General features: G+C 41.6%; 7 protein-coding genes across 7 annotated transcripts; 5 read left to right on the top strand and 2 right to left on the bottom strand.

Moving 5' to 3' along the window:
- On the top strand, positions 7,763-18,094 carry LOC8069770 (single myb histone 4). Its single transcript, XM_002456186.2, has 6 exons — positions 7,763-8,007; positions 11,524-11,720; positions 12,262-12,346; positions 12,991-13,074; positions 16,322-16,601; positions 17,655-18,094. Exons 1-6 carry the CDS (start codon positions 7,858-7,860, stop codon positions 17,699-17,701), a joined length of 843 nt encoding a protein of 280 aa, XP_002456231.1. The 5' UTR covers positions 7,763-7,857; the 3' UTR covers positions 17,702-18,094.
- On the top strand, positions 18,573-20,479 carry LOC8059165 (glycylpeptide N-tetradecanoyltransferase 1). The gene is made up of 2 exons (XM_002456187.2): positions 18,573-20,037; positions 20,116-20,479. Exon 1 carries the CDS (start codon positions 18,686-18,688, stop codon positions 19,985-19,987), a length of 1,302 nt encoding a protein of 433 aa, XP_002456232.1. The 5' UTR covers positions 18,573-18,685; the 3' UTR covers positions 19,988-20,037; positions 20,116-20,479.
- LOC8059166 (probable magnesium transporter NIPA9) lies at positions 23,617-26,763 on the top strand. The gene is made up of 9 exons (XM_002456188.2): positions 23,617-24,026; positions 24,130-24,228; positions 24,311-24,440; positions 24,612-24,700; positions 24,961-25,017; positions 25,087-25,145; positions 25,301-25,421; positions 25,746-25,894; positions 26,312-26,763. Exons 1-9 carry the CDS (start codon positions 23,916-23,918, stop codon positions 26,526-26,528), a joined length of 1,032 nt encoding a protein of 343 aa, XP_002456233.1. The 5' UTR covers positions 23,617-23,915; the 3' UTR covers positions 26,529-26,763.
- LOC8059167 (casein kinase 1-like protein 2) lies at positions 30,699-36,045 on the top strand. Its single transcript, XM_002456189.2, has 14 exons — positions 30,699-31,162; positions 31,272-31,312; positions 31,992-32,061; positions 32,150-32,298; positions 32,635-32,730; positions 32,829-32,899; positions 33,285-33,346; positions 33,501-33,564; positions 33,636-33,720; positions 33,794-33,920; positions 34,022-34,101; positions 34,203-34,260; positions 34,339-34,475; positions 35,276-36,045. Exons 1-14 carry the CDS (start codon positions 31,087-31,089, stop codon positions 35,570-35,572), a joined length of 1,413 nt encoding a protein of 470 aa, XP_002456234.1. The 5' UTR covers positions 30,699-31,086; the 3' UTR covers positions 35,573-36,045.
- On the bottom strand, positions 37,571-40,149 carry LOC8059168 (probable cytokinin riboside 5'-monophosphate phosphoribohydrolase LOGL1). Its single transcript, XM_002458336.2, has 7 exons — positions 39,786-40,149; positions 39,557-39,654; positions 39,426-39,456; positions 38,506-38,605; positions 38,339-38,409; positions 38,116-38,259; positions 37,571-38,007 (listed from the first exon to the last, which is right to left on the bottom strand). Exons 1-7 carry the CDS (start codon positions 40,131-40,133, stop codon positions 37,921-37,923), a joined length of 879 nt encoding a protein of 292 aa, XP_002458381.2. The 5' UTR covers positions 40,134-40,149; the 3' UTR covers positions 37,571-37,920.
- Positions 45,093-47,808, bottom strand: LOC8069771 (protein IQ-DOMAIN 1). Its single transcript, XM_002458337.2, has 4 exons — positions 47,307-47,808; positions 46,968-47,195; positions 46,166-46,279; positions 45,093-46,071 (listed from the first exon to the last, which is right to left on the bottom strand). Exons 1-4 carry the CDS (start codon positions 47,601-47,603, stop codon positions 45,397-45,399), a joined length of 1,314 nt encoding a protein of 437 aa, XP_002458382.1. The 5' UTR covers positions 47,604-47,808; the 3' UTR covers positions 45,093-45,396.
- LOC8069772 (graves disease carrier protein homolog) lies at positions 51,128-55,441 on the top strand. Its single transcript, XM_002456190.2, has 7 exons — positions 51,128-51,522; positions 52,115-52,200; positions 52,295-52,502; positions 53,155-53,284; positions 53,594-53,778; positions 54,161-54,292; positions 54,964-55,441. Exons 1-7 carry the CDS (start codon positions 51,355-51,357, stop codon positions 55,063-55,065), a joined length of 1,011 nt encoding a protein of 336 aa, XP_002456235.1. The 5' UTR covers positions 51,128-51,354; the 3' UTR covers positions 55,066-55,441.

Below are 57,258 nucleotides of genomic sequence, written 5' to 3' on the forward strand. Positions count from 1 at the left end.
TATATTAAAAATAAAAAAAGTACAAGGTCCTAAATACAAATTTGTCAGCACCGACCGCATCAATCGGCCCGTACATATAGAAAAAAAGAATAGAAATTTTTTTAGGTTCATAATGCAAAATCTCCTATAAAAATTAATAAATATATAATAATTCATAGAAAAATCTAAAAATTATAAAACAAATTTTGTTCAGCTCCACATATTTAGATCCATATAGTAAACAAAAAATATGAAAAATTTTAGTATATATTTTTTGCTGGTAGATGCTTGCCTATGCTTTTTAGTGTAAAACTAAAATTGTAGTTATCTTGCTCCAATTATTATAAAAATTTTATAATAGCCTATTTAATGTGATGCTTGATTTGTGGTAAAAGTTTTAACACAATTCCTGTATATCTCACTGATTTACTAATTTAACTAAATTTATGCTTGAGGATGCTTGCACTACCTTTGCATGGTATGTTGTTATGTCATATGAACACTTTATAAGTCCATAAGTTTATAATCTACATACATTTAATCCATGTGTTTATAATCTACATACATTTAACTGATATATCTTATTTCATAGAAATCCTAATCTAAAGCTACCAACAAACTTCTCATGTTTTAACATAATACTATGGTATATTAAGAGGTAATATTAAAATAAAAGAAGGTTTGACTAATTTCTATTTTTATTATTAAATAAATATCTCTCCAAGCTACATATTATTTTAAATATTAACTATCTAATACTATAGATGTCATGGTTATCAATAAAATAAATTATGGACTTTAAATTTTATAAAAAACATAACTATAAATAGAATGTAATATTATGTTATAACTTTCTATGGTCATTTGATGCTTTTCTCCTGTTGCAACGCACAATAAAAATCAATCTCAATATTTACATAGACTTCGGCTTACCAATAAAAAATGTATTGTTAGCTTATTATCTTTTCACGAACAATGCACAAATTGACAGAAACTTATACAATCTATATAAAATCAAAATCAAACTAGAAATTATAATTCAATATTAGGCTCCTTTCAACTAGAGAGTATAAGGTGCCATTGCGCGTGAAATACAAATCCTAAAAAGCCTAAGAGCATGTATATAAACTATATATGGACAGTCTCCTTCAAAGTCAGTTTTAAAAGCTTAAAAATTATCAAATTTAATAAAAAAGATAAAACACAAAATATAACAGAGTGCTCATTTTCTACAAACATCTATTTGCTCCCGTAGCAACGCACGGGCATATTTTGCTAGTTATTTTATGACGCGGGCTTTTTCACGTTTTGATGGAGTGCAAACAAAACTGGAATCTAAGAGCAACTCCAACAGCTTTGCTATTCTTATTATGGAGGCCTTTTAGAACTTTTATAGTAGAAAAATAGACTCCAGCAGATGTGTTATTTGGTTTTGTAAAATAGAAAGTTTGCTATCCCTTGATTTTCGTTGGCCATATATAGCCAACCACTGGCACTAGCTATCTGATAGCAAGGCTGTTGCGAACCTCTTCTTTTTTAAGAAGTTATCTATTTTATAAAATGGCTAAACATTAAAATTTGGCTACTAATTTTAGCCAAGCTCTTGGAGATGCTCTAAGTTTTTCACTCGTGGTGTGGGAACGCAAACAAAACTGGAATCACAAATTTGCGGAGCTCGTTATCTCTTGATGAATTCTGCAACAGAGATATGAGTGCACAGTAGCACAACGGGATCTGTAGCACGGACTGGAGCGCTGTGGCAGATAGGCTCCTCCCGTCCTCCGGCATTGGTGATGGAGTGGAAGGGCGGCGCTGTAGAACCTACTCCATTCATCTCAAATTGTAAGTTATTCTAAAAATTTTAGATAGTCAAACTTTTCTAAGTTTAATCAAATTTATATGATAAAATAATTATTATTATTATGATATCAACTAAGTATCATTAAATTCTTTCTTAATTATAATTTCATAATATACTCACTTTACATTACAAATCTAAGTATTTTTCTCTATAAATTTGGTCAAACATGAAAATACTTTGACTCTCTAAGATTCTTGGAATGACTTACAATTTAGGATGGAGAGAGTACCAGCGATGGAGCTCCGAGGCGTCCCAAGATGTTGCTCTGTGGCCCCCGCGCCATGAGCTGGGACCTGCGCCGGCAGGCGACGAACTCCCGCTACATCCCCCACGCCCCGATCTACCGTGCCCGCCGCGAGATGATGCCGGAGGCTGATGGCTTGGACCCTCTGTCGTCCAACATCTAGGTTTCTTTTTTCAGAGAACAAGTTTCTTTTTGAAACTTTCACAGAACAAGTTGAACCGAGGAGAAGGAGAGGAGTGCGCGACTTTGCGGGTTGGGGACGGAGTCTATTGATTAGTTGCACTTTTGATTTTAGGATGTTGTGAACTCGTCCCGTGTTTGGTTGAAGGAATTGGAAACACATATTGGATGGCATGATAACACCGTTAGTGGGGGTCCCACTTGCCACCAGTGAACCTCACCTATCGAGCTCCCACCTATTTTTTTCTTTTTTCTTTTTTTCTCCACTTTATCTTCTTCCTCAAGCCCATAGAGGACGTGGACGTGGAGGACCTGCCAGGGACGGCAGGCTCGAGCCCATGGAGGACCTACCGAGGCTCCTCGTCCCGGTGCTGCTCGCGCGCCTCGCCACCGCCGGGCGAGGGTGGCCTTGCCGCCGCACCACCTTCGCCGCGGGGACGAGCAGGGTCCGCTGCGCCTCCGGTTGGGGAACGACGAGCCGCCGCCGCCGCCGCTCCGAGGACGGGGACGAACAGGGCTCGACGAGGGCGCATGGGGCCGCGCCGCTCCGCCGTGGGTGGGGGACGTCGGGCGACCGCCGCTGCTGCTCCTCCGCGGGACGGGGCAGTGCCACGGGTGGGGGACGCCGGGCCGCCGCCGCTGCTTGGATGGGGAGCGCCTGGCGCGTTGCACGCCGCTGACGCATCCAAGTGCCGGCCACGCGCGCTGTGGGAGCGCGCCGCCGCTGCTCGGGTGGGGAGGAGGAACGCCGACTCTGCGTGGGGAAGGTGAGAAGAGAGAGAGAATGAGAAGTGACGTTGTTTGGGGTCCCTGCGCGGGACCCACTCAACCCGCCTGGAGCGACTTCGTCCACCAGATTTTGACAAACGAGTCCAACCCACATTTGAGAGGAATATTCCACCCTGGAGCCAATCCAACCCTCCCATCCTCCAACCAAACAGCCACGGGAACGGGTTCGCTCCGGCCCGGCTCGCCCCGCTCTCTAACCAAACACACGGTAAGTCGGGTAGGAGATGGTATCAAGGGCGTGTTTGGTTTGGATGTTAAAGTTTAACAGGTATTATAGTAGTTTTGTCTTATTTGATAATTATTATCCAATCATGAACTATTTAGACTTAAAAGATTTGTCTCTCAAATTACTCTCCACCCTGTGTTTTTAGTTTTGTAAATAGTCTATATTTAGTACTCTATGCATATGTCCGAACATTCAATGTGATGTAAACTTTAACAAGACAAATCAAACTGGGCTTAAAGGAGTCAGTTGACGGATGGATGCATCAATCAAGGCCTTGTTTAGTTTCAAAAAATTTTGCATGATGCAAAAAAAACGTAATTTTTTTTTTAAAAATTTCTCATCACATCGAACCTTACGATCTATGCATGGAACATTAAATATAGATAAAAAATAACTAATTATATAGTTTGTCTGTAATTTGTGAGATAAATCTTGAGCCTAGTTAGTCTATAATTGAACAATATGTCAAATACAAACGAAAGTGCTACAGTATCCATTTTGCTAAAAATTTTGGAACTAAACAAGGCTCAAATGGATGGGTATGCCATTTAGGGCAGTCTCATGGCTTGTTTCTATTCCTACTAATTTTTATAGACAATATATATAGAAATCATGGTCCTAATGGATAGTTTCTATAGATTTTTTTTATTTGATGATATTCAATCTCTCCATTCTCAACCAATCATATCACTCTTTGTCTTTGGATCTCGTGTAGACATGGTTTCTAACTTAGACCTGGTTTCTATGATTTTTGCTCTCTCTCTTCAATAACTACCTTGCCACATTAGCAAAATGCTTAGGTGGTACTATAATTAATGTCTACAAAAACAATGATGATTTCTGCATTGAGAGTGCTATTATATAGGAAAATTTCAACTTTGTGAATTCTAGTGCCAAATATAGAGACTGATTTTGTTTTAATGTCAAATACGTAATTTTCTCAATAATTAGCATGATATATTTTAGTCTTAGTCGCCACGTTTCAAGTGGGTGTAGTAGTTTTTGTATAAACTAATTTAATTGCATTTTAATTGTTTAGAGACCAGATTATCCACCCACTCTTGGGCCATTTGGCCTTTTGAAAGTACTAGATTCGATCATGGATAGATCATCACTATACACTCGTTCTCTTGAAGTTTTCGTTCATAGGCTGCTTCATCATGGATAGATCATCGCTATACACTCTTTCTCTCGAAGGTTTCATTCATTCTTTCTTTTTTAGAAAAGAGGTTTCATTCATTCTTAGATTAAAAGGAGAACACTGTTTCCTTCTTTCGTCTCTTCGAGAGAAGTTTATTCTTATTAAGCAGAGTATCTTGTTCAACATTTTCCTTTTCTTTATGACCGTGGTCCTTCTTTGTTATCAGAATCAGGGGTGCAAGGTGGAGACGGGAGAGACAAGAGTTGGCTCTATTCTCTTGTCTTATAAGTTATACTTTTTCTGTCAGCTAGCAGTGTTTTTTTTCTCACAATAAATCAGTAAATAGTAATTTCAGTCATGACTTTTTAGACAAGCGAACAAACTCAGATACAATACGATAAACTAATATGAATTATAAGAACTAGCAAGGTGACTAGCAAGTTGTATCCTTTATTGTACAACTTAGCATGAACTTTTCTCGTTGTTTTTTACTCTCATGTTTTACTCAAACCCAATGGCTTCTTTAGGGTTTGTTGTCATAATAAGTACTTGTTCAACCGCGAGTGGTATGTGAGTGTATCTCTCTTTATTGGTTGGTTTCATGACCAGTATACATGAGCCTAAAACTCGGTTCAATAGCTCATATTGTCCCTATAATTCACTTCTACACCCTTCTTTCTATATTAATGGCCTCATCAATGTTCATTTTCATCACCATATATCTATCTCTAGTAATATTAAAAAGTACTCCCTCTGTCCTATTAATTTTTTTGTTTTTTGACTTTCAGACTTCTTGTCGACCATTCATCTTATTCAAACTTTTTGTATAAATATTATTTATTTTGTTATGACTTGTTTTATTAATAAAAATACTTTACCAGTGATTTATTTATTTTACTATTTGCATAATAAATTTGAATAAGACGAATGGTCAAACAAGAAATCTGAAAGTCAAAAACAACACTTTCGAGTTTCTAGCTAAACTTCTCTTTACAAAAGGTTAGGAACTTTGCCTGACAGGTTACCAACTATCAAGTTCATGACAAGTCTGAAGATCTAGCACCACACATATCTAGCCAACACATAAAACATTGTTTGGTTGGTTACAAAAGGGGTGCACCAATACATCACTGGGCACAATTAAAAGATGCTAGCCATGGCAAGCATTGGTTAGTCCAACATCTAACATTTGCCTTTGTCAAAAGAGAACAACCATAACTACTGACTAGTACACTGGTCTAGATCACACTTCAGTTGGTCTTCAAGACCATAGCACCAACTAGGAAGATGATTACCCAAACCAGACAACGTGTTCTTCTCCACCTTTGCAACCATAGCCTGCCACCGATAGCCCCTGTAAATACGCTCTGCTATCCTCTTGGACCCGTTAACTTCATCCTACAGGGCAACCCTATGAGCAGTAGCAGTATCATTCCTCTCAATGGATCACTGCAGTGCTTTAGTGACCCTTGCCTCGCTACGCTTGGCTTGCTTGACGGCCTTCCAAACATCCTTTAGGCTTTGCTAAATCCTTTTAGTCTAGGGCTCGTCAAGCCATTCCACGTCTGACATTATTCCATCTCATTTTGAGTCAATGAAAAATTAGTTAGCAAAACACAATAGCAGTAAGGAAGATTCTAGGGGCAATTATGAAGTCAAGGAAGCAAGAACCTCGAGGACACAACCTAGGAAGCGGCGGCCTGCGTGCTTGCCACCGATTGCCTTCTTGAGCATAGCATGGTGAGAATGAGCACACTTGGGGTATGCGAACGATGCCCAAGCCTGATCACTCTGGCTCTAGTACCACGTCTGGATCCCACACTGTCGTTGTTGTCCTATTGCCCAAACGAGATGAACGATTCGGTTAATTCTACAACCCTAACTATAATGTGCTACACGATGGCTAGGGCAAACCAAAATAGATTGACAATTTGGAGATCAATCATGTGTACGCCCTCAATTCCATGGTCATGAATAGGGAAACAAGGGTATTGGAGGAAAGGGGGATTTAATTGAAACCATAGGTGGGAAGGGATACATTAATGTTGCCTAGGAATCGGAGGGGAGCTAGGTGGCGCTGTGGTTGCTTTGAGTCTATTGAGTCAGTCTCCTCTGCCTGCATTGACTGCATCCTCGAGGTTGTGCCATCGTTGTGGACAATGGCGACCGAAGCACGCGGCGGCTCGTCACGCTCAGAGACGTAGGGGCAGCAGTTGGCACCGTCTTAGCGTCAGAGATCGCGGCGCATCACGCTGGAGCCTCTAGCTTCTGGCGCCTCCAACATCGAGCTCGGAGAACCTCGGCTGTGGCGATGAAGAGCGGGTTTGAGTGAGGAAGACAATGGAAAGGCGAGCGAATGGCGAAAGAGGGAGGGACAAACCCGTCGAGTGTTCCGGATAAGTACCATGACCTGCGGGGTAAGTGACCGAAACAAAGAAACAACTAACTCACCCAATGATGTACAACAAACCAAACACATATCCATGGGCCTGAGCAATACAAGCCAACTCCATATGCAGTGAACTAACAAAAACCGACCCAGACCAAAGTAAGTAGGCCAGCTAACCATACAACAACTTGTTCGGTGGTTTGGACCAGACCACCGATGCCCTGGCTTGGATTTAGGGCCAGGCTACAGTAAACTAGTAAACCAAATAGGCTGTGACCCAGACTCATGATTCACGTGCATACAAGGGCGAGCAATTCGTGTCTAGCAATGATATGGAGACCGATTTCAATACATATTGAGTTCTGTTTTAATACACAAACATGTCTGCGAGTATTAATAGGAATAATCAGTCTAATCTGCTAGCCATTCAGCAATATTTTTCTCTCGTAACAAATTAGCTAACAATATTTTCAACCATAGATTTTCAACCAAGTGAACATGACCACCTTGTTATGAGAAAAAATACTGCAGAATGGCTGACAGGTTCGGTTTTATTATTTTCCTTGTTTAATTCAATAAGACAATGGTAAGATTTAAGAAGAATCCTCGTAAAATATGAACAGAAATTTGACACACATTTTAAATAAAAGATGCCCCCACAAAAAAAGTATGTATATTAAGGCCTTGTTTAGTTTCCAAATTTTTTCAAGATTTCTCGTCACATCGAATCTTACAATACATGCATGAAGCATTAAATATATATAAAAAAGATAACTAACTGTGCAGTTTATTTGTAATTTACGAGACGAATCTTTTAAGCTTAGTTAGTCTATGATTGCACAATAATTATTAAATAAAAACGAAAGTGCTACAATAGCGAAATCTAAAAATTTTCGCGAAACCTAAATACATTAAATTAAATAAAATAAAAGACCAGGGGCGAAAAATAGAAAAGCTATTTGCTGAAGCGGATTAGGGTTTCTGCGTCGGCTAGTTTGGAAGGAGGAGAGCAGAGGACACAGGGGCGAGGCGAGGAGGAGAACAAGCTATGGGCGCGCCGAAGCAGAAGTGGACGTCGGAAGAGGAGGATGCGCTCCGCGCCGGCGTGCGCAAGCACGGCGCAGGCAAATGGCGGACCATCCAGAAGGACCCCGAGTTCAGCCCGGTCCTGTCCTCCCGCTCCAACATCGACCTCAAGGTATCTTCCCCTGTATCTCGCTCGCCGCTCCCCATCTACGTGGCCGCGACGGAGCTAGCCGCGCTGCGTCCCTATATCTTATCTGTCGGATCCTTTTGCTCCTCGATTAGTCCCGACTTCTCCTGATGTTTCGTACACTTCTCGTGATGTTTCGTACCGTCGTGTGCTTCTGAGCGTGTGGTGATTTCCCCCTGCATCTCTCCCTCTCAGCCTCTCTGTTGGCTGTGTGGTGGCTTTGGGATGTTTGGTGGTCCCCCAGCTGCAGTTTCGTCGGTAGTACCGTAGTAGATTTGGGGCGTTGAAGGCGAGATTTTGGGTTTTGGGGAACTGATAGAATGTAGGCGATGGTTGAAATGGTCGTGTTCTGCTGCCGAGGGATGCTGTGATGTGATACTTTGCTCAAGGACAATGATGCTCTGGTGGTCATGGAAACGCAGTGTGGGATCACATATGGCAGTGTGAATGTTTTATGGTCTGGGCTGTATGGTGTAAATTTAAGCTGTTTTCATACTTGTGAACAAGTGATATAATCTTATAGTTAAATTCAATAATGTTGCTGATCACATGTTGAAACAGATTTTCTGAAAGAAGCAAATCACAGACAGATTACTAGTGATCTCCTCTTGCCCATGGATGTTGCCCTCGTGCCATTGCTTTGTTAGGAATTTACTTTAACGGATGGGATTCATTTTCTTGTTTCTTAACATTGTTTTGATTGGTTTGAGTTCCTGATCATGTGATGATGATTCATGAGTAGGTGATTTCTTAAATCACATTCTTTTTGTTTGATGACAAATGCTAGCATGTCAGCTGAGAGGCATTCTAGTCAGTGACTCAGCGTGCTCAGCAGTTATTGGCTTATTGCTGTTGGGATAGGATTCAGTGATAAATTTGATGGATATCCTGGTAATGGTACCACATTGTACAGGGATTCGTGGTTGGGAAGATATTGCCCTCAAGTAGTTGCTTAGAGTTTTCAACCTTAGCAATTAAGGGCCATGATATTTTAATTGAAATCTGCAAATGCATTCTCTCTACTACCCCCTCTGATTCCAAATATAAGTTAGTTTATGATTCTAGCAGGTCAAACTTCTTTGACTTGGCCTATCAATATATGAAAATTGGCATAGATTCATAACACATGGTTGATATTACTAGATTCAACACGGAAAAGTACTTTGATAATATTTATCCATTTCTATTTAAATTTTAAAGTACTTTTACAAAAAAAGGTGCAAGTCAAAATGTCATATTGGAGACAGTATCGCAATCCTAAACAATCTAAGTTTGGAATCAGAGGGAGTGAATGGCCTTCACATTATCCTCTATCTCCATTAAACCAATGGTGTTGCAACATATATTAAGAAACACATCAATCTACCCTGACCAATTGCTTGTGTGTGTACTGCTTGTATAGGTATTGGCAATTGGCTAATTGCTATCACACATCTTTTCACCTTGATCCTCCATTCCTCGTGCAGTATTGCCGAGTAGTGCAAGAGTACATCCATTTTAGCAAAAACATCACATAAGTGTTGCAACACCTTGCCTTCAAGATGTGAATTGTTAGTTATTACATGTGTCCATATAGACCATGAAACTGTTGTGAGACAACCTATATGAATTTATTTGTCTCCTGGAATAAATGGAAGAGCTATGTGCCGCATGTTCCTTAGGTGAACACATGTTTGTGGAACAGAATCAGTGCACTCCACACATGTGTAGTGACTGTGCAGCTGCAGAATGTATGAATGGTATCCTTCTCTTGATTTCTTCAGTATAGAATTCACATCTCTTGGCTCTTGCTCCCATTGCTTCGTCTCCCCAAGAAGAAATCTAGTAACAATAGCCTTCCTGTTAACCTTCTACATGAAGTTTCACCTGGATGCCTGAAACCTCATCAATTTTGCAATTAGAATTTATCTAAAACTTCATCTCTCTTAAGATTGGGAAATGTATCGTTTTTGTGTCTGAAAATGAGTATGCTGTTAATACAGAGTTATCATGCTATTGTTCCTCCGAAGCTATTTTCTAGGTAGTTTTGCCAGAACAGTTCAATTCTTTTCACTGAATCATGTGTTTGTATGGTGGCAATGTACATGGGATAAGTCAAACTGCAGTAGAGAATAAATTTGAGTGCTACATTCAATGGTAGCTGTCTATCTTTCATGTTCCTTGGTTAAAAATGTTGTTCATCGATTACCGTGTCAATTTTACCATGTGCAGATTACATGGTCTAAGGTAACTTTGCCCTTGTGGCATTCTGATTGCTGAGGTATAATTATTCTCCAGATCCAGAACTGGTAGCATTCTTGGGCTGAAGAACGCCACATATTGCTGGTCTTGTTAGTCTCCCTGAAACATCATTATTAGTTGTGCTACAAATTTTTCTTTTTTTCCTTGAACGACGGAGCAGAGCTGCATTTCATGTCATTTAGAAGAACAAAAAAGGTACAAGGAGAGATCAGAGACCTCTCTCTGACCCACACTACATTCACATTTATTTCTTAACAAACACGATAACAACATAATCACCTACTCAGGTCAGGATACTGGGATGAACAACCTAGTGAGGAGCTCGCTAAGAGCCAAGGCTCCAACCGAGCACCAAAGGCCACACTCATCTGCCACCGTTTGCTGTACTACCTGCGGTCAATTAAACAGGCTAAACGGATGATTAAACGGAAACGGTGTACCACTATGTAGTGTTTACACAGCGTTTAAACGGTCTAAACGGCCGTTTAGGCGAAAAGTGGCTACCTGAACATTCGGTCTGGCCTCTTCAAACACACAAGAATTTCTTTGTTTCCAAATTTCCCAGGCCACCAAAATGATCAAAGAATTGAAAGTTTCAAACCCTTCCTCAAATCCTTGGGAACTCCTTTTATAGCATTGTACCACCAACTGGAGAAATGAGAGACAGAAGGTTAGAGGTAATAGGTCCAGCCGCTGGAGGATCATTGTCCAAACCTGTCTGGAGAACACACAGGAGACGAGGATGTGCTGAATTATCTCATCAGCCTGATCACATAGGAGACACATCAAATCCAGCATTTATTTTCTTGTAGCAACATCTTTACACTAGGTTGGATTTGGAAATATTTTTCTCACCCTTTGTTTTTGCCTTTCCCTGAGTCCATAACTGGAGCAAAGGCATTGCATGTTTTGCTCAAGTGATTAATAACTATCCCACTGGCCACTGGTTTGTGAATATATCCCATCATTTTGATACTATCTTGCCCAGTTGATCAGCATGATTTGTCATGTAGCATGTTATGTTAAAGAAATGGCATGCCTCTTGTGGTTTCACTTGGAAGTGGATAAACATTGTAATTGTTCTCCATCCATACAATCCAATGTAAAATGTGTGAAAAGTAAGACAGTTTGTTGTAGTAGCTCGATCATATGATGAACATCTGAAAGGCGTGTCAATTCAGTTGTGCCGGTGAAGCTTGCACCATGGTCATAGGCTTTCCATTTTGGTCTTCTATGTAATATTCTATTTGGTATTTTCAGGACAAATGGAGGAATTTAAGTTTCAGTGCAAGTGGACTGGGATCAAGTAAAGTACGGGTTCCAAGGATAACTGGACCCACATCTTCCCCATCGCCTAGTGCACAAGCTCTGCTTCTCCCAGCGCCAAATAAAGTTACTGAAGCTACACTGCCTGCAGATGCTGAGAAAAAGCCACAAGATGGGAAAACTCCGCCAAAGTTGGTCTCTCTTTATTTTCATACCTAAGTCTAGTTAATCAGCGATTCTAATTTTAAATGCATAGCTGTTCGTAACGTAGACAAAAATTCCGATTAAAGACACATTGATTCATGGGTGATTGCATGGCCACACCCACACTATGCTTATACTTTTGAGTAAATGAAGGATGTCTCTATTCATCTGATTCCAGATAGTTGCCTCCTTTATTCTTGGTCTGGTCTTTAAGAGGATATATAACCATATAAGTTTTTGAATGATATATCACTTCAACTTCCATTGGGTTGAAGAACATCTGGGTTGAAGCAAGCACTTGCTGCTTCAGAAATGCAAACTGAAGAATGGACATGATTTAGCAGGAATATTTGTAGATATGCCAGCTGATGTGTAGAAACCTTAAATAAGATTCTCAAGATTCAAACCTTCAAACCGACCATATGGTGTGAGAGTTGATGGATTTAGCATGGAATCTATTCCATTTTATTGTAAAGTTATTGTCCTTATTAATCTTTGGAATCTGGTGACAACAAATTTGTTTGCTAGGTATGGTGTCATGATCATGGAAGCTCTTTCGGAATTGAATGAGCCGAATGGTTCAGATATGGCTGCAATCCTCCGCTTCATAGAGGTTGGGTATCTGCACTTGTTATTCTCATTTGATTTCACTGTTTTGGAGAAGTTGTTTAACATCAAGATTTGGAGCTCATTCAAGTTTTGGTTGCTTTTAACTATATACTTACATTTGACTGTTGTGATGTGATAAGAATCAGAGCTCACAGGAATATTCTATTGCATGATCTGTCCATAGAGAAACTATTATTTCACATTTGAAGCTGAATTTTGTTGGTTTTAATAGCTAACTTGAATGATGGGAAACAACATTTTTTCACACATGAATCATGAATGTTTCATAAGAATTTTGTGGCCATCTTGATCTTCAGTTCGTTTGAAATGTGTGCTCAATTCTGCTGAATCATTTGATAGATGACATGCATGTGTTTTTTTCCTTTATATGAGCTTAAAGAAGCCTTTTCGAATTGTGTGTTTCTACAGGATCTGTTTTGCACTTTGGATTCTGTACTAACACAGTACATATGGTGAGGGTGTTTGATGTATTTGATTGGGTTTCCTTATGATGCATGACTATCACTCTCTGTTATTTATTTTCCACACTTGATGTATCTTGTTTAATACCATGTGTATTTAGATCTTGCTTAATATATCCCTAGAACGATGATAAGTTGCTTATGCTGACATTGGTGCCATATGCAGGAAAGGCATGTGGTGCAACCGACCTTTAGAAGATTTCTAACCTCAAAGTTACGGCGACTTGCAGACTCAAACAAAATTGTAAAGGTGAATCTTCCTTCTCTTAAATTAGACTACAGTTTCTTTTCCCTATTTTATTTTCATCTTAGCGAGGCTTATGTTTTCCCCTTTACAATCCGTTTGGATATGCAATCTGTAGTTTAACCCATGGATCTGGCTGAAATTCTACGTGTTCTGATCTAATACAATCGAACCCTCTGTGTTCCATTGGTCTCCTTCAATGTTTTTGAGGCGCCGCGGCGCGGTGCGGTGCCCGACCCCCTTCACGACGCCTAGGTGTTTGTGGCGGACGCCTAGGCGACGCCATACACACATTGTAAGGCGTTGTAAGCTAGAATTTTATATACTATTGCAGCACATACATACCTCTGTTTGTAAGCTAGAAAGACACTCAAGTAATATAAAAAGCAGTAGAGAACATACAATATTCACTTCAGAGCAGCAGAGAGTATGCAATATTCAGATTCAAAGCAGAGCACGAGGCATAGACTATAACATTCAGAGCAGACAACAGAGTACACGCCTCAAAGATTTAGGAAAGCAGAGGAGGCGGGAGGGAAAGCAGAGGAGGCAGGAGACATACTAGGCGGAAGTGGAAGTACCCGACGGATCCGCAGACTACAGGCAGGCGAGCAGCTGCTAACAGCCGACGGAGGTGTAGACTCGAGATAGAGCAGGTGCGGATGGTTGATGGCTGCAGCAGCGGCTCCATGGCTGGTGCGGACGTGCGGAGATGCAGGGCCTGACTCTGCGGCAGGGGGCGGCCGCTCGGTGGACTCGAATAGAGGAGCAGCCAAGCCGCAAGCGGAGCTCGAGGTTTGCCCGCCGCCTTCTCTCTTCCTCTCCCCTCACCGCACTCGCGGTAAATGGCTCCCGCGGTGGATTTCCCGTGCGAAGACCCTATTTGGGCGGACGTCGGTGGATTTCCCGCAGGGCCACGGTCTTTTGGCGCCCACCACCCCTTGTGCGGCCTATCTAGCTCCGGCGCGGTCGATTTCCCGCAAAATCAATTGGGGCGCGGTCGATTTCACGCGCTGCGGTCGATTGGCCGCGCGCCCGACCTATTTCCTGTGGGCCCACGGTCTTCTGGCGCCCTCCTTACCGATTTTGGCTTCTGGCGTCCGCGGCGTGGCTGTAGGCGTCCGCCCGACGCCACACGACTCCTAGGCGACGCCTAATACGCCTAGGCGGATGCCATACAAGGTCAGGGCGTTGCGCCGCCGACGCCCAGCACCCGCAGCACGCCTTGTCGCCTAGGCGACGCCCCAAAAACATTGGTCTCCTTGCTTGGTTGGCAAGGTCTGCACTGCATGTCAGCAAGGGACGGTATTGTGAGAAGAGAACTGAAGAATAGTTTTTTTTTTCTTCTTTGAAAACGCAGGAGAGCTGTGTTTCATTGTATTAAAGAGAAAGGGTGGTCCTCAACATGATCCTCACTCATACGGGGACCAAATATGAGGGAGGCAAATTACACAGACTCAAAACTTTTCCACATAGCTAACACACACGACTCAAAAAACTGCCCTAGGTTGCAAAAGTAAGTCCTAACCCCTGCAGTTTCTTCGCACCAGCCATGCACCATAAGCCGTGCTCATCCTTCAGTTCACACAAAGTTGTGTTAACTGAAGGAGAAGCCCTCTGGAACACACAAACATTTCTATGTTTCCAAATAGTCCAGGCGCCAAGAATAATTAGAGTGTTCACTCCTTTTCTGTGCTCCTTCTTTACTCTTCTCATCGTCTTACTCTTACACCACCAATCTGCAAAGCTCCTTTCATTTTGATGGGGGACTAAATCTGTTAGCTCCAAAGGCTGGAGCAATCTGAACCACACACACTTGTCTTGCCACCACGCACGTATCGTCTCATCTTCTTGATCACATAGAGGGCATTACCCAGATGATGGGATGAGGGAGGCCCCTCTTAGAAAGCCTATCTGCTGTCCAACATCTGTTTCGGATTGCCAACCACAGAAACATTTTGCATTTAGATGGGGCCCAGGTCTTCCACAATCGACGCCAAGGCTCGAAGGTCACAGCACCAAAGAAATAAGCTTTATAGGCAGATTTGGAGGAGTAACATCCGTTAGCATCTAGCCTCCAAATGTGATGATCCACTTGATCAGTCAAAGCAATTTCTATGAGGCAGTCCCATAACTTTAGGAATTTCTATGACCCAGGCCAAGCCTCCTTGGATGTCCCTGGGCTATTCCCCATTGTTGAGAGCCTCAGCCACCATCCGGGTCTTGCGTTCTTGGAGGGACACATGCAAAGACTGTTGGTGCAAACTTCATTGACCGAACTTTTAAGTAAAGATTTTAATTTTAAGAAATTGCATTTTAAGATTTGACAGTTAACAGTTTTGTGCATGATTTGTGAAATTAGGAGCTCAGGTTATTTAGAGTGCTTGTGAAAATTGGCACTCTCGATCTCAATTTACATTGAATTTTGTTTGGGAATTGTTATCAAACTAAGTTCATTATTATTTGGTATTTTGAAATTGCCTTCAAAAAAGAGTTTCAGTATGCCATACTTTGGAACTTATTTTTAATACATATGTACTTTGGAAGTTGGATTCAAAATATATTTCTATGGAGCACATGAAATATTCTGGAATCCATAGTGGATGGTATGTGCCTTGCAATGTCACTATCAATTTTATCTCATAGCCTCACACAGCATACGAATGGTAACAGAAGATTAGCTGGGTTTGAATGTCACTATCATGTATGCAGGCTGGTATTATTAAACAGAATATATCGGTAGTTTAGGATTAGTTTCATGCTTCTGTGGAGCCTTTGCATGATGTTTCTTTTAAGAGATTGTAGTGCTATTTTTGCTAAAAAAGAGAGAGATTGTAGTGCTATAGTTGCATATGTTATATGTAGATTAGTTATTTGCATGTGACAACATGAGAAAGCTCATTGTTTTAACCTTCCCAACAACTAGTCACATGCCAGGTTTCTGTTTCGTCATGCAATTAATCAGTCTGTTTATTTTTCATAGCTTGTGGTCGTATCAACGAACTTGCTTTTATAGTTGTATATATCCACTGGGTTTTGCTGACCTTGGCAGAATATCCCATCTAGCCATGTGCCCATATAAAAAAAGTGGTTTTGAGCTTAACATAAAATCTGCAATTCTCATGAGTGCAAATTTCATCGTGGAAAGTATCTTGAGAGCTGTATTGGCAGAATATTAAATTTCAAGCAAGAAATGTTTGAGCTGTAGACGCAACTAGTGCCAATCTAATTACATCCTTTTATCTAAATACAGATCGATAAGTCTTATAGGCTCCCAGATTCCTTTGCAACAAGGACTCCAGCTCCAAAACAGAAGGATCCATCAAAGCCATCGAAGGTGTCAAAGACCATAGGATTATTTACTGCCTCCAGCCCTGCACTAGAGGCAGCGATGGCAGCTGCTGTCAAGGTGGCTGACGCGGAGGCAAAAGCACATGACGCACATGATCAGATGATGGAGGCAGAAAGGATCCTCAAGATGGCTGAGGATACTGAGTCTCTCCTCACAATTGCAGTAGAGATCTATGACCGATGTACTTCATCTTCTTCCTTATCCACCATATATCACATTGAAAAAAGTCTACATAACCCCCCAAACTATCTAGTGTGGAATACTTCATCCCCAAAACTATAAAACTGGATATTCTATCCCTTAAACTTTCAAAACCGGTCAAATAACCCCCTAGAGTGGTTTTAGAGGGTGGTTTTGTCTTTTTCTTTTTTATTTATTTTCGCCGAATCTTTGAAAAATCATAATAAATCACAAAAAAAATCATAAAATGAAAAATTCAATTTTGCTGGACTCTTGGTAAGTAGATCTACACAATGAATATATAATATGGTATACTCTAGTACAAAGTTATTTGTTGTAGGTTTAAATCTATGTTTTTTTATAATTAATAAAAATAATTCATATATGTAGTTCCTATGGTTCAATTGTGGTAAAATTTTTATGATGAACTCATTATTGTATGCTTGAACTATGGTAAAAGTTTCGTACCCATTGGATCATGTATAACTTAGTTATAAATTTATTTAACTTTATTTTTGTTAAATCTATGCTTTATCTATAACTAAGTTATACTTGATCCAATGAGTATGAAATTTTTACCATAGTTCAAACATACAATAACGAGTCTACCATAAAAATGTTACCACAATTGGACCATAGAAACTACATATATGAATTATTTGAATTAATTATAGAAAAACATAGATTTAAAGCTACAACAAAAACTTTGTACTAAAGTATATCATATTATATATTTATTGTGTAGATCTACTTATTAGAGTCCAACAAAATTGAATTCTTCATTTTATGTTTTTTCTGTGATTTATTATGATTTTTCAAAGATTCGGCGGAAATAAATAAAAAAGGAAAAGACAAAACCACCCTCTAAAACCACTCTAGGGGGTTATTTGACCGGTTCGGTTTTGAAAGTTCAGGGATATCCGGTTTTATAGTTTTGGGATGAAGTATTATACCCTAGATAGTTTAGTTTTGGTGTTATGTAGACTTTTTCCATATCACATTTCACTCTAATATTGTTTTTCTTATATCGTCTAACTTCAAGCTGATGGTTCAGGTTTAAGGGGAGAGATAACCACAATAGTGGCGCAAAGGGATGTTTGAGATCTATTGGAGACTCTCGTCCTGTACATGGATATGTTCTGGAATCCAGTGGCCCGTATTGCTCCTGTGTTGTATAATTATCAGTTTGTGCTGTACTTGAGTATGTCCTAGGGTTAACTAAATAACATCAAGGCACCGCCTGTCTTTAAACTTCTGTAATATGTAATCCCATCGTTCCCAGCCTGTCACTGCAAGCTGCGATCGTGAATCCTGATGGCAGTAATGTTTTTTAATTACATGATGAGAGAACAGAGAAGGAAGAAGTGTTTTAAACAGATGAAGTAGGGTAGGAAGGTAAAACGTTCCTGGTATAAGATAATATATAACTTGTGCCGCACTTGTATCTTTCAATTCGAGAATGTTGTGTTCTGTACTCTGTTCGACCCTTGTTCATCACGGGTGTGAGAATTGTTCTTTTTAGAGTACTCTTCTTTTTACTAGTGCGACATTGTCGATGGCCTCTGCCAAAAGAAACAGTTTTCTCTTCTGTATCCTTCTTTTGGTACATTGATCTCAACTTTCTAGTTGCAGTGTTTGACTGGTCATGGCTATAAATGGATCTGAAATTCTGAATCAAGTTCTGATGTAATGGTGCTAAAGTGAAAATATTATGTTTGCCCTGCTTATCTCATCACCATGGTTACTAGTAACATCTTATTATGCTTACAACTTTGTAACCTTGGAAATATATAGAAATCTTAAGCAACAAAATGTTGTTTTTACAAGGAACGAAGTGTTTCTAGTGGGCCCTAGGAAAGTTGAATGCACCAAGTAATACTATGGAAAAAAAAAACTAAAATAGTAACGCCTCTTTCCTGCTGGTGGGGGGGCTTTGCTAATTGTTACGCTTACGAGGAGAGGAGCCCACAAGACAAAGAGATCTGCCCGCTGCCCCCTCGCGTTCCCCTCCCCCCCGCCCCCCGTCGTCTTCTCTTCTCTCCCCAAATCCCCCAAACCCTACCGCCGATCCGGGCCCAGATCGCCATGGCCGCCCCCAACAGCAACGACGCCGCCAGCGCCAGTGGCACCGGCCCGGCTGGCGAGGAGGACATCTCCATCGAGGCGTTGGCGCGGCGCGTGCAGGAGCACATGACCCTCAACTCCAACCCCGCCGCTCGCCGCCACAAGTTCTGGGAGACGCAGCCCGTCGGCCAGTTCCGCGACGCCGCCGACACGTCGCTACCGGACGGCCCCATCGAGCCGCCCACGCCACTCTCCGAGGTGCGCGCTGACCCCTACCCGCTGCCTGCCGCCTTCGAGTGGCTCACCTGCGACCTCGATGACGACGCGCTCCTCGCCGACCTCTACTCGCTGCTCGCCCACAACTACGTCGAGGACGACGAGAACATGTTCCGCTTCAACTACTCCCCGGCCTTCCTCCGCTGGGCGCTCAAGCCGCCGTCCTTCTTCCGGGCCTGGCATATCGGTGTCCGCGCCAAGGAGTCCAAGAAGCTCGTCGCCTTCATCTCGGGCGTCCCGGCACGCATCCGCGCCCGCGACGACGTCGTCCGCATGGCCGAGATCAACTTCCTCTGCGTCCACAAGAAGCTCCGATCCAAGCGCCTGGCACCCGTGCTCATCCGGGAGGTCACCCGCCGCGTCCACCAGGAGAACATCTGGCAGGCTGCATACACCGCGGGGGTCGTCCTCCCAACCCCCATCACCACCTGCCGCTACTGGCACCGATCCCTCAACCCCAAGAAGCTTATCGATGTTGGGTTCTCTCGTCTCGGTCCGCGCATGACAATGAGCCGCACGGTCCGGCTATACAAGCTTCCTGATGCACCGCTCACCCCTGGGTTCCGCAGAATGGAGCTGCGGGATGTTGCTGCGGTCACACGGCTGTTGAGGGCTTACCTTGCGAGGTTTGTGGTGGCACCAGATTTTGATGAGGTAGATGTGGAGCACTGGCTGCTGCCCCAAGAGGATGTGGTGGACAGCTACCTTGTGGAGAGCCCTGAGACGCATGAGGTCACAGATTTCTGCAGCTTTTACACGCTGCCCTCGTCAGTGCTGAACAATGCTAACTATGCGACACTCAAAGCGGCATACTCGTATTACAACGTTTCCACCAAAACTCCGTTGCAGCAGCTGATGAATGATGCTCTGATTGTTGCCAAGCAGAAGAATTATGATGTGTTCAATGCTCTCGATGTCATGGAGAATGAGTCATTCCTCAAGGAACTCAAGTTTGGTCCTGGAGATGGGCAGCTCCACTATTATCTCTACAACTACCGTATTCGCAACGGCATCAAGCCCTCTGAGCTTGGTCTTGTGCTGCTATAGGGCAGTCTAATCAGGACAGTCCTGAGTTTACACCTTCCCTTCTGCAGCAGGTAATCGTTGTGCTGCTGGTTTAGTATCTGAATTTTATGATTAATATAGGTGATGATTTGGTTCCCTTAATGCTGTAGGTCTCACTGTGCAATCCCAGTGGTTTCCTCATTTTGTCTATTGTGGTAGTAGTTCTCCTTGATATGATTGCCATGGCCATTGATGGGAGTCCGAGATGATTTGCAAACAAGGAGACTGGAATTAGAAATCCTTTCCTTAATTTAAGGTTATTATTCCCATTAGTGACATTTTGTGTGTGTGGTCCACAACATGTATGCTGGCACTGATTTTACCGAGAAATTTTGATAGAACTTGTCTTATCGAAGTTGTTTGTGTGCTGCTGTGTTATGCTTGCACATGTATGGCCGTATGGATGTCTTGATGCTAGAACATTTGCCACGGCTCTGTCAGCACTACCCAAATTTTGATGGTTTCTTTTTATTATGAGCAGGTTCTATTAGTTTTTGTTTTGTCATTCATTAATTTGCTTTGTCCACATTCCAAGTTAACCAGAAATGTACTGATTGTGGCTTTCTAGGATGTCTCAACTCATTCGTCCTTTTCTAGGTTATAACATGTTTTACAAAGTGATAACTCCTACTTGATGTCGTATTGCTTGCATTACCTGAAATAGACCGATTGTGACCTTGTGGGTATCACAATTCATTCGTCTCTTTCCAGGTTATAACATGTTTCTACTTTCAAATGGTATCAATAACTCCTAGTTGATACTTGCATCACTGAGGCACTTCACCACCTCAGTCTACTGTACCCTCCTTTATATAAATTGATGTTCTAGGATTCTAGGTCTCTGTTTGGAAAATGCATCATTGACTTGTGGTGAACATGAATCATTTAGGTCATTCTGAGATAATATTAGCTTCTTACAAAAAGCTTAACTGGTGGCGTACCTAAATAACTCACTGTACTTAGTAAAAATTTGCATGCAACAGTCATTTGAACCTTTAAGTGTGCTCTTGTATGCAGCTGTAATTCCATTTTGTAGCTACTGGTGATAATTATACAAAATAGTTGTAGACCAAGCATAGATTTCCAGCATACTTCTTGGGTGTGATTTGTGCTTGCCCATTTGATGCACTGCATTTCCAAGCTGGGCTGCTGGCCTCATAAATATAAATGTGAATCGATATCTGTCTGCAAATTTTTAAGCAAAAACTTCTTTTTGTCTTGTGTGTATGTGCTTACACTTGTATTGCCCCTTGTGTTTAACTGATCTTTGTCGGGAATCTGAAAAATGAAACAAGCTGATATTCTGGGGTGTGATTTGTGCTTGCACTTTGATGCACTGCAGTTACAAGCTGGCTGTTGGCCTGATAAATATAAATGTGAATCGATATCTGCATATGTAAGTGACCGTCTGCAATTTTTTAAGCAAAAACTTTTTCTTTTTGTCTTGTGTTTGTGTGTATTGTGCTTACACTTGTATTGCCCCTTGTGTGATCTTTGTGGGGAATCTGAAAATGAAAGCAGGCGTGCAATACAGCAAATCCGTTCATTATCCAATTTGTATGCTAGAATATCATATGATACTGATCTAGTCCTGCAGCATGTTCAAGAGATAGCTTCAGTTATTGTATGCCCAGCTGAGCAGAGCGCAAGGCAGTCGTTATTTTATATGGTTTTGTGGAAGAACGAGGACCTGACTGTCTAGCCTACGTAGATGAATCGTGTATACGGAGTATATGGTTTTTATTGTCCCTCTTTCATATTCTAGGACAAACTTCACTTTACTCGCACTTGACTGCCAATGCAAAGTGTCGTGCTAATTGATAGACTAAGTTTAGTACATAGGGATCCAAACAGGTAGATTAACTGTTAGTCTATTAGTCATGGACTAATTGTTAGGTCCAGTTTGGATTATGGAAAAAAAGACCAATAACTAGTTGATTGATTTGTAGTCCCTAAGTATCGAGCAAACTAATCGTTAGTCTACTAATCATAAACTAGTTGTTAGTCCAATAGTCTATGGATAGGAGCTGACAACACTAATTGTTAGTCTACCCTAACAGACCCACAAATAGGAATTAGCAAGACTAGTGGTCAGTCCTAGTATCCAAACAAGCCATTTTCCTAAATAGTCCCCTACTCTACTTTTTTATGGCAGAGTAAAAAAAACTTAAATCCAATAGTGCCCAACTTAGGTCCCAAGGGGGCCCCTAAATCTAACAATTCTCTTTTCCGTGTGTCTTTTTTTCCCTATGGACTCTCTTCTGTGTGCCACCCTATTCTGCACCCTAGGTGGACGTCGCTTTTTCTCCCTAATACATTGGTGTCTGTTTCGGTTCTGGCAAGGCCATTCAATGTGGCTCCTCTCCTCTTGGTAAGAGATTTGACCTTGTTGTGGCTCTCGTCCTCGTGCCCCAGTGTGCTCCTCGGACTCCTCGTGTCGTCTTCGGTGCCCCTCCCCTTATCTCTCGAGCCTCCATAGCTCCCCTTGTCTCCACTTGGCAAGATACTTAGCTCCATCGTGGCTCCCCTCCCCGTGCATCTCCTCTCCTCTTGGTAATGCACTTGGCCCCGCCACAACTTCCTCCCCAATGCTTCAGTGCTCCTTGGCCTCGTGTTGTCTTCGCCTCTTCGGTGCTCCTCCCCTCTTCTCTCAATTGGAATAACAATGGATATTACCAAATGATAATTAAGTCACATATGCAACGTCTATTAGAAGTCTATTGAAATGTTGGTAGATATAGCCCCTGCTTATTTCTTTTTATAGTGTGAAAAACAAACTTATAAGCTTAAAGACTGATGGGGGAGGGGGCATGCATGCTATTAGATTGTAAGAATCAGACAATAGGCCTTGTTTAGATCCAAAAAGTTTTTGGATTTTGATGCTGTAGTACTTTTGTTTTTATTTAACAAACATTGTCCAATCATGAAGGAAATAGGCTTAAAAGATTCATCTCGCGATTTACAGGCAAACTGTGCAATTAGTTTTTGTTTTTATCTATATTTAATGCTCTATGCATGTGCCGCAAGATTCGATGTGACGGAGAATTTTGAAAAGTTTTTGGTTTTTGAGGTGAAGGCTTTGTTTAGAGGTAAAAACTTTTTGGATTTCGCTACTTGTCACTTTCGTTTATTTATGGCAAATATTGTCTACTCATAGACTAACTAGGGTCAAAAGATTCGTCTCGTGATTTACAGGCAAACTGTGTAATTAGTTTTTGTTTTTGTCTATATTTAATGCTTCATACATGTGCTTTAAGATTCGATATGACGAGTAATCTCGAAAACTTTTTGATTTTTGGGGTGAACTAAATAAGGCTTGTTCCGATAAAAGGTAGGTTGCACGATCAACCTGAAAAGATACTTTGCACTCATCACTACTCGCACCCATAAGATTTGCTAAAATACACGAAATTGAAATCTTAATCAAATGTTTGGGCTGATTTTTTTCCTTTTTTTTGTGAGTGGAGTCTGGGCTGAATTATATGCATTTCAAATTCCGAGAGCCCAAAAATATTAGCCCAAAGCACAAAAACATTGGAGGAGAATATACTCGCGTCGCAAACATGCTGTCCCGTCCCGCACACGCGACCCACCACCAGCAGCGACGATGCCACCAGCCCACCACCGCCGCCCATCCAATCCAACAACGGCCGCGGCAGCAGCAGAGAGACAGGGAGGAGAGGACACCGCCCCAAAGCTCCGAGCCGCGGCACCTGCAAGCACGGGCGCGCGGCCGAGAAAAGCGCAGCCCTGCCGCGACTCTGCCACCTCTCCCTCGTGGTCTCCTCCTCCACTTGCTCCTGCTCCTCCAGACCTCCACCCCTCCAAAAGGGAGCCGGCCCCCAATCCCTCTTAGCCCGGCGCACGGCGCAGGAAGGGGTTCGATCGGATCGGCGCCGTCGGAGGCGAGATGTGGGAGTCGGTGGCGCTGACGCTGGCGGGCACCGCCGGCAACAACATCGGCAAGGTCCTGCAGAAGAAGGGCACCCTCATCCTCCCTCCCCTCTCCCTCAAGCTCAAGGTATTCCCCCCATGACCCATCCCCTTCCTTCGCCAAACTCCTTTCGCTCCAGATCGCGCTGCTGAGCCCCTCACGAGTTACGGCGTTCCTGTCACGCGCGCAGGTGGTCAAGGCGTACGCGTCTAACCAGCTCTGGATCAGCGGTTTCCTTATGGACATGTGCGGCGCCGCGCTCATGCTCACCGCGCTCTCCCAGGCGCCGGTGCGTTGCCTCTTGCCTCTTATCCCTGCGCATTCCGTGCGGTGATTGGATCGCTTATGGTCCCTTGCTAACGGTGGCGCAGGTCTCCGTTGTTCAGCCCATTGCTGGTTGCGGTCTCGCAATACTCTGCGTTTTCTCCCATTTTTACCTCAAGGAGGTTATGAACGGCCTCGATTGGATTGCCATCACGCTAGCTGGTCTCGGCACCATAGGTAACAGATATCCACAAATCTGTACCATTGTGATTTGTAGTAGAAATGGAAGTCAGACATGCCTATAGGATTCATTGTTTCACGAAGATTTCATTGACCTTTTATATAGGCTTGATGATGTCATTGGCTGGTGTTCATGCATTTGGTTGATTCTGTCTTCTCTTACTTCAGGTGTGGGTGTTGGAGGCGAGGAACAGAAAGTTGATCAGATACCTCTTTTAAATATACCCTGGCTAGTGCTCTCCATTGTCATCTTGTTTGTAGGTACCATACTCTGTGCTGCATAAATTCTACTATTACATGATATTCACTTAATATGCTTTGTACCAAAAGAAGTGCATTCTGTGCTATGTATTTAGCTAGGTCTTTCTGCTTCAGTTTTCATGTCTTTCTAACAAGAGTTATTTATCGGTTAGATGATTGTGGTATGCCTCCTGTGAGTCTGAGGGAAAAAAATTGTGCTATGCCAATAGTTCTTCTAAGTTGTAACCTCCGTAACCATAAATCATTCCCATCTCAGGTACTGCTCAACACATGGCTTCATATGTATAAAAAGCAAAGGCGCGAGCAAGAGTTGGTGAGTATTTTATCACTCTATAAACCTGTTTGCATATTGCAAGTCTTGACACAGCGCCATCCCATGCAGACTGGACCTGAAGTGATCGAGGAGATCATATATGGCTTAGAATCTGGCATTTTGTTTGGGTAATTTACTACTGTTGATGTTGTTTTATCATTCTATACTACACCCTTTTGTCGCCTGAGGATGTGACTAAATTGAGGGTTTCCCATTCATCACTTTTTTACTGACATTTATTAGTAAGGAGATCACATGACTAATGACATCATTACATATATAGGATTTCTTCAGTGATCTCTAAGATGGGATTTGTGATGTCCGAGATGGGTTTTCCGAAGATTGTTGTGCCTGCTGCCATTTCTTGTAGTGTTTGCTGCAGTGCAGTGGGATTTGTGTATCAGGTACGTCTAGTTTTCTGGAGATTTGCCAACCGGATTTGTGTCATCCACCGCACCTTCTTCAGAATGTCTGCTATGTATCTGTTGTGTTTCTAGAAGATATTCCACCATTTCAAGGGCATGGGTTATTTGCAAATTTTAGTGGCTTGCCTCATTGCAGATACTGTACTGATTGTTATTTCTATTATAAATTGCACTAGTTTATTCAACCTTTTTTTTTGAAACATCCGTATGTTTAAGATGAACTATAAGGACTAGCCCAACAGTTTTCTTACAATGTCCTGATTTCATCTGTATTCTCCTCTAATGGTTCTTTTATCCATGCAGACTCGAGGCCTCAAGCATGGGAGGGCAATTGTTGTATCTACGTGTACATCAGTGGCATCTATAGTGTCTGGTGTTGTAGCTGGCATGATTGCACTTGATGAACATCTGCCTAAAGCTCCCACAGCTCGATTTCTCCTCTTACTGGGATGGTAATACTTTTATGCTACATTGTGTTCTCCTGTACTGCACTGCTTGATTTGGTTCTGTTCTCACTGGCTTTACTCTCATCTGCTGCAATCTGCATTATGTTATACATAGTAATTTCATGTAGTGCTGATGCTAAAGGGCAGTACTAGTTTACTAGGTCTGCTTTGGTGCTATATGATTTCTCTGTTCTTGCTAGGATTCAATTGTTTCATGTGATGACCATGGCCCAGATAGGCCCACAACATTGCCAGTTGTTGGGTGGGTTATCTTGGAACGGATGAGGAGTATTTTTAACAGCTGTCCCTGTTATATATATGTTTACTTTAACCATATGATGATATTGTTACCTGTTAAGATTACGTAATGTTTCTCTTTTAACAAACAGCTTGAGAATCTAAGAAATTAGCTAAATCTTGCAGGTTCTTCATCATCTCTGGAGTAATACTGCTTGTTAGTTCAACCCGATTGATTGCACGTCTGCCTAGGCCTGTTCAGAAGTTTTTGAAGAGCAACATAGAGCGAACCCACAGCATAAGGAGGCCTGGTTCAGCACGAGGGAAGGATGCCATCCCAACAACAACAATCCATACGTCGTCACTACACTTGCTTACTTCTCCAACAAAGGAGAAGGCCTAGAAAAATGTTGCCACTAGAGCAACTTTGTTTCGGCACCTCACGTTTGTCATGTCATTATTTGATTGAATGGTTCCGTGAACGTAGTCTAGAGTAGCATCTTAAAAGTTTGGGCTGGTTATTCACCATACTGCCCTTTATAGGTCTAACAGAAACTTGGAAAAATATTGCTGAGTTTTTATCAGGTCTCGTCTTTTGTTTGGTTGCTGAGTGCAAAATCTGGAGCTGGTATCGCGCAGTGCAACCTCAATGATCACAGGCTGGGAAATGTTACCCAATGTCATTGATTGGTGGCATGATTTCTTTGTCAAATCAGTTCCATGACATTTGGCAATTTTTGCCGAAAAAAGAAAATGCAGCAGTAAGCCAGTAATCCTGCATTTTTCAACTGCTCGTACTAGCCTTGTTGGGTTGTGCAGAAAGGGTGCAGGGAAAACCACAAATCCAGGTTTACGGATCCTGTCCCTTTCCCCCCAAAAAATTGGCTATAAAGGTTTGCAGATTTATAAATATGGCGATACAGATGATGATCTTAGGAGAGCTTTTTGAGGTCAAGTGGGATAGTCAGTCTGGCCAAAAACCAGACTACCAGAGGCAGCAGGCAGGATTCTGAATGGTGCCTTGAACGACATCTCGTACGCATCTTTAGAGTTCTTTGGAGATTGATTTATGGAAAAGAAGTTACTTGGACCGGGATGTTACACGAGAGGCCAGGTTGTCACTGTCTATGTGTGTGCCTGCTTTCTGGATGGTGCCTTGAACCAGAGGCAACTAGGTTGTTGTCCATGTGTGCACAATAACACGATCTGTATGAGCATTTGATGTTCTGTCTAACCATTTCAATGCAAGCCTTTCACGGTTCATGTGAGCGTTGGTCGATTTTAAGGTGTCCTTATTAATTTTCATCACAGAAGTTTTATTCCACGCCCCTTCATTCTTCCTCATTTTGAGTTTTCAGGCTTCAACCACAAATCCAAAAAAACAAATCTACTGTGTTGTAGTTCTATAAAGAAAAGATGCACATCTTTAACCTATACGAATAAGGGCCTGTTTGGTTATAAAGTTTACCACTTATCACATCAAAGGTTTCGACACATGTATAAAGTTTTAATAAATGTAGACTATTTATAAAACTAAAAACGTGGCTAGAGAGTAATTTTCGAGACGAATTTTTTGAGCCTAATTAGTCCATGATGGGACACTAATAGCCAAATAAAATAAAAATACTACAAGTACCCGTTAAATTTTAACAACCTCAACCAAACACATCATAAGGTATCCTTGGAAGTTCTAAATCATCAATTAAAAATAGGAACAAGTGGATCAGTATAAAATTAATGCTTGATCTCATTGTGTCTCCATTATCCATGCTGCCAAACAAAGTGGCCAATGGGCAAGCGGGTCCAAATCAGAATGTATTACAGGTGTGTGAGGAATTTCGGATCAGTCCGAAGAACATGCTTTGTTGAGAAAAGGTGAGTGCCTTGCAGATGCTTCCTTCTTGTTTCCCTTGTGACATAAGCTACGACAAAGCACTATCTGAAACAGCCCGGGCCTATCACGATTAAAATGGCATTTAATTTTCTGTGTTGGGTTAGGTATATGCTAGTACAATAGATATGGTTTTGTTTGTCCAGAAAATTTTGTTTATAAAATAATCTATCCAGTTCAGCTGGGTCGTCAACAAATGAACGCCTGTCGTTATACGTGTGGTATACAACAAGTACGTACCCGTCGCTTTGGTCAGCATCTAGAACGTTTCAACCATCCAGGGGACTGAGGGCAAAAAGATTTTGGATTTGGGCTCGCGCAGCTTGTACTGTTCGTCTTTCATACTGGTAGGGCGCTAGGCCTTGTTTACTTTCTCACCTTTCACTCATCCCAACGAATCTTTAGACATATATATGGAACATTAAATATAAACAAAAAAAACTTAATTACACAGTTTGATGTTAAATCGTAACATAAACCTTTTAAATCTAATTAGTCTATGATTAGCTATAATTGTTAAGTAACCAATATATGCTAATGACAGATTAATTAATCTTAATAAATTCATTTTGCAGTTTTTAGACAAGTTATATAATTTATTTTATTATTATTATTATTATTATTATTATTATTATTATTATTATTATTATTATTATTATTATTATTATTATTATTATTATTATTATTCTAGTTTAATACTTAAAATATATACAACGACGTGATTATACAGAACTATCTCACTTTACAAGTTCACATACAAGTTGCGTGTCTCCTATCCTATCTGACACGTTGTTTCCAGCTAGCATTGCCACCTTTATGCTACCTTGGAAGTTTACAGAGTTAGAGTACGATTATTTAACCAATCCTAACTGCTGAGAGTGCCATGGCAACACTACAAAGTACGAACCCACATTTTCCTAGTGGACGAAGCACTTGGTGTTGACTAAAAGTTCTCAATGCAAATTTCAAAAGGAAGAAAAAAAGTTATCGATGGCAAAAGGTCTCGCGGTTCAACTGATATTGCTTTTGAACATTCTTGGGCAAAAGCTTGTTACATCTACTTATTAGATTATATCTTATTAAAACAAGTCGATTGGGTGCTCAAGGATCATACTTAAGGCACAATTTTCTTGACCATGAATCTTTGGCAACCGGTGCCATTATACTCTCCGACACCATCGAAAACAAAGAAAAGTGTCAAGTGCTAATGATTTGCAGCAGGTTGCAGTTTTCATCATGATAAATTGGTAGCAGTAGCAGTATATCATGATAAAAGAGAGATTTTTTTATGGGGATATAGAATAAGAAGCGGTTAGACCCAAAACATAGTTACTCCTACTTGCAAAAAAAAAACCAAAACATAGTCTTTTGGTGTATATAGTTTTTAAAAGGAAAAAAAATGTGTTCATCTTTTATGGTAAAACCAGGATTCAAGATTTCAAGGGTGCCCGATAGAAAATCCAAAGATTCGTATTATAATAATATCGCGATTTGTTGTGAATATATAACTCTAGACTCATAAATTTGAAGGTTGCCAAGCTAAATTTTCCTTACCTTGGCTTCATGCTTAAGCTAAACTTGTGAGGTTATGTGTTTCTTCACTAGTGAACACTTCTGCGAAAAATTTATTTACTTGACCAAACTTTGATCGTAATCACAAATCTAAAACCTTTCTGTTTAACTTAATCAAATACTATAGGTAGGTGGTCAAAGTTTAATCATTGACCGAGTGCCTAATATCTGTGAATTGAGCAAGCAATCTAGTACTCCCTCCATTTTTTTACATGTCATATTAACTTCATCCCATATCAGTTGTATTTTTAATCATCCATTTCAAAAAATCATATAGGTTCTTGATATGAGATATATATTTTTAGATTCACTATGTTAAAGTAGCGAGATACTTTTCATAATATATAATCTATCTGTTGTGAAACTATAATGACTTTTTATATATAAAATGAATTGTAAGATAGTAATATTTCACTTAGGACAAAACTAATGTGACGTATAAAAAAAGGAAGGGAGTAGTATGTTTCTATTATTTCTAGTTTAAGTAGCAGATCATCTTGATTTTTCCAGATACATAATTTCTATATGCACTTAAATATTCGTTGTCAAATTACAAGTAATTTTGATTTTCCTTGATACATAGATGTGGTTATTTAGGCCTTGTTTAGTTCGTAAAAATTTTCAAGATTCCCCGTCACATCGAATCTTTGGTCACATACATGGAGCATTAAATATAGACGAAAATAAAAACTAACTGCACAGTTTACCTGTAATTTGTGAGATGAATCTTTTGAGCCTAGTTACTCCGTGATTAGATAATGTTTGTCAAATAAAAACGAAATGCTACAGTAGCCAAAAACAAAATTTTTTGCCAACTAAACAAGGCCTTAGCTAGACAACCAAAATGGTTTACAATCTGGAATGAGAGAGTATTTTATACATGAAATAATTGAGAGGGAAAATATCTGACGCCAAGTTTCATATACTACTAGTAGCAACAAGAGTCTGCCACCTCATCAGCCGGTCAGGATAATATAGTACGGTACTCCATTGCGTGCACCCAGCTATAATAATCACTCGAGGAACAGTCCACCATGGTCGATAGGGACACGGATAGCGACCGAAGGGAGGGACCAAAACGCAAAACAGCCGAACCCCCATGGAGGGAGGGAGGGAGATAGAATCGAAAGGCCGAACTGCTCCAGCATCTTTTTTTTTCCTCTCTTGCTTCGCCTGGTTGTTTGCTTTGCTTCGTCTACTTCTCAACATCCCCCGAAAAACGGAGGATTGGACTCGCTCCACCACCGGAAGCGTGTGTACGCGCACGGACCGCCCGCCCCCGCACGGCCATGGCAGACGCCGCCTCCCCCTCAACCTGGTCCCTATCCACAAACCCTAGGTAGCAAGCACGGGAGTGCGCCGCCGCCAGATCCCCGAGACGCCGCGCAGCCCCGCCGATCTGTGCTCCGCGGCTAGATTTCTGGGTGTGAAAGAGCGCGTTTTTTTTTAGCAGTTTTTAGCTAGGGAGATTTTTTTGGGAAGGGAGAGAGCTGGAATAATGGAGCCGAGGGTTGGGAACAAGTTCCGGCTTGGCCGCAAGATCGGGAGCGGCTCTTTCGGGGAGATCTACCTCGGTGCGTAGTCGCTGCTCGCCTGCTCGTGCTCTAGAGATGGATATGTTTTTGTTCCGTGCTCTCTTTCCGCTGCTGCTGATGGCTCTGTCTCTGTCGCTTGTGGATGCAGGCACCAATATCCAGACGAACGAGGAGGTTGCGATTAAGCTGGTCCGTGCTCTCTCGACTCTTGCTGCTGGATTGCCAGCAAATTTGTGTTACATTCTACCAGTTTTGGATGTTTTAGCTTCCTGATGTGTAGTACAGCTGTTAGTGCATCTTATCTTGGTGACCACTGTTGGGCACAGCAGCATATAGTTGCTGTTAGCCCAGGTGTTGGTTTGGGACTTCGGGTGCTTTAATTTGTAGCTATATTCAGTGTTCTTCTAGCCGTCCAGTACCAACTGCAGCTCTATGAGTTTGCTCTGGATTCTGGTTCTGCTTGCATTAGCCCCTATTGTTCTCAACAGATGGATCGGTCATAGTAGTATGTTGGCTCTCCTTGCTTGACCGCGCCTGTGGTTGACTTGGTAGGGCTTGAATGATTTGTGCATCTATGGTCACTCTATAATATTTGGAGGTGCTAATTGTGACGAGATGGACCTCTTGGACTATTCTCTGATGTGTCTTGATTGACTGGTAGATGAATGAACCAAGGACAATTGGCCCTTCAAATTTTGGATGATGAGGTCTAGAAATAGACTGCATTCCTGATACATGCAATGTAGAGTTGCTTGTAGTAGCTTAGTGCTTCCATAAACTATTTACTGCAAAAATGCTTGGCCATTCAGCTTGGTTACTGGTATCAGCTTATGAGCTCAGCTTTTGATTGCCCTTTTTGTATTCACAGGAAAATGTGAAGACAAAGCATCCTCAGTTGCTCTATGAATCAAAGATTTATAGGATTCTGCAAGGAGGAAGTATGGAAGCTTTTGACTGTTCGCACGTTCTTTGTGATGTAAGAATACGTTTTAGGGCAGATGAGACTGACAATCTTTGTTCTGACAGCTGGAATACCGAACGTCAGATGGTTTGGTGTAGAAGGAGACTACAATGTCTTGGTTATGGATTTACTTGGACCAAGCCTTGAGGATCTATTCAATTTCTGCAGCAGGAAATTGTCTCTGAAGACTGTACTTATGCTCGCTGATCAGATGGTATGCATAGTGCCATAATAGAATCCTGTTTCTTCTCAAGTTTTAGTACATATGCTTTTCCATAGTATGAGTCAACTCTCCATATGTGTCTGCTCTCATGGCTATGACCCAGACATTGCTACCCAGTATCCACGTTGGCACCTTGCATTTGCACACAGGCACACAAATCATCATCAATCATTTATGATGTTTCGTACTTTCGTTGCGGTTCCCACATCAAACACTCTCCCTCCTGAGCATCTCTGCTTCTCTGGTTGAATTATTCTGTTTGTATACATTATCCTTTTCCCACTTATGACAGATGAGCTTTATGTAATCTGCCCTCCCCACTTGTAGATAAATCGAGTGGAATTTGTTCATTCCAAGTCTTTTCTGCATCGAGATATTAAGCCTGATAATTTCCTCATGGGTCTTGGCAGACGAGCTAATCAGGTGGGTGTCAATACCATCTTTAGCATGTGCTTACGATTTCCTTTCAGTTTTTGTTGGGTTTATTAACCACTTTATGTTTTGTTCTGTTTTTCATCCAGGTCTACGTTATAGACTTTGGCCTTGCTAAAAAATACAGGGATACCTCGACGCATCAGCACATCCCATACAGGCATAGAATAATATAAGCATTCCTGAGTTATATATATGCTTTGTGTTCCTTCCTGTAGTAAGCATGTTTAGTGTTCTTGTAATTATCTCAAGTTACTTCCCATTTTTCTCTTGTGTATTTTCTAGGGCCAAGCCGGAAATTCTAAGCCTGTCAAACTTTTTGTTAGCACAAGTTCTATCTGGCTACTACTATAATGCTTAGTAATTACAATAGACACATCTTAGTACTCACATGAGTGTGGAGGGAAGAAAAATAGACTAAATAAATAAAAAGATGCCAGTCGTGGCAATTCGGTAGTTGTATCTTGCAGATATGTTAGTCATTTTTTTACCTTTTTTTCTAGCTATTCGCGCATGCAATTTTAACTAGCTTGTAAATGCTGCAGGGAGAACAAGAACTTGACAGGAACTGCAAGATATGCTAGTGTCAACACCCATCTTGGCATTGGTGAGAATTATATACAGTATTAGTTGAAGTTCTTTTTTTCCATGATATGCATTGTACTATTCTTCAATATATGTCGTAAAGTGCAATTTTGGTGATATTTGTACTAGTGCATTCTATATGGTCTGGCTAAATTTTTCTCTTGTTTGAATGCTAGAACAAAGCCGAAGAGATGACTTGGAATCTCTTGGATATGTGCTTATGTACTTCCTGAGGGGCAGGTGAGTTTGATCAGTCATCTGCTCCTTTTGTATGCATCCCATTTTAGGTTAACATTTTTTTCCTTTTGCAGCCTTCCTTGGCAAGGTCTTAAAGCAGGAACAAAGAAGCAAAAGTATGAGAAAATTAGTGAGAAGAAAGTTGCAACATCAATTGAGGTATGTCCAGTGCATCTTTAGCTGGAATTGGAACTTTTCCCTAGGAAATCCTTATGTTGTCGATCTATTTCAGGCTCTATGCCGTGGGTATCCTACTGAGTTTGCATCATATTTCCATTATTGCCGCTCACTACGGTTTGATGACAAGCCTGACTATTCATACCTCAAGCGATTATTCCGTGACCTTTTCATTCGCGAAGGCCAGTTCCTTTGCCTTGCTTTCACTTTTAAGGATATATCAGTACCCTTTCCAAGAGAAAAAAAGTGTGCCCATGTTCATTATTGGAACTCTGTTTTGCAGGTTTTCAGTTTGACTATGTATTTGACTGGACAATACTGAAGTACCAACAATCTCAAATAGCCACTGCTCCACCCCGTGTGGTAGTGAACTTCTCCAACGCTCCCTCCTTGAGTTACCCACCAAACATGCACATATGTGAACTATCTGCAGGGATAACTTTGATGCCTTACCTTTGTTACAGGGCCATGGCGCGGGGCCTTCTGGGTTGGCACCTGCATTACAGAATGACAGGCAATCAGGTAATTTGGTGCACTCCTTCATTTACCTTGTTTGCATTTCTGTATTTGATTGAGTAATGCTCATTGTTTATCTTTCAGGCCCTGAGGAAGCAAGGACTAGTGGTTGGTCATCAATGGACCGGCGTCGTGCCCCACTACCAATTACAAGCGTGGGGACATTATCTAAGCAGAAAGCACCAGTAGGGAATGATGCTACTGTTTCTAGAGATGCTGTGGTAAGTTAGTTGTCATATTGTTCTTTGTTTATAATGGGAAAAGTGTGCAAGATGGGGCAACTTTTCATGTTGTAGACGCAGTGTAATAAAGCTATTCCATTGCACAATGTACACAAACTGTTCTGGGAATAGCACAACGTACACATACTGTTCTGTGATGCGAGCCATAAAACTTTTTAGTATCTAACCTTTTATCTTCGAATATCTATTTGTAACATATGAAAGTGGAGATTTATCGGCGACTACATTTTCATGGTATTATTATGCATGGGTTTTATATACTTCATCATAGAATTTAGTGGTCAAAGTGGCATTGTGGAGACAGTTTACATCACAATGATGTTCTTTTGTGAGCAGAGGGCATATCACGCCAAACATAGTGCGGACACCACTACAAAGGCTTATGTGTTGGTAGTTGGGCTCTTTGGGATAATGGGTTGGAGAATTTGGAATCAACATTCGTATACACATGACTTAATTAACATTACAAGATCCTGGTCAGTTCTTGCAGTTCTGAAAGTTTGTCAGAAATTTTGGATAAGTTATTATCTTGAACAATAATGCGGAGATTAGTCAATACCTATAGGTGGTTTTGAAGATTTTGCACCAACATTGGGGATTTTGAGCTGCTGTTTTCAGTTTCATCGAGTCCTCCTGTACATCACTTTGTACAGAGTACTCAGTTGCTTTCTTGATTAATGAATGCTGGTTTAGATTAATCTTCACTATTGTGTTTTGACTTGGTAATAGTAGTATACCTCATTGATTTGTATTTTCTTTGTTACAATGTTTCTCTTTAGATATCTGGACCAAACTTTCTGGGAAGGTCAAGTGGATCTTCAAGGAGGCCTGTTATTTCAACTAGCCGTGATGTGGTGGCCACTGATAGTTCTGAGCCTTCACGAGCACGTACAACTGATGCAAGCCCTGGGGCATTCCGCAGAGCCTCAGGTCCCCAGAGAAGCTCACCTGTCCATTCTGCAGAACAAAAGCGCTCATCCTCAGGCCGGCATCCATCTAATGTGAAGAACTATGATTCTGCTCTCAAAGGCATTGAAGGTCTTAATTTTGATGGTGACGAGAGGGTTCAGTACTAGAGCTGCAAGAAATACTACGTCCACTGTAAAAATCATAATCAGGTGGTAAGCATTGTGTTTCCTGTTGAGTTTTGGATCAACAGGAAATAAAATGCTGGAAGGAGGATCTGATCACGTGTTGGGCGGTTTCAGGTGGTCCTCTGAGCAAGGTAAATAAATGGTCCTATCTGAGGCGCTTCAAGCCTAGCTCTCATAATGTTGTTACGCTATGTATGTAAATGTCTCTTATAGTGTGAATGTCAGGCGCCCGGATTCATCAGTCTATTTTATTGTTCAATTCCTTAAGATGTTCCATTTTGAGTTGCTGAATCTTGGGACAACAAAGATGTGAGACTGGTAGGACTTTATTTGGAAAACTGGAATTCGAGCATGTAGAATTTTTAAATCGGTTTATTGGACAAATTTGTCTGAACATGTTCCTGACTAGTAATGTGATCTATCAAGGCAAACGATGTTATTTGTCCCTGTGATTATCCATTCATCCATCTCCAGTTTTCACACTCCTGACAATATTATAGCACCAGTGAGCATCAGGTTCCTTTCTGGTTCAAATTCTGCAACTACGTTGATTCACTACGTTTCTATTTCTCTACCCAATCTTTCAGTAGGAATTCTGTCTAAAAACTATGCCTTCATCTAGCACTGTTATTTTTATTTGACAATTATTATCCAACCATGGACTAACTAGGTTTAAAAGAATCGTCTTGTAAATTATAGACAAATTATACAATTAGTTATTTTTTTTTATTTATATTAAATGTTTTATGCATGTGCCGTGAGATTTGATGTGATGGAAAATCTTAAAAAAAAATTGGGTTTTGGATGAACTAAACAAGGCCTTAATCCTTTCCCGCCCTTACGCCCCTCAGCCCTCTTCCCTCAGTCCGTTCTCCCTCTCGTGTGAGTTATAAAACCGCTTACTCTCTCTCTATGTTTCTATTTTTAAAGAAAGTTGTTTTGAGGTTGTCTTAAGTCATATTTTAAATTTTGAATATAAATATTTTTTTTTAGGTTAAGTTTGAAAATATAAAAGTGATATAAGTAGATTTATCTTGAAATATAGTTTTATGTATTTATCTAATAGCCTGCCACCCCGAGCTATGGCTCATGTATGATGTTTCTTAAACTCACAAGTTAAGATAATAGCTAACCATACGGCAATTTAAGTTGAGGCAATTTATTTTTAGTTTTTTTATACGGCATTAATCCTTTATTGTACTAGCATGTAATATGCGTCTTGGAATTTATTTGATTAAGATTGATCCAAACTCGGTTAAATCTGACATAAATAGCTAGCTCATTTTATTGCACGAGCACTACACAATAAATTATATGTTTAGTTGCAACACATAGATACGTTTACTAGTGTATAATATTAGTAATCATCTGTCTCTCACTCTCCCGATCCATTCGTCCTTTACTGCTGTTGTTCCTTTGTCCGGCGTTATTCGTTCTCAACCTTCTCACTTTGAGTTTGAAGCTGCAAAAATCTCCATTGATGCCGCAACACTAACGTTATGACCTAGCTACAGTAGCCCGTTGACGCGCGCGAACAGACGTGTGGCCCATCATTCCCTTTTCTTAAAGTCATAAAGTGTGCACACCTATTTAAATTGAATCAATCTCTTGTCAATTTTCATTATACTAATATTTGGTGTTCGAAACAACTTTTATAAAAATAAATAAATAATTAAAAAACACCCTTTGCTTTTCAAATTTTAGTACTTACCTGCATTAAAGCAGAACGGAGAAATGTTTGTGTTCTGACCATGCTGCTGCGCTCTCATGCACAACAGCGAAGGGAAGCACTATGAATTCGTTTCACCAATCACTCGGGATCGGTGGTTGTGAAAAATCACTACACAAACTATCCATAAAGCAAAGGACGGCTGCAACCGTTGCATTCCAATACAGTGAAAGTTTGAAGCCAAAACACGTTTGCCTCTTCATGAGTTCAGATCTCAACCGTTGTAAACGAATGAAACTCATGTATACAAATTCACCGAATGAAGTGCTTAAGATTCTTCAACAAAACGTAACGATGACCACAAATTACAATAGTAACATAATTCCTTCATTGTACAAAGTGTGTTATTGTAACCACGGTGAACAAAAGTACTAATGTAACCATATACGATTTCGCTAACACCGTTAATGTTGAAGAACATATACAAATTCTTATACTCTTGTTCATCAGATGAAGTAACAATTGAGCGCACAGGTACCATGAGTGACAACTAAAATGGTAGATCAAAAGATGATACTTGAAAGCCGATGCCTGCAGTCGAGTAACAACTATATGCTAGACGAAGAACATACTCGAACGATTTCATCTTGGTAAGCGTATGCTATGACTCCGGTGCTTTTCCATAGCCCAGCTCTGACATCTCCCAGCTCGTCCGTGGGGCAACCTCCTGGTGTGACCGAGTGTAGTGCTGAGTACAACCAAGAGAATTATAAGCACTGATTAAGTCAATGAGGCAAACTACAAGTCTAAAGAACGAGTGTCCGAATTGTATAATAAGCGGATAAGGTCACTGTACCTCCATTTTCTCCAGCAATTCATGGGCAGTTGGTGCTGAAACAATTATATCTCTGCAATCTAGCTTAATAAAACCTTCCGTCGCCCCTTTGTCAAATAGCATGAGCAACGGGTCGTAGTAACCATCAACATTTAGTAATCCAACCTGCAGTATGTCAAGACTTACTTGTTCAGTGCCCATAAGCTACTTGTTTGCAGCCATATACTATAATACTGATACTTACTGGTTTATCATGAATTCCTAGTTGTGACCATGTTATCATCTCTAACAGCTCTTCCATTGTTCCATACCCTCCTGATGTCCAGAAAACCCCGTCATTGTCACATCAAACAAAATTTATGTCACTTTCAGCATGTACTAGTAGAGAAAAAAAATGTGTAAATTGTGTACCAGGAAGAGCAATGAAGGCATCAGCTTGTCGCGCCATCTCAGCTTTTCTTTCGTGCATATCGGAGACAACCTTTACTTCTCCAACGCTAGCACCAGATATCTGTTCCAAATGATTACACAGAGTACTGAAAGTAGGCCATAGTTTCAAATCTTTCATATCTCCATTCTTCAGAAGTTCAGATATGGTTAACACTTCCACGGCAGCACATGTATAAAAATGGTGTCTAGGACTCCGGGTTCACTTTGGAGCAAGTACCTAGAAAGAGTAGAATATTTGTTTTCCTAGTTGCCTTTGCCGCATTCCAAACTCTTCAGTTTGAGTTACATATAGACAATCATTCGAAACCTACCATCTACTGCCTAATGGAAAATTTTGTGCCTCGCACTCTTTCCCCTCTCAAGTTGAGATGTCCTATTGGCAAGTTACACAATCTTATAAATTAAACCCATCCAGTGGTAAATATTAAAATTCCAAGTTGTACCGCCCTAAAATCTAAACTGATAGGCTGCAACTGGCCATCTGCAATTCACCTACCCTAAATCCTAGTTCCAATTCCTTTGTGGTCACCTATTCACCTATTGGCAACCCCCAGAAGCAAAGGTGAATCAATCCGAGCCAAACAAACCTTAGGATCAAATGGTGACTTGGAGAGCACTACTGACATAGCACTACATGAGCTGCTACATACTAGAGCAAAATCATGTGAAACCAACATCCAGGGCCAAATTCGTGGGAATATTTCAAATGAACCACCTGTACGCAAGTAGAAAACCAAACGTCTCTCTTGTGAACCAATTAGCCGCTAGAGCAGAGTAATACTAGTAGAATTAAGAACGATCACGTAACAATCGAAACTTAAACGCATGCACAAAGAAGAAGAGAACAGACAAAAAGGACAGTTAATATTTAATATACACACCTCAAGCGGCATGAGTGCTCTTGGAATCACCCTGCAAACGGATCAAACAGAGCGGACGCATGTTAGACAGATTGCAGAGTTTCGAACATGAAGTTATAAACACAAGCAGAATTCTCCAGGAAAGCAGGTACCCTAGGACACTGCAGCCGCCGTCAAGAACCGTCTGCGCGATCAGGCCCATGAGCCCGACGCTGCCGCCGCCGTAGACCAAATCGATCCCCCTCGCCACCTGCAAAGGCGAGAAACCGAGGAATCCCGCCACGGAACGTGAGCGAGCGAGCGAGCTAGCAAGTAATCGAGACAGAGATCAGGAGTTTAGAAGCGGCCGCGGGCGCAGCCTTGCCATCGGCGGCGCATTACCAGCTCTTTGCCGAGGTCGAGCGCGGCGTCCCCGTAGACGGCGCGATTGCCGGGGTTGCTGCCGCAGAAGACGCAGATCCTGCCGAACCTGCTCGGCTCCGGCGCGTCCGCTACGGTGTCGCCCATGGCGGAGGAGCGGAGCGGGCAGTGGCGGCGGGACGGCGGATAAAGTGAGGTGTTCGGCTTTGGCTTCTTTGCCTTCGAGGAGAGGGGACGGGACGGGGGAGCTTCAAATGAAGGCGGCATCAGGGCTTCTCTCATGACGCGATCGTGCTGTTTAATAATCGCGTAATCAATTTGCCGGGTCAACTCCAGTGCCGCACCAGATTGCACCACAGGAGCCCACATGTCAGGGTGCGTTTCTTGCATATTGTCCCCGCAATCTGTAGCGTCTCATAATTGAGTCGTGGCATTGGCAACGTGTGAAAGCATTCAAAGGGAACCTTGTTATGCCCTTTTCTGGATAGAATTGGCACTGGCCGTAGCCGTCCTTTTTGCAACTAGTAGTTCTTTGCAATTGGCTACTGGCATCAAGCAGAAGATTTCATCGCTCTTTTTCTAGGATGAGAGCCAAGTGCCATACTATGGTACTTATGCTATTAGAGCGTCTCCATTGGCCTCTCAATCCCCCACTTTGAGGAGAAATATCTATACTTTGAGAGATTTGAGAGCACCAACCAACAAACTCCTAATCCAACCTACAATGAGAAAAAAAAATCTTAGTCACTTAAAGTTCATCCTCCAATCCTCAAAGATGTGGGGAACCCCCTCCTCCTATATGAGACATTTTTTGCGTGAGCTCCAACTGCCAGCGCCAGAGACAAGGATGAGGACGTGGTCACAAGATGGTGGTTATAGACGCCAACAGCGGGGGATAGGGAAGAGGAGTCCTATGATCTGAGCTTGTTCGCTTGAGTTTATCTGTCAAATCTGTCACCCATTCAGCGGTGTTTTTCTCTCACAACAAACCAGCCAAAAGTACTTTCAGCCATGTTCTTTCAGACAAAGTGAACAAGCTTGCTCTAGCTGCCTTGCCACATCTCCTACTCATGTCGTCCATGTGCCACGGCGGAGCAATGCGAGCTCCACACCAATGGCTAAGCATTAGAGTGAGGAGCACGGTGCGCCACCAAAGGGAGGACGAGACGAGGCCGACGAGTAGCAAGATGGGAAGAGGAGCAATTGCAGAACAGAAACATTGGATAGAGAAAAGGCGATAAATGGAGCAAATGCAATACGATGCTTGAAGTCGGGAGAGAAAGAAAGAGGTGGGGGAGAGAAAAATAAAAGCATCTCCAAGAGATTAGCCAAATCATTTTCTAAAGGTAAATTTAGCTATTGTTGAAGGAAAAACGTTTCCAACAGACTTTGTAAACGACTCTTCAAATTTAGTAGCTCTCCGTCCCACCTTATTCGCTCTCTACTTTTGGATAGTCTACCTCACTAGCCATTTTTATAGAGTCTGTTGGAGTACTCTAATATTTTTTTGTCAAATCTATTTTAGAGAGTAGCTAAATCAGTAAATTTGGCTATTATTTTTGGCTAATCTCTTGAAGATGCTCTAAAAGAGATGATTATTTAGGTATCCAAATATTAACATCAAGCGTGTTTGGGCCCACGGCGTGGGTGACCGTGTGGTGTGGTATCGTGGTTACGACCTCCACTCCTCGCACGGAAAATGCAAGTGCAATTTCAATCTCGTTGTGGGTGTGTCTTGCCACGATAGATAATGAGCCATTTGGTGGGATTTCGGATTTTTTTTTTCTAGCTAAAGATAGAGAACAAAATTGGCTTTCTAGAGCATTCACAAAATATAAAAAAGTTGTTAAATGGTAAAATGATATATAGAGTGATTTTTAGTTAAATACCTCTTCAAATGATAATTTATAAAGTTTAACAAACATTTTTGGAGATGCTCTAAATTTGCCACCGTAAATTCTCAGCTTCCTCCCTTAAAAATTAAAATAAATCCTCAGCTTCGTCACTTGCTTATATCGCGGTCCTATGGGAAAACAAAATCACAATGACCTCTTCTTCTTTTTTTGAACACTTTGCTGTTGACCTTGAGCATCGCAACAGCTCAAACGAGCTTATGTTGTCAGGTAGGACCATAGGAGTGATATGACGTCATGGTTTCGTCAGCAGCAGCCACATGTCGAACCCCAAGAGTCGGACCAGCAGGCAGTACCGGTCCGATGCGTCAGCAAACCTGAATAAGGCCAACAGGCCAACAACTCCTGGCAGACTTTCTGCGCGTTTCTCACTAATGGCCCTCTCGACACGTGGTCTAAACAGCCTGCTGCACAGGATCTAGGCCTTGTTTAGATACACTCAAAAATCCAAAATTTTATAAGATTCAAAACTTTATAAGATTCTCCGTTACATCAAATCTTGTGGTACATGCATGAAGTATTAAATATAGATAAAAAGAATAACTAATTGCACAGTTTACCTATAAATCACGAGACGAATCTTTTAAGCCTAGTTACTCTATAATTAGACAATATTTGTCAAATAAAAATAAAAATGCTACAGTATTAAAATTCAAAAACTTTTTGCATCTAAATAAGGCTAGCAAACATGTTTGGTTGCGTGTGTTAAAGTCTATCATCCATCACATCGAATATTTCAACACATGCATTAATCTAAAAACACAGCTAGAGAGTAAGGCCTTGTTTAGTTTACCCCAAAACCAAAAAGTTTTTAAGATTCTCCGTCACATCGAATCTTACAGCACATGTATAAAACATTAAATATAGACAAAAACAAAAACTAATTACACAGTTTGCCTGTAAATCGCGAGACGAATCTTTTGACGCTAGTTAGTCTATGATTGGATAATATTTGCCACAAAACAAACGAAAGTGTTACAGTAGCGAAATCCAAAAAGTTTTCGCATCTAAACAAGACATAATTTACGAGATGAATTCTTTAAGCCTAGTTATTTTATGATTGGACACTAATTATCAAATAAAACGAAAATATTATAGTATTTATTAAACTTTAGCAACTCCAATTATGCCATCCTAGCACTCTGGTATAGATGATGTTGGCAGGACAGCTCTGGGGCGACGACACCGTGCCGGGCGGTCACCGCCCGACGCAAACGCCACCGGCATCGGGGAAAGCTCGGCGAACCTGCTGCTGCCGGTGCCCGAGACGACACGCACTGACGCGGATCGCAGCTAGTCTCTTGTTTTTGTATAGTAGTGCAAGAGTCTTTCTAGTGTCGAATGGAACTGTGGATAGGGGCCGAGCGGCAGTGCGGCACGGCCGGCAGAAGACTCGCGCCAGATTAAACTACCGCTAATGTCCTGGGATTAGGGAAGCCACAGGCGCTTTGTTTAGTCCCTAGAGTTCATCGTTTGGAGATGTTGCGAGCACATGGAGCACACACATCTTCCGACCCCGAACACTTTGTGGGATCTAAGTCCAGGTGGTAGATGCCCTCTGTCTCCAAACGCTATGTACAGGCGCCATTACAGTATTAACCCATGGAAGATCCTCAGGGATTCTGCGGTGGATCTGCAGACATGTGTCGCTGTCTGCCGACACTCACAGAAAAGTTGTTCGCTAATTTATTGCGAAAGAAAAACACTGATAAACTTAAGAGAACGGAATCATATAGTCTACGCACAAGAGGGCGGCCTACAGTTGCTCAAGGTAAACTGATGACACATGACAGCAAACTGAGGGTGCATGTGGATCAAAGAATAACAGATTAAACAGATTCTCGTTTCACTTTACTCTTCCTGCAGCTTGATTAGTGATTGCAACCACTGTGCAAAATCTCCTTCCCAGATTTATTACCGTATTCTATTACACCCAGGAGATGGGATCCTCTAGCTATTGCTTTATAAAAGCATATAAACTATGGCATGCATCATGCTTTCTGAAGCATAAATTCTGCCACCAGATGGTTGCAGTTAAACAAGTCAACGATTCAACGTTCGTTTGGCTGATAAACCATGGCAGAAGGTATTGTTCGCTGATTTGTTGTCTGATTTAATATGAGAGAAATACATTGTTGAATGACTGACAGATTTGGCTGATAAGTCCAAACCAACAGGCCTGAGTCTACGAACAGGCCTGAGCTCAAACATTGGCTCTACGGTCTCGTATTAAGAACAGATGACTCAGTGGCCAGTTCCAGTTTGAAGTTCAGAATCTCTTTGACAAACTCATTTGAGTTCTTTTTTTCTAATAACTTCACCTGAATCATCTCCATATCCATCTCCCTCCAACACTGACAGACACCTTTGCATTTCATGAAGCAATGACCTCCATCCTCATCAAATATAATGCATACCGGACACCTTGTTTCTAGATCAATGTGTCGTCGCTTCATACCCATCTTGAGTGGTAGGCTGTTGTGTGCAACCCTCCAGACAAATTGCTTCACTTCCTGTGGACAAAGAAATCTTCCAAATTCTCTTCCAGACCATGTCATCTGCAGTACTGTTCTGTGTATTGGACTTGCTGGTTCTGCTTCATCCTTGGAGCTTCATCGTCATCAAGTACATGGCGCGCCAATTTCACGGAGAAACCCCTTTGGAATCAAAATGCTATGCAATAGTATCCTCCATCCCCATCCGAATAGGAATGCCAAGAATATTCGCAACATCTTCTTCCAAGAACACCTCCCTTTTACGTAACTGAAACTATTAGCTCCGAGATTTTGGTTAAGAGTATTGCACCCCTTGGCGTTCTAGGCCGTCTCGGGAATCCTGTTGGTTTCCAGGGGTCATCAGTCATCTCATATTCTGATCTCCCACCCTCCAAATGAGACCCTGACATAGTGCTCTCACTCCCCTGATAATGTTGCACCATGTGTAAGAGATCCCTAGCTTTTCCATCACCCCAAAGAAGTCCTCTTCAGGCCAGTACCACAAATTGATTTTACTATATATTATATATTTAGATGCATAGCAAAATCTATGTATCAAGAAATACCATAACATCTTATAATTTGAAATGGGGCAATGAACTAATAGTGTGTTTGGTTTGAGGAATCACTCCATCCTAGATGAGGTAGTGCATCATGAGTCTATTCCTCAAATTCGGTGAAATGACTTCATTCCTCAAATTAGCTTGTGAGAAATTAAGTGATGATGCATCAACCTATTTCAGCCCACAAACCAACAAAAAAACAAAGAATAAATGATAGACTAGCTCATTCCTCAAACCAAACACCCTGTAATTGCTCACAATATATGTAACTTTAATCAGAATATGGTTGAATAAGTTTGGACAAGGAATGTATAGCCCACATTTTTCAAAATGTACATATTTTTCCCTAAAAAAAACTTTGAATCTGCAAGTCCTCGCATGATTTATTTTTTTCAAACAGCAGACAAGCAAGGAGGTTTGCATCACTTGTGATACATTGTCAATTTCACTGTGCTGATCCAGCAGACCAGCACAGAGGTACAGTGAATACCAATCATCACCATCCCGCGTTACTCTAACAGGTAGGAGCAGTTCGGCATTGGTACAGCACAAATCTGGATGGTACCAAAATGAGCAACGAGGCATTGAAATCAGAGCATACATACAAGTCAACATGAATATGCCTAACGTATAGTATTATGGAAATAAACAGGACTAGGTTTTAAAACATGGCAACAGGCCGGTCATCATTCTTCTTGTCCAAACTTCTTCTAGCGCCTCGACCTTTTAGAGTCAAACCGTTCAACCTCTTAGAAGTAACTGAAACCTCCGATCCAGCAGTGCTTTGAACATCTACCGAAGATAACGCCGTCCTGCTAATGTGGTGCAGGTCAGAAGATCGTTGCCTTTGAAGCGGGAACTTATGTGTGCTAGAACCGTTCAACCTTGCTTTTGCTGATTTAGTCCAGTTCATGTAGTTCGGCCCACCTCCATGACCATAATCAGATCTTCTCTCTGATGTTAGGAAACTGGTGCCAGACACTGGAGTGACAGAGGAAGTTGAAGGAGAGCTGGCATCACACACAAAATCTGATGAAGAAGCTGAGATTGTGGAAGGAGGCCTAGCTGCCACCCTTGTTGTTATATTGTTTCTTCTGATTTTGACTGAGCTTGCATCTGAAAGTTTTGAGCTGACTGCATTCATCTCATCAATGCTTTCTGAACACCGTGAATTGTTGGAGTATTCAGTGTGGGTTTGCTCCATAAGGCGGCTCTCCCAAGGTTTCGGTGCCATCGACCCATCCAAATAGCTCCAATTATGATTGCTTCTGCTAGTCCCATGATTCCTGAGAGAAACAGCAGGAGAGCTAGGTCTTCCACTGTGGCTTGAACTTCGCTGTGAAAACAACAGTTAGTATATATGTATGAAGAAAAACAATAAGTTTTTTCTGTTCCCGGATCATTGCTGCAAGATGAATTTATACTTATACCTGGTGGGAAAGAGCATAAGCAATTGCTCTTTCTCTCTTTACCGCACCCTCATGCCTCATTTGTATCTTTGATCTTAAGTCATCCACAGTACCTTGACTATCACACCATCCTGTCTGCAGTTTGAAGCATGTCATCCAAACGTCCACACATGGTCATCATAGATGTTTAAAACTAGACAGTTGTGCAGATCAATTGTCCTACAGAGCACTCTGCAGCTAACTAAAAATTTGTTTGAACATCAAACTTGACACAAACAACATCACAGGGTTGCATTATTGGTGGCATCATCAGACGCAGGCTTACCTATCAATGACACTACCAAGACTAATTCAAACATACACTGTCAATACAAAGCAATATACTCCCTCCGTTCCAAATTATAAGTCGCTTTGACATTTTGGTACATCCAAATTATAAGTCGCTTTGACTTTTTTGTACATCCATTTTGCTATGCATCTAGATAAATAACAGAATGAATGATCCAAAAAAGTCAAAGCAACTTATAATTTGGAACGGAGGGAGTATATGTGAAATCAGTGTCATTACTTAAAGAGAGCTCAATGTTAAAATCATTCATGCATCATAGAGATGTATTTTACTGTTGCAAATCTCCAGCAAAAGCAACCGATTAGACTAGGTGACAAATACTTATTTGACTGATGCATGAAGAGTACATATGAACATGTTGCACAAGCGTAGTAAATAGTACGAACTAAGCACAAGGAAAGAAGGCAACATAACTGCAATGGCTGAACTCCGCACAAAACAAACGTTCAAAACCAACAAGTTTTGAAGGGCTACCTCTGCTTCCTTGACAGGGTCAGCATGGCCGCTTCGGTCGTCGAGGATGTCCTCTGAGTGGCGGCCGTCCGTAGAGATCCGGAAGCGGCGGTCCCGCGCGCGCTCCTGGACCCTGACGAGCGCGTTCATGCACTTGAGCGTGACGGCGAGCTGCTTGCGCACGCGGCGGCCACGCACCAGCGCCTGCAGCCGCACGATGCCTCGCAGTGCCCTCAACGCCCTCCGAGCCTTCACACATCCAGCGACAAGAAACAGTGAGGGAACAAAAAAAAAAAGACGTGCACTTTTACCAGGAAACCGAGCGACACGAACGGAGGCGGCGGCGGCGGGTAAGCCTACCAGGAATGCGCGGAAGGCGGACTGGATGCGGACGGCAGCCCACTCCTGCCTGATGACGCGGAAATCCCTGGGCTGCGCGCGCACGACGGCCGCGACGACAGAGCTGCTGAGCGCGTCGACAGTGGACGACGCCTCGGACGGCGCCTCCGACGGCGGCGCGCTGCTCCCCCGCTGCGAGGACGAGCTCCGCCACAGCCGGCTCCACTTCCGCCCCTTCCCGGCGGCGCCGGGCCTCTCCCTCTCTGCTGCCGGCCGGAGCCCCACCAGCGTCCGGATCCACTTGCCCGACGCCCCCATCCACGCCGCAACGCGAGAAAAAACCACAAATTTCTCCTCCCTCTCTCCCTATCTCTCCTTACTGCGAAGAGCGTGCACTGCTCCCACGACGACGAGGCGAAACGGCCAAATGGGCAAATGGGGAGGTGGTGGGCGGCGTGCCTTGGCCGTTGTGCGTGCGTGCTTCGGTTACGAGTCCCGGGGGAGCCGTTCGGTCGCGGTTCAAATTTTGAAACCGGGACGAGCACCAAGCCGGGAAAAAGGGAAAGCCACGGCCGAGCGAGCTCCGGGTCCCCACCCTGTCAGACTTTGGGGGGAGGGGAGCAACGGTGCAGGCGGGCGCAGTAGAAAAGGCGAGTTTTGCAGCTCACGCGCTGACCTTTTTTCGCTCGATGGGCTTCGAGAAAGACGCGCTATTGATTGCCCGTCTTTTTCGTGGCACGGGCCGATGAGCCTGCTGACTGCACCGGCTTGTTTGAGGCACCAAATAATCTCAAATTCCACTAAAAAAACCCAAATAATCTCAAATTTAATTAGATTTATCTAAAACACTACCATATCTCTATCTTTTAATAGATTTATTGCAAAAAGTTTAAAATATATTTTAGGATTAATATAGTAATATTTATTATGTCTCATAAATATTAGTACTCCTCCCTTTAAAATAAGTGCACCTTTCATTTTCTGAGAAGTCATCATGACATAAATTTAAATAATAAACTTATTTGATATTATTTTTTATATATTTTGAAGAACTTAAAAGAGTTGACTACTTGAAAAACGAAATGCACATTGTTTTAGATGGGGAGAGTCTTTATTATAAATATTTAGTTAAAATTTGGGATTATTTGACTCCTCGATAAACGAACTTTTTATTCTTTTTAATAGAGAAAGTATGTCGGTATGTGCATCTTGGCTCATTTGAGTAGGGCCCTATTTTGTATAGTAGTAAAAGTACATTTATATAAGAAGCTTCGCAAATGAAGCAAAAAGCAACTATCTTAAATTTATCTTTAATTAATTTGAAACCAAAAAGATACTATTTATATTGTTTTTGTTTTAAAAATTATTAAAATTTGAAGATTATTAATATAATTAGAATTTCTATGTTGCAACGTTGGAGCATATTTAATAGTCGCTGCCTCGTTAAGACCAGTTCCTTGGATGATAATTTTCAATGTTTTCCCTATTAAAGACATATTTGGATCTAATTCTCTTATAGTGAAATTTTGGATTCTATATAGTGAATGTATAGAATATGGACTCTGAGTTAAAAGAAACAAGAGATGTTTGGATCTGATTCTTATAACAACTATTGTATTTGCATAAAAATCTTCAAATAGTAGATTTGAGGTAGATAGTTGGATTCTAGGTTTTCATTCTAGAATTTAAATGTTTGGATTTCATTTGCATTTTTCTGTTCCATTGTCATTTTTGTTAGAAGGTCTAAACAAGGACCGACATACTCTCCCTGTCCATATAAGAATGCAACTCTATGATTTATGCAAATCAAAATAGCTTAACTTGACCAAGTTTATAGCAGAGAATAACATTAACAAGTTTTTTATTTTGCATCATAGATGGTACTCTCACCATTCCAAATTATAAGACATTGTGACTTTTCTATATACGTGCTTTTGTTATGTATCTAGATATAGTATATATCTAAGTGCATAGCAAAAGCTATGAATCTAAAAAAAGCTAACATATTTAAGAATTTGGAATGGATGGAGTAGTACTTTTTTTATACTCTACCCGTTAATAAAAGAATGGAATTCTAGTATAACACCAAACCAAAAGCATCTTAAGCTTGGACTAACTATAAATAAAAATCAATAATTGTAATATCAAATAAGTATCATTAGATTCGCTAGCTATAAGATATATTTTTATACTATAATTTTTCATGTCATAAATGTTAATAGTTTTTATATATATATTTGTCCAAACTTTAAACACGATAACTAAGGATGCACCTAAAATTACATTCTTTTATGAATAGAGATAGAGATAGTATATATCTCTACTACTTAAACCTGCATGGCTGGCAGGCGCAATGTTGAAAATAAATGATGCTTAGAATAAGAGAGAGAAAGTTAGAACATCGATTTTCTTACTTAGATTAGAAAAACGTGGCATCGAGAAATGCTGAGGCATTGGTGTTGATCGAATGGCCATGTCAGTTAGGCAAGTGTCTCCTGGGGATGGCCCCCAAGTGTTTTACGTATCACTGCTACCATTGCAAGAAATAGTAAGTTTAAACATCGGTGCTCTGTGTTAGTGACAAGACGTATGAAACATCGATAATATTGTGGCTGCTCATAGATTTTTTTTAACTGAAATATGGACCCACTTAATGCATGTACCATTGTGTACAAGAAAATTACAGGAACTTATTTATAGGCTCTACTAGTCAAATGCAACTCGTTCTATCGTTAAATAAATCAATTCGTAGAATCTGTGACAGTTATTTTTTAAAAAAATTAACTCATTTTATAATAGAAAAGTGTAATAAGAATGTCATAAAATAGATACTTTTAAAAATATATTTTATGGTAAATCTAATAATAGTAATTTGATATATAAATTTTAATGGTTTTTTTAGAAATTCGGTTTATAAAATTTGGCTTAAACAATTTTAGGATTTTATTTATTTAGACACGGAGGGAGAGGGTACTTTGATCATAGACATTGCCTGAAAATACAGCCTGTCTGGGTCAACGCCGACGTGGAGTCTGGGGGCAGCACATCATCGTATTGCTTTCGGCCTGGAGTGAAGTCGGTTCCCAATCTCGCGCTTCTCTAGCAATTTCTTAACAGCCTGTGTGGGGCCTCATTTTAGATGCGAAAAGATTTTGGATTTTACTACTGTAGCACTTTCGTTTGTTTGTGACAAATATTGTTCAATTATGAATTAACTAGAATCAAAATTTATCTCGCGATTTACAGCTGTATAATTAGTTTTTATTTTCGTTTATATTTAATATTTTATACGTGTGCCAAAAGATTCGATGTGACGGAAAATTTTGAAAACTTTTTGGTTTTCGGGTTGAACTTAGACCTTGTTTAGTTTCAAAAAAATTTACAAAATAGAAATAGTATCACTTTCGTTTATATTTGATAAATATTATCCAATCTTGTACTAACTAGACTTAAAAGATTCGTCTCGTCAATTCCGACCAAATTGTGCAAATAGTTTTTATTTTTGTCTATATTTAATACTTTATACATGCGTTTAAAGATTCTAAAAAATTTTGCAAAATTTTTTTAGAACTTCCCAAGAAATTTTGCAAATTTTTTTAGATTCCCCGTCACATCGAATCTTTAGACACATGCATGAAGTATTAAATATAGATAAAAATAAAAACTAATTGCACAGTTTGGTCGAAATTGACGAGATAAATTTTTTGAGCCTAGTTAGTCCATGATTGGACAATATTTATTAAATACAAACGAAAGAGCTTTTTACAAAATAGGCCTCGGTCTTTTTTACGAAAACGAAGACCCCACCGTGGTATATTCTCCGTCCCTCTGCTCTGTGTCCGCACTGCCCTCCGGAGGAAAACCCGCACAAGAAAAGAGAAACCCGCAAGCCGCCCCGCGCAGGCCGTCGCCCGTTGCTGCGGTCAAATTCGTCGGCGGTCGTGGGCGGCGGGGTGACTGGCCGCCGGCCGGCCCGGCCGCGGGGCACGCCCGGCCTGGTGGGATCCCTTCGGACTTCCACAGACGCGCGGGGGGTTTTTGATTTGGATGAGAGGAGCGCGGCGGCGGGATGGGGACCCCTTCGCAGGGCTCGGTGGCCGTGGCGGCGGCCCAGGTCGACCTCTGCGCGCTCGACCTCGTGCCCATCTTTGCCAAGGAGATGATTGCCGGCGGCGTCGCCGGCGCCTTCTCCAAAACCGCCATCGCGCCGCTCGAGCGCGTCAAGATATTGCTGCAGGTTCGTGGGGTCCTCTCGTTCGTCCCGTGGGTAGACCTGCGTGTGTAGATAATACGTTGCAATGTAGGCATATCGATTGTTAGATAAAATCTTCTGATTTGCGTAGGCCTATGGATCCTCTCTCGCCATGTCTGCAACTGAAACGAGTTTATCGATGTAGGAGTAGTGGTCAAATGTGAACGACCATAGACAAGATTTGGTTCAGGATGCAACGTCCAAGATTCATAGCGAAATGATCTTTTGTCCTGTCACTCAGCAGTCTTTGAGAACGAAGTGTTTTTTTTAATTGAAACTACCCACATGCTTTGCAATGCAAGATTGTGACTGCAAGTTTCTTTGTGTAGAATTACAATAATCTTTCTGTGTAAGAACTCGATGCTATTGAATTCGTCCTGCTTTTTCCAAGGTATACCAGGCTTCATTTTAGGGCGTGGACAGTGTTCAGTCAAAATTCTGCTTGTCTTGCCTTGTAGATGCTACGTACATGTTACAAAAGCTATCCAACTGCCTAATTAATTATGCACATCACGCCTAATGCTATTTTGAGATTAATGCATGCTAATTCTCACTCACATTTATTCTGCTTATGTAGACTAGAACAAATGAGTTTGGGTCTCTTGGAGTTCTCAAATCATTGAAGAAACTGAGACAACTTGATGGAGTCATGGGGTTTTACAAGTACGTAGCAATTTGGATATTGCATTACTTGGACTGAATCATCAAGGTTAGGATATAATATTGCTTACTAACCTTGTATTAATGCTATCTTCAGAGGAAATGGTGCCAGTGTGCTGAGAATTGTTCCTTATGCTGCATTACATTACATGGCATATGAGCGGTACCGGTGTTGGATTTTGAATAACTGTCCCTCATTGGGAACAGGGCCTTTAGTAGATCTTTTAGCTGGTTCAGCATCAGGGGGAACTGCTGTATTGTGTACTTATCCCCTGGATTTGGCCCGGACTAAGCTTGCCTTCCAGGTTTTTTCTTTTGCACTAGTAATTTTGTCTTTACGATCTCAAGTCCTTCATCGCCTTCCTTTTGTCATTCTGGATTACTAAATCTTTACTTGAACATCTATACTTCTTGGATCAAGGATATAATGTTTAAGATAAGTTGCTTCATAAATAAATAATAATAGTGATCAATAATTGTTCGATCAACAAAGTTTTGATCTCTAACAATTACATTTCATCATAATCAATGTTTATTTGAGCATTTGAATTGATCAAATGAAGATTTTTCTGACATTCCTTATTTCTCTCACTTTTTTAATAAAAAGTGTTGCTCATTGTTCTCTCTGGAGATATGTACACAGGAAATCAGTAATATTTATTTGTCAAACAAAGGGAGTAGTATTTACATCCCTACCACACGAAATACCTTTCTACCCGCCTTATTACCACGCTGGGTTCATGTAACTGGCAGTAAATGTAGTTCTTTTGGCCAAATTGGTCGGTAACTGAAAAACTCTTGCCGGTACCCACCACCCTGTTAGGTTTTCTTCTACATCAAAATGCTTAAACATGCTTGTTCAAAAATTCAAGTCTTCAAAAATTTCTAATTGAAATTCACACATCAAGCCAGAGTAGCTTTCAGGGCTGAATAGTTGATGTTTATCTTTTGTCACAGGTCAATAATTCAGAGCAACTAGGCAGAGCTTTGAAAAGGGGAAGTCCTCAGCCAGCATATGGAGGAATAATTGATGTCTTTAGAGGTGTTTACTCAGAAGGTGGAGCACGGGCTCTTTACCGAGGTGTAGGTATGGTTATTCCCTTCATACGTCATATTATCATTAATTGTTCAAGCACTTGGAAATCTCTAGTCAGCTCACTAGGCGCTATAAGCAGTTTAGATTCAGGTACATCATATTTTAGTTATGTCTGGATGAATTTATTACTTGTTGATGTAGTGATACTGTTCAGAGTTTAGTCAGCCCACTAGGCGCTATAAGCAGTATAGATTCAGGCACAGCATATTTTAGTTATGTTATGTCTGGATGAGTTTATTACTTGTTGATGTAGTTATACTGTTCAGAGTCGGGGCTCAAATCTGAACCATTCTTCATCAGGTCCAACGCTCATGGGGATACTTCCTTATGCTGGTCTTAAGTTCTACATATATGAAGGACTGAAGGCACATGTACCAGAAGATTACAGAAGTTCAGTAACATTGAAGCTGTCGTGTGGTGCCGCTGCTGGTTTATTTGGACAGACTCTTACTTATCCATTAGATGTTGTCAGGAGGCAGATGCAGGTATCATATTTGCAGTGTCTGTTTATTATTATCATCGTAAGAAGATACTCCCTCTGCCCGTGAAAGCTTCAATTCCTAGAGTTGTCTTAAGTCAAACTTTTTAAACTTTAACCGAATTTCTAGAAAAAACACTAAGATTTATAGTACCAAATTTGTATCATTAGGTTTATCATAGAATATATTTTCATAAGATACTCATTTTATGTTATAGATATTGATACTCTTTTCTATAAAGTTGGTCAAACTTAAAAAAGTTTGACTGGCACGGATTCTAGGAATTGAAGATTCCAGGGACACAGGGAGTACTCATGTTCTTGATAGTCACTTTGTGATTCTGACTTTCTTTTTGTGTGTGTGTGTGTGTTTGCTCCCCTTGTTGTAGGTTCAGAGTCAGCAACATCATGAACAATTTGGTGGGCCACGAATAACAGGCACATTCCAGGGTCTTTTGTCCATTAAACAAACACAGGGCTGGAAACAATTATTTGCTGGCTTGAGCCTGAATTACATCAAGGTATTTATGAAGATAATTATTGACATTTTGGTTCAACTCATTAGAGTTGGCATGCTTAGGTGTTTAGTTATATGCCAAGTGGCTCGTACACATTGTTTCGGCTATTTAGTTCCCAAAGACACTGAACAAAACCTATTGCAACTGTCCCACTATAACAGTGCCTGAAAGTCCTGCATTCGTGGTTAGAACTGACCCAAGTTTTAGAACTTTGTTGTGAAGTATTGATGCATATTTTTCCTTCCTGTCTGAATTTTTAAGACATAAAATTTGATATCTGTGATGGAAAACAAAAATAGACAAGTGGTTTCTTCTTTTTGTTGAAAGTTTATCAGTTTGTACCTTTCTTTTCGATGCTTGATGTGCTCTTTAGAACCCTTGGCCAGGAATCCTCTGTAACTGTAACCTTATCTGGAATGTGGACCTTTTATTAGTAACCCAGGTTATTGTTTCTAGTTTGTGACTTTTCTTATAGGCAAATTGGCCTTGTTAAATTTGAACTAACTGGATTCTCCTTCTCCCTATTGAACAGCATGCTTTATCTTCATGTTTTCTGTTTACTATATGTGCATCTGACTAACTGTTTTACTTGTTACTCTCTTTACTTGTATTCAGATGTGTACTATGATTGTCATGTTTTGATGCGTAATGTTAAAACAAGGATCATTTTGTAGGTGGTGCCCTCAGTGGCCATTGGTTTCACCGCATATGACACCATGAAGCATTTGCTGAAGATACCACCAAGAGAGAAGAGGTCTGGGCATGGCCCTGCTTGAAACTTTGGTTGCTCTACTCTTCAGTTTTAGCAGAACGTACTGCTTCCGAGGCTTGGAAATGCCGTAGGAAGCTTGCAACAGAAGAAGCAGCCTCGCCCGCAACTCTGTTGCTGCTTCTGAGGCTTGGAAATGCCGTAGGAAGCTTGCAACAGAAGAAGCAGCCTCGCCCGCAACTCTATTACCTATAGTACTGATTGTGTCAAGTAATAACTATAGCTACCTGACGTATACTTTCATTCTAAATTTCCTCATTCATTTACCTTTTGAATTTCGAGTGTACATTTTATCCACCGTGTGGAATGGTGGTACTGAGTTAACACATCTTGTGGCATGACTATACAGAAACTTAAAACTGATCGATCTATTCCTTGATTAACATACTGTATTATCCTTTACAATAAGGTCGGTGCCTTCTAGGCTTGGCCTCCAAAAAGCCTCAAGGTGGCTTAACTTGGTTGGGGGTTAGCCACCTAACCAAACAGGTCCAATATATCTAGAGTCCCTAGACAAATAGCGAGCATCTCCAACAGTTCCCTATATGGGTTGCCATCCTCTAAAATTTGGCAAAACATCAAAATTTCAATCTCCAACAGTTCTCCATTTAGTTTGCCATTTTTTGCCAAGTTGCCATCCAGAGCCCCCCGCGCGTAAAAATGCGCGCGTGCATCTCCGTTGCCATCGAGCGCCGCGGTTCTCGGAGGGTGGATGGCGCGCGTCGGACTTTTTCTTCCCGCGTGAGGATGGACGCGGGCGAGTGGAGGCGCCCCGCGGCGAGGGCGTGGAGCTCAGAGCGGAGGAGAGAGTGGAGGCCGCCGCCGGAGGCGAGGCGGGCCAGGAGGAGCGCGTGGAGACGGAGCGGGAGCGGCGCGCGGAAGTGGGCGCGAGACCACCGCGCGAGGGCGACGAGGCGCGGGAGCGGGGGCGGCGGGGAGGTGCGGAGGAGGAGGTGGAGGACGCGGCGGAGGCCGTTGGCGCGCCGCCGCTCGTGAGCGCCAGCACGCGGTCGAAGCGGCCCGCCGCGAGGTGCGCCAGCAGCGTGGCGAGCGCCATCGGGCATCGGGGTGGGTACTGATTCGCGCGATGGAGGAAGCGGCTGCTGTACGGCGCGGCTGCTGTTCGCCTCCTTTTTTTTTATTTGGCAATGAGAAATAGAGAACTGTTGGAGATGAGCTTTTTTCAACTTGGTAAATCATTATAGCAACTTGCTAAAACTCGCAATTTGGCAAGTGAGAAGTAGAGAACTGTTGGAGATGCTCAGCAACAAACATAATCTAGATAGATTGAGACTCGGCTTGCGTATCGCATCAGGTTAGGTAAGCGCGTCGGCGGCTGGGCCGTGGCGGGCCAGGCCAGTGGCAATACGGGCGCTTGTCCCGCCCTGCGAACAAAGGTTTTGTTCGGGAAATCGGGACGGCACGGCCGCACGGGTAGATCACGCCCATCGCGGCCCGCCTGTCGACCTGGGTGTGGTCGCATGGCGCGTCACGGCCGTCACGGGGCACACTAGGCTCGTAGCGGCGCCACGCGCCCACGCCCAACGGCTGCGTTGGTGCAGTGATGGTGACGCGAGGGACCCGGACGTGCATAACGAAAACAGGATGCCCGAACTCAATGACGCGCAATGTTTTCTGCATACTTTCTGCACGCAACGCAAACAGTGCAAGCTGCATGATTTGAGCCGGCCTCTGTGCTTCTGTGCAAGGGATGATTTGAACTCGTGATCGACCTGTTGCTCTCCATCTCTATATAAAGCATTAAATATATATTAAAAAATAATTAATTATATAGTTTATCTATAATTTGCGAGATAAATCTTTTAACCCTAGTTAGTCTATATTTAGATAATATTTATCAAATATAAATAAAAATGCTACACTATTCATTTTGCAAAAAAATGTAAAACTAAACAATGCCTTTATTACCCAAAACAGGCGCACGTACTTATTTCCTGAAAAAGATGTGATTGCCCCTCTAGTTTGGTGACAAAGGTTGAGATATTTGTTGACTTGACCAACCTTGCGTGGAACGAGGGGTTAGAGAAACTCTATGAATGGAGTTTTCCATTTTCTAGAGAAAAAAATGCACCCACCCTTTTTTTGATAAGCCTCGATAAATCAAGATCTTCCTTTGGTTAGCAATAATGCGAAGACGTCACTAGACAACTGATAGGCAATGACGGACATGGCTTTGACA

This window comes from Sorghum bicolor, chromosome 3 (genome assembly GCF_000003195.3).
Source record: "Sorghum bicolor cultivar BTx623 chromosome 3, Sorghum_bicolor_NCBIv3, whole genome shotgun sequence".
NCBI classification, from domain to species: Eukaryota; Viridiplantae; Streptophyta; class Magnoliopsida; order Poales; family Poaceae; genus Sorghum; species Sorghum bicolor.

Coding starts and splice junctions, on each gene's coding strand:
- LOC8059166 (XM_002456188.2), top strand. CDS start 23,916: ATGTGGGAGTCGGTGGCGCTGACGCTGGCGGGCACCGCCGGCAACAAC. Junction 25,422..25,745: donor CAGTGGGATTTGTGTATCAG/GTACGTCTAGTT, acceptor TTATCCATGCAG/ACTCGAGGCCTCAAGCATGG. Junction 25,895..26,311: donor TTTCTCCTCTTACTGGGATG/GTAATACTTTTA, acceptor TAAATCTTGCAG/GTTCTTCATCATCTCTGGAG.
- LOC8069770 (XM_002456186.2), top strand. CDS start 7,858: ATGGGCGCGCCGAAGCAGAAGTGGACGTCGGAAGAGGAGGATGCGCTC. Junction 8,008..11,523: donor GCTCCAACATCGACCTCAAG/GTATCTTCCCCT, acceptor TGGTATTTTCAG/GACAAATGGAGGAATTTAAG. Junction 11,721..12,261: donor GATGGGAAAACTCCGCCAAA/GTTGGTCTCTCT, acceptor TTTGTTTGCTAG/GTATGGTGTCATGATCATGG.
- LOC8069772 (XM_002456190.2), top strand. CDS start 51,355: ATGGGGACCCCTTCGCAGGGCTCGGTGGCCGTGGCGGCGGCCCAGGTC. Junction 53,285..53,593: donor GGCTCTTTACCGAGGTGTAG/GTATGGTTATTC, acceptor ATTCTTCATCAG/GTCCAACGCTCATGGGGATA. Junction 54,293..54,963: donor TGAGCCTGAATTACATCAAG/GTATTTATGAAG, acceptor ATCATTTTGTAG/GTGGTGCCCTCAGTGGCCAT.
- LOC8059168 (XM_002458336.2), bottom strand. CDS start 40,133: ATGTGGGCTCCTGTGGTGCAATCTGGTGCGGCACTGGAGTTGACCCGG. Junction 39,655..39,785: donor TCGACCTCGGCAAAGAGCTG/GTAATGCGCCGC, acceptor TCGCCTTTGCAG/GTGGCGAGGGGGATCGATTT. Junction 38,606..39,425: donor GAGCACTCATGCCGCTTGAG/GTGTGTATATTA, acceptor CATTTGGAACAG/ATATCTGGTGCTAGCGTTGG.
- LOC8059165 (XM_002456187.2), top strand. CDS start 18,686: ATGGCCGCCCCCAACAGCAACGACGCCGCCAGCGCCAGTGGCACCGGC.
- LOC8069771 (XM_002458337.2), bottom strand. CDS start 47,603: ATGGGGGCGTCGGGCAAGTGGATCCGGACGCTGGTGGGGCTCCGGCCG. Junction 46,280..46,967: donor ACCCTGTCAAGGAAGCAGAG/GTAGCCCTTCAA, acceptor TTCAAACTGCAG/ACAGGATGGTGTGATAGTCA. Junction 46,072..46,165: donor CTTATGCTCTTTCCCACCAG/GTATAAGTATAA, acceptor TTGTTTTCACAG/CGAAGTTCAAGCCACAGTGG.
- LOC8059167 (XM_002456189.2), top strand. CDS start 31,087: ATGGAGCCGAGGGTTGGGAACAAGTTCCGGCTTGGCCGCAAGATCGGG. Junction 33,721..33,793: donor AAGTTGCAACATCAATTGAG/GTATGTCCAGTG, acceptor GATCTATTTCAG/GCTCTATGCCGTGGGTATCC. Junction 33,921..34,021: donor TGACCTTTTCATTCGCGAAG/GCCAGTTCCTTT, acceptor TCTGTTTTGCAG/GTTTTCAGTTTGACTATGTA.